Here is a 72089-nt window from a genome sequence, read left to right on the forward strand (position 1 = left end):
CTTCCTCCTGCAGCTCTGAGAAGCTCCTATTACAGGTACTGTTTTGTTCTCTGCTCATCCAGTCTCTGCCAGGACTTGTCCAGCTCCTTTGGTGAGGTTTATCTCATTCCTACCTCAGCCTCTGGGTATTTTTGACTCTGGCACTAACTTGAGTAGTGTGACAGACTTCAGGAGGTTGCAATTGCGTTAACGTATTCCCCCCTAGACTTCAAATGAACACGCAAACTGAAAAAAAAAATAACACCTATAATCCGATCGCATTAATTCAAGCGCACTAAACCAGACGTGAATTATGAATAATTCACATTCCAATGTTCTTCACATACAGAACAATGTACTTTTTATTGTAAATACATATTTCTATATATATTTGTATAACTGTAAATTATTAAAAAAAAATATTAATAAAATGGTTTTAAATTATTATACATATTTCATGTCAAATAATGTAAATAATCCATAGAAAAAAAATAAAAAAATATATATATATATATATATATATATATATATATATTACAGAATGTATAATCATTTAAAATAATTAATATTTTTGTAATAGTTTATATTTAATATTTCAATATTACGCATTGAAGATAGCGATTCTTAATGTGCACAAACCCAACCGTGTTAGTCCTAAATTGCAAACCACAATTGCAATATTGCACATATTTTACATTTCTATGTTTTTCACATAGAGAATAATGTACTTTTTATATTTCTATTTCTATTTTATATATTATATATTTGATACTGTTAATGTAAAATACATATCTATACCTATATATCTATAGGGATAGATATACAGTTATAGTTATATATAGATATATATAGAAATATGCATTAACAATAAAAAATACATTATCCTGTAAGTGAAGAACATTGGAATGATAAATACGTACAGTACATATACAGTATTATTATTATTATTCTTTATTTATAAAGCGCCAACAGATTCTGCAGTGATGCCCATGGGTACAAAAATAAAAGTACAATGGAGAAACAATACAATAAAAGACAAAAATGTACAGACAAATACAGGGGGAATTGAGGGCCCTATTCCCGTGGGAACATACAATCTAGATGGGTAGGAGAATGGGAAACAGGAGGTGGGGACTGCAAAGGTGAGAATGATATTAGTGAGGAGATAGATGAGGGCAACTGTTAGGTTAGTGAAGTTCATTTGTTAATTAGTCGTGTTATAGGCTTCCCTGAACAAAAAGGTATTTAGGGTACGTTTAAAGGAGGAGAGGTTAGGGGAGAGTCTGACAGCTTGAGGAAGTGCGTTCCAGTGGGTCGGTACAGTAAAACACATAAATACATCTGTGCACACATATATACACACACAAACATATATATATATATATAAAACATAGTCCAAACAAATGCACTCACCAATCTATATATATTTATATAACATAGTCCAAACAAATGCACTCACCAATCTATATATATTTATATAACATAGTCCAAACAAATGCACTCACCAATCTATATATATATATAACATAGTCCAAACAAATGCACTCACCAATCCTGAGTCTTGAATACCGGGGTGCTGTGTAGAAAATATCCAAGTTAGAATCTATTCATCCAGAACAGAGGCACTTCACTCACCGGTTTTTCATAGAAAAAAACATTGTTTATTGATACAAAGATTAAAATCCCCAAACGTTTCGGCACCCACTGGTGCCTTGTTCACTGGGAGCTTAAGGTGCAAGAAAAAAAGTGTCTAGTGCTAACCACTACCCCCACCTCTATAAATACCCATAGTGCTCGTGGTTAACAACATTGGGGCCAATCAATCCAGATCATTGGCACCTGTTGGTATTGCTATTGCAACGATACATTATTTTGCCTAACAGTCTTCAATTGCCACCATCATCACCCTGAGTATCGCATCAAGCGGTGATCAACATAGGAAAGATCTTAGTAAGATAAGCCCCAATACTGTCGTTAACTAGATTTAAAATAATATGTAAATCCATGTTGCAGCTACGCTATTACATGAAAAGTGGGCAGCGAGACACACAATCTATTCGCCTCTACACAATTTGATAGAACAATCCATTAGGAAGAATTGGAGCTTAGTCAAGTCAGACAAAACATTACCATTTACGCAAATGGAGGCACCAAGAGTGGTCTACAAGAAAGCACCCAATCTAAGGGATTTATTGGTGCATAATGATCCTGTGATTTGCTACCAAAAAAACACCTGGATGGATGGAAAAAGAAAATTGGGATGCTACAAGTGTGGAGATTGTACCACTTGTAATAGCATGCTCACTGGTCCAAGCTTCCATCACCCATATACTGGGAAAAATACAAGATATATCACAGAATATCCTGTACAAGTGATTTTGTCATATATATATATATATATATATATATATATACTCTCTTGTCCATGTTCCCTGGTGTACGTGGGCAAGACCTCAACTACATTCAGAGAAAGGATGGCAAACCATCGCTGTTCCATTCGCGATGGTATCAAGAAAGGAACCTCTGACCAGCCAGTTGCACAACATTTTGTGCAAGCAGGCCACACTGTGGCCAGTATAAAAACTATGCTGATTGATCAAATAAGGGCTGAACACAGCTGGATTACAGTGTATTCCTGGGTGATTGATATTTCTATGACTGGACGGTCTAGGTTGTATCTTTTTTATTAAAAAGAACACTTGCCATGATGATGACTCATCTAAATAATCCATAAAATTCAGCGCTGGACCAATCATATATGCCATTTGCTCTACACCTTTAAATATGAGACAATTCATTGCAGACCAAAGTCTCTATCTAATATATGGGCTATTGTTTCAACACATGACCCTGAGGATGTATAAAATAACACAGGTCTATTTTGATATTACCTCCACAGATGCTATTTACCATTTATGCAGAGTTGCTGTTATAGAATGTCTTAAGCATAACATGCGTCTCCATTTTAACATCTATCACAGTTTTGAAAACGGAACTTTCACATAAAGTTGCGGCAAGCCACGTGTTTCTAACATACTCCTTGAGACATGATATTTCGCCTTTTCTGTTACGTGACTTATTCGTTAATAGTCTAACGATTTGTCCGTGACATGCTGTATATATGTTGTTTCTATGTGGTTATATTGAGGTGGGTGTGAATGTGAAGACACCGGTGACGTAGCAATGATGTAGCTGACGTTCATTGATCGGTATAATTAGCCATGTGCTTACAGGGGGCGTGTTGTCCTCCAGATTGTGTGTCTCGCCGCCCACTTTTCATGTAATAGCGTAGCTGCAACATGGATTTACATATTATTTTAAATGTAGTTAACGACAGTATTGGGGCTTATCTTACTAAGATCTTTCCTATGTTGATCACCACTTGATGCGATACTCAGGGTGATGATGGTGGCAATTGAAGCCTGTTAGGCAAAATAATGTATCGTTGCAATAGCAATACCAACAGGTGCCAATGATCTGGATTGATTGGCCCCAATGTTGTTAACCACGAGCACTATGGGTATTTATAGAGGTGGGGGTAGTGGTTAGCACTAGACACTTTTTTTCTTGCACCTTAAAGGGACAGTATACTGTAAAATAGTTTTTCCCTTAATGTGTTTACAATTGCTTTTTTACCAACTGCAGAGTAAAAAATGTATGAAAATTAGCTTTTTAAGGTTTATTTCTGTATATTAAAGCTCTGATTTTGTGTTTTGAAGCCACAACCTAATAAAATAGGTTGAGCTTGTAGATATAATCAGATCTCATTACTGTATCACATTGTGCCCATCTACCTGCTTCTTTATCTTATATCTGTCCATAAAACAATCACCAATACTTGGAGAGAACAATGGAAAATCAACATTTTATTACCTTATCTCTGCTTTATCACACTGGGAGTGTAATTTCTTCTGCTGGCTGTGTTTATAAAGCTTATCTATAGCTGGTACGCGTGGCCACAAACTTTCAGAATAGGTGGGGATACCACATGTCAAATTAACTATTTCAAATGCCAATATAAGGGTAAAGGAGCTACTTGTAAACAATTTAATACACTCCAGCAGGTAAAGTGGATCATTGGGAACAAATTAAAGGGGAGAAAATTTTTGAGTAAACTGTCCCTTTAAGCTCCCAGTGAACAAGGCACCAGTGGGTGCCGAAACGTTTGGGGATTTTAATCTTTGTATCAATAAAGGATGTTTTATTCTATGACAAAACCGGTGAGTGAAGTGCCTCTGTTCTGGAAGAATAGATTCTAACATATATACATATATATATATATATATATATATATATATATGTGTTATACCCCTTTGCAGCCCTTTTTTCTCTAACACCTTATACCATCTATCTTTAAGCCCTTGTAACTTTTTTATTATTATATATTTTTTAAAATAATAATAAGACAAAAGTTTATATGGGTGTAACTGCACTTTTACATCTATTTATGTTGTGTTTAATGCAACTTTTTTTCTGTAAGGGAGGGCTGTAGGCACTCATGGTGTGTGTGGTACCATTCCCAATACTAAATATGTTCCTGTCTGATGCCACCCACTTCCACACAGTCACAACTGCTAGCACAGCTCTGAAGTCAGTGCTTTGCTAGATCATTTAACCAGCTGTGACTGATCAGTCATTGCACACCAGGAGCCACTTTAAGGTGACTTGGGGGACATGACATTATGCAGGTGAGGTCAGTACCCCCTCTGGCCAACGCCACATTGGCCCCTCTATGTGCTGGGCCCTCGGTCCAGGTCCTATTTGCCCAACTGATTATTCTGCCTCTGTGTGTAACATGTACTAGGGTAAGGGATCTGAATCCTATGGGATGCACAATTTGCATGATTACATATTTTAAGAGGATTTAATTTTGAGTTCACTGTCCTTTTAATAAACACATCCATGCCATTTATTGACAGAAACACCGCCCCAGTGCACCATGTGTCTGGCACAGCAGGAGACTTGGGAACTTGGGGCATGAGGTGCCACCGACAGCCACAAATATCAGTTTGGCGTGAAGTGGTTTCACTGTTTTGTATTGAAGATATGCCATGTCATTATAGGAAGTGAAACAGCATCTAAAAGTATTTTGCTGATGGCATATACGATTTGTGTTACAGTTTAGGAGAGGAAGTCTTGGGAAGGGAAGTAATCATTACCTCCTTTTGATGTTTAAGTATAGTCTACTAAACGTAATCGCTTCCTGAACATAATCTATAAACTATTTGCTGTGCTTATCTATTTTGTGATATTTTTGTATCCCCAAAACGCCATTAAAAACTATTATTATAAATTTCATTCTTAGGTCTCTGATCTACTGAACTTGGCTGATTTTGATGCTCAAGATTTCTAGGATTGCTTAAGGGTATAAGTAATTGCTTAGTTTGATTTTGCCTTAGTATCACCTCATAAATAGCTTTATTTTTGTACTTGTAACACTCCAGTCTTCTTGGCAAGTGACAAAAGAATTCAAGTTCAGTAATTACGTGGATGACATATGTTCTGCAGTTGGCTTCCAAAGAGGTCACATCAACGCTTCCACTTGCAGGATGTTTGGCTCCTTACTCAATGTCACTGGAGTACTTCACTGTTACGTCTTGATCTTGATAAATGTCAGCCAATTTCTGTAAACACAGTGGTCCTGGAGAACAACATAAGAGCAAAGGTATGAGAAATTGTAAACGTGTGCCAAAAAGTAAAGATTAGGAGGGACATTATTTAAAGGGACACAATGCTCAGAAGTTTTCTATTGTGCATATGAAAAAGCAGCAGTCAAATATGCTAATATTTTTACATGAAAAAGGTTTCAAGTACATTAAATTCCTTTTTCTTTTACAGTGCATTGATGTATTGCAGAAAATTAACATAACATAAAAATGCTTCAAGGGACGACTAAATACAATAGAATTTCAGACTAAACCAATTCAGTGTGCATATAAAACGATAGTGCACTTATAGATAATGGAGTTGGAATGTTATTTAAAATGATGTGCTGCATCTGAATCAAGAAAGTTTAATTTTGATTTCAGTGTTCCTTTAAACGCATTGTTTTTCAGACCTGGGACATACCCCTTGAAAAGACTTTTAAATGTTATTTATCGTACTACCTTTGCCGTAATCAATTGGGTCATAGGGTATACGTATACTATTCTGTGATTGGCTGATGTCGGTCACATGATATAGGGGATGGAAAATGGGAGAAAAAATAAATTTGCCAGAAAAAAAAATCTACTGCTTATTTGAAATTCAGAGTAGGTGTTAAGTCATTGTCTTTTTATGTTGCACGTGTACTGCATTGAGTGGTCCTTTAAGCTAGACTGTGTGAATGAAGATGATTTGTATGAAGAATTTTGTTTACTAAACTGTATGAAATTGTAAAATAAAGTGGGGTTTTTTTCTTCCAATAACTACTATATAATTGGTCAATTTCCTAATTGAATTGTTTTGATTCTTTAGTCTTCCTTATTTTATTCAAAAAATGTTGTCAACCTTACTCACAGTGCAGGCAGAGAGGTAGCTAGGACATATGGTTATATGATGTCATTTCACAAAAAAGAACAGCCCACAAAACGAATAGCTTGTGGAGATGTGCATTTGTTTTCATCCAAATGCGCATTCATGACGAAAATAAGATTTTCATTTTGTTTGATAAATATCGGAATGAATGCAAAAAAAATAAATTAAGAAAATGAAACAATAGTGATGAAAATCGTCAGTATTCATTTGTTTACTTTATTAGTTTTTTAAAGGGTTATTACCTTAGCATGCTCTCCATGATTACAAGTGGCACTCTAAATACATTTTTCACTTGTGCGCAAACACTGCTGGTAGTAAACTTTTAACATGGGCGAGTTATCGCACATATTAGAAGCTGAAAGGGAATTGTTTGCGCAAGTAAAACCCATTGCGCACTATAATATATATAGTATATATATATATATATATATATATATATATATATATATATATATATATATTCCTAATGCATGGAAGGGCACTCACAAGCATTTTTATCCATCAAATACTTTATTTTATTCTCAATTCAATTAAAATGGTCATTGTCAACGTTTTGGCCCTTATTTGGGACTTCTTCAAGACAAATAATATGTTAACTCGGCAAAACAGCCGTACTCCCGGTACAAGAAGCCGAAACAGCCATGGCCCATGTCTATACATGTGGATTGCAACATTTCAAATTGTGAACCAATTGTGGAAAAGAAGGAAAGAGAGTATTCCCACTTTAACATGCACAACAGCACTCTCTGCCCTGACTACTTGTAGGCAGAGGAGAAAACAGAAATTAAAATCTAACTTTTATTAATATATAACACATAAAATTAGGGTAGAATTAAAATTGAAACTTGAAAGAAAAGAGTGGGGAAAAAGAACCCTGGTTGATAATACATTGTAGGCCTTTGTGGTTCAATGACCTTGAGTAATCTTACCAGGATCTGTGGTTATGGTGCAGTATTGGGATTATAAAGTAAAAATGGCCGCTAACAGTATATGTTCTTATGGTCAAATAACCTAAGAAAGTTCTAGCAGCAAATAATCCATGCCGTCCCAAAATAGGGCCTAAATTACTGCCCATATCCATAAGTGTAGCTAGAATGTAGTATTATACTACTGCAATCAAAGGTTGAAATAACATCAATAGTTCCGAACAATTATACTGTTGGTTATATTTCAACTAATGGTGGTAACGGTATTACTGGTAGTGTATAAACAAATAATATACTACAGTGGTACTTTATGCCTGGTAATACCAGGTTGGTAGAAGAGAAATTGTATGTATATAGTGTAAGGGATATCGTATTCATACACTTACAATGCTCAGTTCAGCATGATCATTTGACTGGACATCATATAAATATAATATAACGGTTAATCAAACAATATTAATTGTGATAAAAATTGGGGATTATAGAAAGCCGAATGTGTCAAAACAAATTGCTATTCATCATTTCAAAATGTGTCCACCACAAACCGCGAAGTGTTGCCATTGCCATATTTAGCCTCTCTACAGCCCCAGGGCCCATTACCTCAATGGTGGTCCCCCACCCTGCCACCACAATGTCTACTGGCAGCAAAAGAAGTGATGACGTAGACGCTTAAGGCAAGAAAGGTGATCAAGCACAGGGCATAAATACATTTTTTTGATTACAACTAGATAAATGGCGTGATAAAGAAAGAAATGGGACAGTTTGGAGAGGGAATGGAACCAAGTATAGACACAATATCTTATGTCATTTAGGCAATATTACAAGTAAATATACAACCTATACATGCAACCTAAAGGTAGATTTATATCATGTTAATACTTTGGTATAAATAGTACCATCAGAGAGATAGTATAGTACTGTAATCAGAAAGGTAGTATTTGTTGTTTGCGTTTTAGAACACAAAACCCAGACCAAAGACACAGGTAGAGAAGAATGTGACTATGATTTTTAATAATTTTACTTAAAGGGACAGTCTACACCAGAATTGTTATAGTTTTAAAAGATAAATAATCCCTTTTTTACCCATTCCCCAGTTTTGCATAACCAACACAGTTATATTTATATATGTTTTACCTCTGTGATTATCTTGCATCTAAGCCTCTGCAAACTGCCCGTTTATCTCAGTTCTTTTGACAGACTTAAAGTTTAGCCAATCAGTGATGGCTCCCAGGTAACTTCACGTGCATGACCACAGTGTTATCTATATGAAAAACATGAACTAACACTCTCTAGTGGTGAAAACCTGTTAAAATGCATTCTTAAGAGGCGGCCTTCAAGGTCTAAGAAATTAGCATATGAACTTCCTAGGTTAAGCTTTCAACTAAGAATACCAAGAGAACAAAGAAAAATTGGTGATAAACGTAAATTGGAAAATTGTTTAAAATTACATGCCCTATCTGAATCATGAAAGTTTTTTTTGGACTAGACTGTCCCTTTAAAAAAATATTAATTAAAAAGTTTGGATTTTAGAATAAATTAGCATTTTGGAATTGGGGATTTGGGAATATGTACCTGACCTGTACACTTATATGTTCAATAAAATATAAACTAATATTATAGTAAAAAATACATGTACATATTATTCTAAGGCTAATTTTTTATTTGAATACATCATTATGTCTAGCGTGAATTGTTTAATATCCCTTTAAATTGCCAAGGGAATGACTATTCCTTTGCTGATGCAATAGAGACAGGTATAAAGTATTTACAGAAGCAGTTTATCCTCAATTTTTCTACACTTTAATTTGTTCCCAATGACCAATTTTACCTACTGGAGTGTATTAAATTGTTTACAAATAGCTAATTAGCTTTTATCTCAGCATTTAATTTGGTTTTGACTGAGGAATCCCCACCTATACTAAAAGTTTCTATACTTAAAGGAACAGTTTACTCAAATATATTCTCCCCTCTAATTTGTTGACAATGATTCACTTTACCTGCTGGAGTGTATTAAATTGTTTACAAGTATTTCCTTTACCCTTATATTGGCATTGGAAATAGTTGATTTACCCTGTGGTATGCCCACCTATTCTGAAAGTTTCTGTAAACACAGCCAGCAGAAGAAATTACACTCCAAGTGGGGTATAGAGATAAGGTAATAAAAAGTTAACTTTCCATTGTTCTCTCCAAGTATTGGTGATTGGTTTAGATTAAGAAGCAGGTATATGTACACAATGTGATAAAGTAATGAGATCTGATTACACCTACACACTCAACCCATTTTATTAGGTTGTGGTTTCAAAACACAAAATCAGCTAAAATCAACTATTTCATATACACAAATAAACCTTTAAAAGCAAAAAAAAGTAATTGGAAACACATTCAGGGAAAAACTATTTTACAGTATACTGTCCCTTTAAGTATAGCCTATGGAAAAGCTGTTTAAACATAGCCAGCAGAAGAAAATACACGCCCATGTTAATTTTCAATTGTTCTCTCTGGGGGCATGATATTCAACACATTGGCAGACCAACAAGAAATTGCCTGTTTGGGTTTGCCAGGTTCACAGTTCGTCGATATATTAAAAAAAGTGGTCTGAACCTTGCTAAAGTTGTCAGAACAACGATTAGAAGAAATGGGTATGAAGTTTAGGACAAGCGGATATCCATCTGACTTAATTGAAAGGGAGACTGTTAAGATTAAAGAAGAAAATTTATATTATAGAAAAAAAAAGCTAAGAACAATAAGGAACAACAGAAAATTTTATTTGTCTCTAAGTATAATAGCCTCAGTGAAAAGATACAGAAAATAATACGCAAGTATTGGTTTATACTACATGATTGTCCCTCTGACATTCCAATTTTTAAACATATGCCAGCGTATAGAAGAGGAACTAATTTAAAAGATGAGTTAGTAAGGGCTGATATAGGTAGCCAGAAGGGATATAACCAAATATATATCTCTAAAATAGATTTTGGTTGTTATACCTGTTTAGGATGTGTAAACTGTAACAATATGACAAAAGGTTTTACTTTTTTGCATCCAGTGAAAGGTAAAAAAAATAATAATATTAAGGGATATTATACATGTAATACTAGTTATGCAATATATCTTATTAAGTGTCCATGTGGGTGGGTCTATATTGGAGAGACCACCCAGAGGGAAAGAGATAGGATCACACAGAATAAATCAAATATTAGATGTAAAGACATTTCTTCCCCTGTATCTAACCATTTTCTGACTTCTGGCCATATTATTGCCAAACTAAAATTTTAAATTATTGATCACATCCACATACCTAGGAGAGGGGGTGATAGGGAGTGTGACGGATACCCCCGGCTACCCTGACTGGGTAGCTCCACCAAACGGGTCCTGCTTCCTCCCTGCCGATTGCAGCTATGTAGCTGGCAAGTGACCACAGCCTGTATCCACCCCTGATGACTGACAGCACCAGTACTCAGGGTCCCACCCTGTAGCAGACTCCAGCTACCAGACTAGGTAGCTCTGTCAGAGTGTCCTTCCTCTGCCTGGAACAGGCTGCTATGTAGCCCAGGAAAAGTGATTTTAGCTGGAGCAAACCCAAATAACTAGACAGCCTAGCATTCAGGTTTAACAGGAACTGATTTTATTGAAAACACACAATCCTTTTATACAGTCAGCTCATCTTGATAAGACACTGGACAATCCCATTATTTTCCCACTATTCCCGCCCCTCCAGACAGCCCGGCACCTCCATAGGAGCCACAGTCCCACACAATCCCAATACATATGGGTGGCAGTTTCGGGGTGATCCCGGTGGAGCGGCAAAACTTCCAGGGTGTCATTTTAAAGCTCTCGGTCCCCAGATTTCACAGTCCAAAAATCAGCATGATTCGTTACTGGGGACCGGAGTCCAATGAAGTTAAGGGGTTAGGGGTGTCCAAAACCCCCGGTTCCCAAAGGAGCTCCCCTCCGGCAATTCCCCCACCCTTTGTACTCCCCAGGGGCTACTAATCCCCAAAAGAGCGGAGCTCTGGGGCACATGGTTGCTGGAGCAACCTGGGTTAAAGTTTGCGGGTGTTCTGCTGTCCTGTGGCCGACCGGGAGTTCCAGGAGCCTGGCCAGCCTGAGAGGGGTTAGGCGGGTGTCCGTTGTAAGGCAGCCGACCGGGAGTTCCAGGAGCCCGGCCAGCCTAGGAGGATTTTCCTGGTCATACACCAACTTTTCTCTGAACACAAAAACAAGCCAACACAAAGCAAACAAACAGCTTCCAGAGATGGTGGTTGCTTTGAGGAGCCCAAAACCACTGAGAAACAACAGGGGTGAGGTTGTAGGGGGGTGGGGGGTAGCCTTAGCCGTCTGATATCCGTGACATCTCCCCCCTCCAGTTCGGCAGACCCGGCTAGACCCTTAACGGGTCGGCCTGGGGCTGTCCGACAGTGGCCCTCCACTTCTCGGTTGCTGAGAGAGGTTTTCGCATCTCTCCTGAGCTTGGGACATCCTGGGGGGTTTCTGCTGGCGCAGGGATAGTCACAAAATGCAAAGTCCCAAACAAGTTTGCTAAGGCCGGCTCCCAAACAATTGCTTTTCCACAAGTTCCAGTGTCCTTAAGTTCCATGGCCAAACTGTTTCCCTCTGTGACACTCTGTTGAGTACCGGCTGACCCACCCACAAACAAAGCCAGTACCGGTTTCCCAGCTGTATATCCACCCCAGACTGTTGGTGGAAGTTGCTCCTTGGTGGGGCAGGCAAAACTCGGGTGCCCAAACTTGTGGCACCAACTGCATGAGCGGGTATCCCCCTGGCCTGCCCCCTGTGAGATATACTCCAGGACAAGAAAAGGGTATAGACCCTGCCAAGCTACTGAGGGGAGAGACCGTCTGTCTCCTCTCCCGAGAAGGAGATCTACTGCTAGGGAGGGAGGTCTGCTACCTCCGCTCCATGGGAAACTGTGCTGCCGCTGGGGAGAGAGACTGACTGTCTCCTCTCCCAGAAAGGGATTTGGCCACTGGGGGAGAGATATCGATACCCTTCTCTCCCTGCAAGAGCTTCTCTGTAAGGGGAGGGAGGACGACTACCTCCGCTCACAGGGGATGGCTCTGCCGCTGGGGAGAGAGACCGACTTTCTCCTCTCCCAGCTCCTGGCTCTGCCGCTGGGGAGAGAGACCGACTGTCTCTTCTCCCGGCTCCTGGCTCTGCCGCTGGGGAGAGAGACCGACTGTCTCCTCTCCCGGGAAGGGGTTCTGTTTACGGGGAGGGAGGAAGACTACCTCCGCTCCCAGGGGATGGCTCTGCCGCTGAGGAGAGAGACCGACTGTCTTCTCTCCCGGCTCCTGGCTCTGCCACTGGGGAGGGAGACCGACTGTCTCCACTCCCATGAAGGGGTTCGGCCACTGGGGAGAGATATTGATACCCGTCTCTCCCTGCAAGGGCTTCTCTGTAAGGGGAGGGGGGACGACTACCTCCCCTCCCAGGGGATGGCTCTGCCGCTGGGGAGAGAGACCGACTGTCTCCTCTCCTGGCTCTGCCGCTGGGGAGAGAGACCGACTGTCTCCTCTCCCAGGCAGGGGTTCGGCTTACGGGGAGGGAGGACGACTACCTCCGCTCCCAGGGGATGGCTCTGCCGCTGGGGAGAGAGACTGACTGTCTCCTCTCCCAGCTCCTGGCTCTGCCGCTGGGGAGAGAGACCGACTGTCTCCTCTCCCAGGAAGGGGTTCTGTTTACGGGGAGGGAGGACGACTACCTCCGCTCCCAGGGGATGGCTCTGCCGCTGGGGACAGAGACCGACTGTCTCCTCTCACGGCTCCTGGCTCTGCTGCTGGGGAGAGAGACTGACTGTCTCCTCTCCCAGGAAGGGGTTCTGTTTATGGGGAGGGAGGACGACTACCTCCGCTCCCAGGGGATGGCTCTGCCGCTGGGGACAGAGACCGACTGTCTCCTCTCACGGCTCCTGGCTCTGCCGCTGGGGAGAGAGACCGACTGTCTCCTCTCCCAGGAAGGGATTCTGCTGCTGGGGAGAGTTATCGACATCCATCTCTCCCTTCTCCAAGTCTATAATCTCAGAGCCAGACTGCTGATCAGGATCCAGGAGCCCTGGTTCCCTTTCTCTTTGCTGCCACTCCTCCACAGTCAAGCTCCATGAATCCCAGAGGGCTGCACCCCAGATCTGTATGCCCCTGGCACGCTGCTTAGCGAGATCCAGCAGCCTCTTGTATTCCTTGACCAGTGCCTCTTCCTGGTCAATTATAAAATCCAGATCGTCCAGCAGCCAGGTCTCCTCCAAGAGATCCAGCAGTTCCTCTTGGAGCCCAGAGATATCCTCTAGACCCTGGTCTGTCTCGCTCCCAAACTGTGGGTCCTCTATCCTTTTTGTAAACAACAATCCAGGGCCGTCGAAGCCAAAGCCCTCTGTGGGGGATCCTTCCTCCAGCCATGGCTGTGCTTGCATAGCGAGCCATTGGAGGGCTCGATAGCCATCCTCCACCCACATCTCTTGCTGGATCAGTCTATGTAGAACAGCTAGCCATTCCTTCTTTGGCTGTTCTCCCAGGAAAGGCAGTCTCATGGTCCACCGTACCCGGAATCTTGTGTCATTCGTGGGGAGGACCTTTCCATTTTCCTGCTCCTGTTGCAGAGCCTCCCACCAAAGGTCTCAGAGGGCAAGGTTCCTCCATGTCAGAACGTCCTGTTCTGAACAAGGATCCTTTGTTCCAGTCAGCATCTTTTGTACTCTCCCTAGGAACTCTGCCTCCATATTTACCGGCTACTGTGGTACGTCACCTCTGTCAGCAGGAACCTTGTAAAAGAAGCAGATCCCACCGCTGCCAGCCAATGTGACGGATACCCCTGGCTACCCCGACTGGGTAGCTCCGCCAAACGGGTCCTGCTTCCTCCCTGCCAATTGCAGCTATGTAGCTGGCAAGTGACCACAGCCTGTAGCCACCCCTGATGCCTGACAGCACCAGTACTCAGGGTCCCACCCTGTAGCAGACTCCAGCTACCAGACTAGGTAGCTCTGTCAGAGTGTCCTTCCTCTGCCTGGAACAGGCTGCTATGTAGCCCAGGAAAAGTGATTTTAGTTGGAGCAAACCCAAATAACTAGACAGCCTAGCATTCAGGTTTAACATGAAATGATTTTATTGAAAACACACACTCCTTTTATACAGTCAGCTCATCTTGATAAGACACTGGACAATCCCACTATTTTCCCGCCATTCCCGCCCCTCCAGACAGCCCGGCACCTCCATAGAAGCCATAGTCCCACACAATCCCAATACATATGGGTGGCGGTTTCGGGGTGATCCCGGTGGAGCGGCGAAACTTCCAGGGTGTCATTTTAAAGCTCTCGTCCCCAGATTTCACAGTCCAAAAATCAGCATGATTCGTTACTGGGGACCGGAGTTACAGTCCAATGAAGTTATGGGGTTAGGGGTGTCCAAAACCCCTGGTTCCCAAAGGAGCTCCCCTCCGGCAATTCCCCCACCCCTTGTACTCCCCAGGGGCTACTAATCCCCAAAAGAGCGGCGCTCTGGGGCACATGGTTGCTGGAGCGACCTGGGTTAAAGTTTGCGGGTGTTCTGCTGTCCTGTGGCCGACCGGGAGTTCCAGGAGCCTGGCCAGCCTGAGAGGGGTTAGGTGGGTGTCCGTTGTAAGGCGGCCGACCAGGAGTTCCAGGAGCCCGGCCAGCCTAGAAGGATTTTCCTGGTCATACACCAACTTTTCTCTGAACAAAAAAACAAGCCAACACAAAGCAAACAAACAGCTTCCAGAGATGGTGGTTGCTCTGAGGAGCCCAAAACCACTGAGAAACAACAGGGGTGAGGTTGTAGGGGGGTGGCGGGTAGCCTTAGCCGTCTGATATCTGTGACAGGGAGCTAATGCGCAAAAAGAGATATTTAAATTGGACACAATGTATCAAAAGGATATGAATCATGAATAACCTTTTTTTCTGTAGGATATAAGATGGAATATTTCTTGTTGTGATAATCTTGCATTACAAGTCTGTTATGTAGCAGAAATGTGAACAAGGTAACAATGGTTTTATCTTTAAAGAAAGATACCACTAGGTGTCACTCTTTACATGTATAGAGTATATGTGAATAGTAAAAGGATACTGATTAATGAAATACACCTGTGGTGATGTGTATAAAGTAGTGGATTCAGTAATGTGATGTGTTTAAGGGCAAGTGAGCCTGAAACTTCATGTTTTGTGCTTCCTGGGACCAATAAAGCTATAAGAACTTTACCATTTGATGGTACTGCTTTCTTTTGTGGAGTTACTATCATTAGGCATACTTATGAGTTCTATATGTTACATTTTATTCTGGGTTGTAGTGCCATAATTTACTTTTTAAGTGTGCTGCTTATACTTGCTTTTGTGAGAGTGTGTGCTTGTGTGAGAGTGTGTGAGTGTGCACTTGCATGAGAGTGTACGCTTGTGTGTGTGTGCTTGCTTTTGTGAGAGTGTGTGTGCTTGTGTGAGAGTGCGTGTGTGAGAGTGTGTGCTTGCTTTTGTGAGAGTGTGTGCTTGTGTAAGTGTGTTTGAGTGTGTGTGTGCTTGCTTTTGTGAGTGTGTGTGTGTGCTTGTGTGAGAGTACTTGTGTGAGAGTGTGTGTGCTTGTGTATATGTGCTTTTGTGAGACTGTGTGTTTGTGCTTGTGTGAGAATGTGCTTGCTTGTGTGAGAGAGTACGTGTGTGTGTGAATACCTATGTGCGAGTTTGTGAGTTATTACCTTTACAATATTTTAAAGTTTGGCAACACACAAGAATAAAGTGCGCACACATTTTAGTCACTTGGCCATAAATTGCACAGGTAAAAAAATTTGCGCACAGTGCTCAAAAAAATAAGTGGAAACATTGGTGGTGATGTGTCTCCCATAGAATATAATAGGAATTGCAACTGCAGCAAAAGTCCACCAACATGGCCACTGAGCTGTGATGTAGGCAGCAGGGGGGCAGTCTTTAAAGCGTGTTAACACAAAATAGACTGTAAAAATAAAAATCAGCCAAAAAGATTTCAGTAGCCCTCATCCTATTGGCTGATTTGAATTTGAAGAATCATATCAGCCAATAAGAATGCAAGGTATGCCATATTGAAGAGGATACCTTGCATTTAACTTCACTGAAGGCGACCGTATGAAGAGGACGTTCCGCACAGGATGGCATCGGCTTCCAGGATGGCTCCGCTCTGCGCCGCCGGGATGAAGATAGAAGACGTCCCTGGCATGGATGAAGACCTCGCCGCCTGGATGAAGACTGTTATGTTCTCTGTGTAGTCAGGATTAGAACATTCAGTTGTGTGCTGTTACCTTGTGACTGATGTCTCTTGCACATATCATGAAGACTCTGCAGCAGGAACTTTAGATAACTTTTATTCAGCTACAACCACATGGCTTATCCACTACAGGTTCATCAGTAAAACTAACATGGCTTCTGATGATGTCACAGAGACCCAGACACACCCAGAGGGTGTGGTGAGCTGAGCTTAAAGCTGCAGCACTTCTAACATATAATGATAAAACAAGTTTAGTGCAAAGATACAGTAAAAGCTGCAGTAATCTTAACATCCCCTTTTTTCTCAAAAAAATAAATAAATATAAAAAATAAATAAAAATAAAGAACGGACAGTGGATAATATTGTAACATACAACAAGTAATAGACATACATGTTTATCACTAAACCATACACTTGAACTTAGAACAGTTTATCTGTATTGTCTATGTGCACAAGACCTAGGTCGCAGCCTAGATTTTAGTCACAGTTATGTTTTCTGCGATAAGTCCGCCTTCAGATTAGGTCATTCCTTGCTGAATAATCTCTCACTGTATCCTCACATTGCCATCTAGAAGGTGGCCTTTTGTATCTAGAGGGCCGTAGAGTATTTGGTTCAGGAGAAATTGTCTGTGGAGGAGTACCCAACGGTTGTTGATCATCTGTGATATTTTGTTGTTGGACAGAATCATTCTGAGGTTAATCTGTTTCAGTTGTGTTCATTGTATTTTCATCCTCAGAAGACTCAGGTGGGCACCACACTCCATGCCATATATCCTCACCATCTGAATCATTGGGTATTTGTGTAGCTGGTTGAGATCTATGTCTCATTTGTTCTACATGGAGGGAAACTGTACCACCAGCTTGTAGTTGAACTTTAAACATTCTGTTGCCCATGCCTTGTATTATGACAGCTGGAATCCATTTATTTGGGCCACGGTAGTTTCTAACCCATACTCTGTCATGAATAACAAATTCTGAAACGCTAGAAGTGTTCAACTCTTGTTTGGAATGTTCTGGTCTAACTTTATCCAGTGGAGTTCTCAGGCGTCTTCCAAACATTAACATTGCAGGTGATAGCCCAGTAGTGGCATGGGGAGTGTTTTGATAGTTAAACAAAAAGTTAGAAAGGGAGTTTGGATTAAATTTTGATTTGTGAGAGACAGCTAAGTGGCGTTTTAAAGTTTGTACAAATCTTTCAGCCTGTCCATTAGAGGCTGGAAAATATGGAGCTGTCTTACAGTGTTTGATGTTATTTGTAGCTAGAAATGTTTCAAATTCATGTGATATGAACTGTGGACCATTGTCTGAGACTAAAGTTTGTGGCAGTCCAAATCTTGCAAACATACTGGAAAGAACGACAATGGTTTGTTGTGTTGTAGTACTTGATATTTGAACTACTTCTGGCCACTTGGAATGAGCATCCACAGCCACCAAATACATTTGTCCATCCACTGGCCCTGCAAAATCAACATGGATTCTTGTCCAAGGTTCATTTGGCCATGGCCAAGTTTTTGAGGTGTCCCTGCTGGGATTCCGCTGTGTCTGTGCACATGCATTGCAAGCAGCTACATAAGAAGCAATATCTGGATCCAATTTAGGCCACCATAAATATTCTCGTGCTCTTTGCTTCATTTTTACTACACCCTGATGTGAGCTGTGTAGTAACTTTAATGCTAATGTTTGCAGTAAGGTCGGAATTATCACTCATGACCCCCATAACAGACAGCCTGAGTCATGCACAATTTCCTTGTTCCTTGTAAAATATGGCTGAAGGTCAGAGTGAACCACTTTAGGACACCCATGTTGAACAAAAGACTTAAATTCCTGTAAGGTAGAATCAGAGCATGTATAAGTAGCAATCACTTTGGAATTTAGATTTAAAGGCTGTGGAGGAGTTTCTATAATTTTAGAAGATGCTGTCATGTGATGTACCATTGGTAATCTTGAAAACATATCCACATTCGTATGATCACTGTGGCATCGATATTTAATGGAGTAGTTGTAAGCCGCCAGCTGAAGTGCATAGTGCTGAAGTCGAGCAGCTGTTGTGTTGGAGATACCCTTCTGAGGGTGCAGAATGGACAAAAGTGGTTTATGATCCGTGATCAGAGTAAAAGGTCTGCCATATATATAAATGTGGAATTTCTTCACAGCCCAAATTATTGCTAAAGCTTCTCGATCAATCTGGGCATAATTTCTCTCAGATGGAGTAAGAGATCTGGACGCAAAAGACACAGGACGTTCAGAACCATCGGGCATAATGTGTGAAAGTACTGCGCCTAAACCATATGGTGAAGCATCGCTGGCTAGTACCAAAGGCTTCTTAAGGTCATAGTTTACAAGGAGTCTTGATTCCAGAAGAAGTTGCTTCGAGCGTTCAAATGCTTGTGTACATAAGTCAGTCCAGGCCCACTGGTTTTTACTATTTAAAAGGCGGTGTAGTGGATATAGTAAATGAGACAAATTTGGTAAAAATCTGTGATAGTAATTGAGCAACCCCAAATAAGAACATAGCTGAGATACACTAACAGGGGTGGGAGCATGAACCAGCGCTTTCACTTTTTCAGCAGTTGTGTGGAGACCATTCTTGTCCACTACATGTGCACAATATTCTAAACTCTTGCAGAAGAACTCACATTTTTCCATGTTAACTTTCAGTCCAAATTCCTGTAGGCGCTGTAAAACAGCTTCAACATTGGCTTTATGAGCAGCAGCATTTTCACCAGTGATAAGCATGTCATCTAACATACAGTGGGTATGTGGAATACCTGCCAAGATCTCATCCATTATCCGTTGCCACACTGCAGGTGCTGGGGCAATGCCAAACACCATCCGTGTATACTGAAAAAGTCCTTTGTGAGTGTTGATAGTTAACAGGTGTCTGGAGTCTGGATGCACCTCTAACTGTAAGTATGCTTGATGCAAGTCAATTTTTGTAAATTTTTCATTCCCTGCCAGAGAACTAAACAATTCTTCAATCCGTGGTAAAGGATACTGATCCACAAGTAATTGAGGGTTAAGGCCCACTCTGAAATCTCCACAGATGCGAATGTCCCCATTTTTTTTCTGACAGGAACTATTGGGGAAGCCCATTCACTGCTAGACACTGGAGCAATAATCCACTGATTTCGTAGTCTTTCTAGTTCTGCTTCAATTTTAGGTTTAAGTGCAAATGGTACAACTCTTGGATTACAAAATTTTGGAATAGCATTTTCTTTTAGGTGAAGCTGAATCTGCTTGTCTTTCACTAAACTTCAAAAAACTCCAGCCACCATATCAATTTAAAAGACCTTTATTTTCTTATCCTGGGTCCAAACATACAACGTTTCAAGCCAATGTGGCTCTTAGTACATGACTAAGAGCCACATTGGCTTGAAACGTTGTATGTTTGGACCCAGGATAAGAAAATAAAGGTCTTTTAAATTGATATGGTGGCTGGAGTTTTTTGAAGTTTGTGATTGTGCTGTGGACCTGGCAAGTCTGCTGCTCCGTGCCCCATAAGAGAAAGATTCAGGTGTGCTGTTTTCTACTTATTGGATTTTGCTGTCTTTCACTAAACCTAGGTTCCCATCAAATACAGTCTTATATTTGTGCTTTAGTGAATTAATCCAAGAAGAATTTGAATTCCCACTTTGGTCCAGCAGTTTGTTAAGCGGTAACTGTTGTGGTAACTTTGGCATGCCCAATGCTTGGATCCAGGATCTACCAAACAAAGGTGGTCTTCCTTTAGGGAAAATGTAGAGGCGTAGCTTTTTAGTTATCCCATTAAATGTCACTGTAGGTGATACACACCCAATAGGCTTTATTATTTCATTTGAATATGTTTGCATGGTGACAGCTGTTGGAACAATTGGTTGCCTTAGTCCCAGGCGGTTCCAATCAGCAGCTGTGATAACAGAGACTGCGGCTCCTGTATCAACTTCCATAATGAGAGGTCTACCATCTATATTCACCTTTGCTTGCAGTTCTGGAATTTTATTTTCAAGGCTGTAGATCTGTAATGTGTATAATGGTTTGTCTTCCTCTGAATCAGTGTGTGGTGTATCTACTTACACATGAAAAGCTGCACGTGACTTGCTGCCTTTCTTACTTTTATCTCTGTCTAAGGAACTTCTGCACACTCTCTTTGTATGACCAATCCTCCCACACCCATAGCAGGTGCTGTTCCTAAACCTGCAGGAATTTGCTGTGTGATTTGTGTCACCACATCTGTAGCAAGCTGTCTGTGACCCTTGTCTAGCTGGATACTGTTTATTTAGGTGCACACTTGCATGAAAAACATCTTTTTCCTTATCACAAACTGCCTGTGCTGGGGCCTGGAGCATTTTTGCATCTTTAGTAGCAAGTTCCATGACTGTAGCTATCCCTATAGCACACTTTAGTGTTAAATCATCCTCTGCTAATAGTCTCTTTTGTACTGTACAGTCCATGAGTCCAATAACAAACATCACGTAAAGCAGTGTTTAAATAATCACCAAATCTGCAGCTACTTGCTAGTTTCTTTAAACTGATCACATAAGTTTTAATGTCTTCATGCTGCAATTGCTTGCGTGTGTAAAACTTAAAGCGTTCTGATATCTCTAGAGGCTTAGGTAGGTAGTGGTCAGATAACAGGCAGGTCAGGTCAGACAGAGACTGCTAACACATCCACTGCTTTCGCCTGAGGATCCCTGCACCTGGACAGGTACCTGAGAAGTTTCTTGTTTAGATTGGAAGCCATCAGATCTATTTCTGGAAGACCCCACATCTAAACAAACTGAGAAAACACATCTGGATGGAGCGACCACTCCCCCAGATGTAAAGTCTGACATCTGAGATAATCCGCTTCCCAATTGTCTATACTTGGGATATGAACTGCAGAAATTAGGCAGGAGCTGGATTCTGCCCAAGCAAGTATCCAAGATACTTCTTTCATGGCTTGGGGACTGCGAGTCCCACCCTGATGATTGACATATGCCACAGTTGTGATATTGTCTGTCTGAAAACCAATGAACGGTTCTCTCTTCAACAGAGGCCACACCTGAAGAGCCCTGAAGATAGCACGGAGTTCTAAAATATTTATTGGTAACCTCGCCTCTTGAGGTTTCCAAACCCCTTGTGCTGTCAGAGATCCCCAGACAGCTCCCCAACTCTTTTGTTGGATGAACAAAAGAGGCCCCTTGACCTACACAATGGTGATCTAACCACCAAGTCAGAGAGAGTCGAACATTGGGATTTAAGGATATTAATTTGATATCTTTGTATAATCCCTGCACCATTGGTTCAGCATGCAAAGCTGGAGAGGTCTCATATGAAAATGAGCAAAGGGGATTGTGTCCGATGCTGCAGTCATTAGACCTAAAACTTCCATGGACATAGCCACTGAAGGGAATGACTGAGACTGAAGGTTCCGACAAGCTGAAACCAATTTTAATCATCTCTTGTCTGTTAGAGACAGAGTCATGGACACTGAATCTATCTGGAAACTTAAAAAGATGACCCTTGTCTGAGGAATCAAAGAACTTTTTGGTAAATTGATCCTCCAACCATGTCTTTGAAGAAACAACACTAGTTGATTCGTGTGAGATTCTGCAGAAGACTGAGCTAGTACCAAGATATTGTTCAAATAAGGAAACAATGCAATACCCTGTTCTCTGATTACAGAGAGTAGGGCACCGAGAACCTTCGAAAAGATTGTTGGAGATGTCGCTAGACCAAACGGAAGAGCGACAAATTGGTAATGTTTGTCTGGAAAAGAGAATCTCAGATATAATGCCCTTGCTGAACAAAAGGCAGAATAGTCCTTATAGTCACCATTTTGAAAATTGGCACTCTTACATAACGATTCAAAATTTTCAGATCCAGAACTGGCCTGAAAGAATATTCTTTCTTTGGGACAATGAATAGATTTGAATAAAACCCCAAACCCTGTTCTTGAAACTGAACTGGTATGATTACCCCTGAAAGCTCCAAGTCTGAAACACACTTCAGAAAAGCTTGAGCCTTTACTGGGATGCATGAGAGAACAAACCTTCTCACAGGAGGTCTTACTCTGAATCCTATTCAGTACCCTTGAGAGACAATACTCTGAATCCAATGATTTTGGACATAATCTGCCCAAATGTCTTGGAATAATCTTAATCTGCCCCCTACCATCTGAGCTGGAATGAGGGCCGCACCTTCATGCAGACTTGGGGGCTGGCTTTGGTTTCTTAAATGGTTTGGATTTACTCCAACTTGAAGAAGGTTTCCAATTGGAACCAGATTCTTTGGGGGAAGGATTAGGTTTCTGTTCCTTATCTTGTCGAAAGGAACGAAAGTGGTTAGAAGCTTTAGATTTACCCTTAGGTCTTTTGACAGTTGAAATAATCGAATCCAACTGAGAACCAAATAACTTATTACCTTGGAAAGAAAGAGATAGTAATCTAGACTTAAATACCATGTCAGCTTTCTAATATTTAAGCCACAAAGCTCTTCTAGCTAAAATAGCTAAAGACATAGATTTAACATCAATTTTGATGATATCGCATCACAAATAAAATGATTAGCATGTTGAAGCAAGTGAACAATGCTAGACAAATCAGGATCCATTTCCTGTTGCGCTAAACTTTCCAACCAAAAAGTTGATGCAGCTGCAACATCATCCATAGAAATGGCAGGCCTAAGGAGATGACCAGAATATAAATAAGCTTTCCTTAGATAAGATTCAAGTTTCCTATCTAAAGGGTCTTTAAAAGAAGTACTATCTTCCATAGGAATAGTAGTACGTTTAGCAAGAGTAGAAATAGCGCCATCAACTTTGGGGATCTTTTCCCAAAACTCCAATCTAATTGCTGGCAAAGGATACAATTTTTTAAACCTTGAAGAAGGAATAAAAGAAGTACCAGGTCTATTCCATTCCTTAGAAATCATATCAGAAATAGCATCAGGAACTGGAAAAACCTCTGGAGTAACCACAGGAGGTTTATAAACAGAATTTAAATGTTTAATAGTTTTAATATCAAGAGGACTAGTTTCCTCAATATCCAATGTAATCAACACTTCTTAAATAAATAAGTAGATTTGTCAGTGTCAATATCTGAGGAAGGATCTTCTGAATCAGATAGATCCTCGTCAGATGAGGATAATTCAGTATGTTGTCCATCATTAGAAATTTCATCAACTTTATGAGACGTTTTAAAAAACCTTTTACGTTTATTAGAAGGCGGGTTGGCAGACAAAGCCTTCTGAATCGCATCAGAAATAAAATCTTTTATATTCACAGGTATATCTTGTGCATTAGATGTTGAAGGAACAACAGGCATAGTACTATTACTGATGGACACATTCTCTGCATGTAAAAGCTTATAATGACAACTATTACATACCACAGCTGGAGATATAATCTCCACAAATTTACAACAAATGCACTTAGCTTTTGTAGAACTGTTATCACGCAGCAGGGTTCCAACAGTGTTTTCTGAGACAGGATCAGATTAACATTCAATGCAGGGAGGGAGAAGAGAGGGGTACAGAGGGGATTACTAGCACTCAAACTCCTATCAATGTGATATGCTGTGTAACAACAGCTAATATATAGTAAGAGGTATTATTAGGTGTTAAAACATAAGAACTTTATTTCTAAAATTAAAATAAATTCAAAGATTGGTGATACACTTCACCAATAATTACACCAATATTAAAATAAGATCATTAAGGCCACTATTATTTACAAAGGCACCTTACAGGTTACATAAGCCAAAAGGTGAGAGCCCCCCTGTATTCCTGGCCGATAACCGGATACTATGCTGGCCTTTTTCAATGTGTTTTAATTCAGTCTGTCAGACTGAATTAAAACACATTGAAAAAGGCCAGCATATCGGCCGAAATGCGTTTGTGAGGTTCTTAGAACTCTATACCTTAATTCTGTTCTCAACACCTTACTTCTCTACACGAACAATAAGCCTTGGTGTTTGCCTCTGTCACCTGAAGCCGAAGAATCCGGTTATCGGCCAGGAATACAGGGGGGCTCTCACCTTTTGGCTTTTCGGCTGATATGCTGGCCTTTTTCAATGTGTTTTAATTAAGTCTGACAGACTGAATTAAAACACATTGAAAAAGGCCAGCATAGTATCCGGTTATCGGCCAGGAATACAGGGGGGCTCTCACCTTTTGGCTTATGTAACCTGTAAGGTGCCTTTGTAAATAATAGTGGCCTTAATGATCTTATTTTAATATTGGTATAATTATTGGTGAAGTTTATCACCAATCTTTGAATTTATTTTAATTTTAGAAATAAAGTTCTTATGTTTTAATACCTAATAATACCTCTTACTATATATTAGCTGTTGTTACACAGCATATCACATTGATAGGAGTTTGAGTGCTAGTAATCCCCTCTGTACCCCTCTCTTCTCCCTCCCTGCATTGAATGTCATATTTAAAGGGGCAGCACCAAGGTTTTTCAGATAGCTTTAAGACTCCTAAATCACAATAGACACTGTGCCGATTTTTTGCTCCACATTTGTGGACAGGATCAGATTAAGACATCTTGCAAATGTAAGAGAAAAAACAACATATAAAACAAAATTATCAATTTCCTTATATGGCAGTTTCAGGAATGGGAAAAAAATGCAAACAGCATAGCCCTCTAACATAGAAAAAAGGCAAGAGGCACATAGGAATGGGGTTTTAAATAATTAAATTATTTGGCGCCAAGTATGACGCACAACGTAACTGAATTTTTTTTTGCGCTAACAACATCCGGAAATGACACACTCGCCTCATTGACAACGCAACCTTGAGCAAGGAACTCGACGTCAACTAAGACGCCGGAAATGACGAATTTGCGTCATCGGACGTAACTTTGCGCCAAAAAAATTCTCGCGCCAAGAATGACGCAATAAACGTTGGCATTTTGCGCCCTAGCGAGCCCAATTTTGCCCGCGAAAATTTAAAGAGAAAACAGTCAATAGAAAAAAGACTATACCCCAGGTAAGAAAAAATATTTTCCTAAATATGCTTTTCCAAAATATGAAACTGACAGTCTGCAAAAGGAAATATACATAAACCCGACTCATGGAAAATATAAGTACAATACATATATTTAGAACTTTATATTATTACATAAAGTGCCAAACCATTGCTGAGAGTGTCTTAAGTAATGAAAACATACTTACCAAAAGACACCCATCCACATATAGCAGATCGCCAAACCAGTACTGAAACAGTTATCAGTAGAGGTAATGGAATATGTGAGTATATCATCGATCTGAATAAGGGAGGTAGGAGATGAATCTCTACAACCGATAAAAGAGAACCTATGAAATAGATCTCCTGTAAGGAAAACCATTGCATTCAATAGGTGATACACCCTTCACAACCCTCTGACATTCGCTGTACTCTGAGAGGAATCAGGCTTCAAAATGCTGAGAAGCGCATATCAACGTAGAATAGCACAAACTTACTTCACCACCTCCATAGGAGGAAAAGTTTGTAAAACTGAATTGTTGGTGTGGTGAGGGGTGTATTTAGATGCATTTTGACGTTTGGGAAACTTTGCCCCTCCTGGTAGGATTGTATATCTCATACGTCACTAGCTCATGGACTCTTGCCAATTACATGAAAGAAATAACAGAGGCAACATTTCCTTACACATTCAAAATAAAGGAGAACATGCAGAAGACCCGGCAGTATCGAATTGGGGAAAGCGCAATAAAGACAGTAGGCGGTACACCAGAGAAATAGGCACCGGAGCAGAGGGAGGTTGAGGCCTGGCAGTCCGCTCTATTTTAACTGCGCCACACGCATAATGGGCCACGCTCAGAGTGAAATGAAGATGTAGCCTGGTATAAAACTGCACAGATCCGAATTCAACAAGGAACGAAACAATAAAGAGGGAAAAAAATACTGGAATTGTGAGTACCTTTTTATAATTAAAAGTCAACCCATAAATGTAAACAGCATTGAAGGATATACTGTAATCTAAAACAAATGGTCTAGATAATACAGTGAGAAGGTTTTGGGATAAACATAAAATATACAGTCTGCTCTTCATATATTAAAGAAAAACTTTTAACAATAACTCTGTGAACTCACAGCCTACAGTGAAATCAAGTGTGCAGAGAAAAGTTAATCACTAAAGTTAATTTTATATACTAAATCGTGTATAAGTAAATTCAATACTGATTCAACTGCAATATTACAAAATCTACTACCCAAGAGATTGCGTAAACTGAGGAAAACTAATTAAAACAGATTATTGCAGCAAATACACCACTATCCTGCTTGGAGCTCTGTATGCTCAGTAACAAGGCTACTATAAAATCTCAGAAGACTGACAAAATAACTAAGTCACTAACCCAGACAACAAATGGCAATTCCAAAGGAAACTCATGTTTTTAAAGCACTGGACACTAATATGACTGTAGCCGCTCAAAGTACTCTACAAGATAATATGAGTGTCCAAAATGACTTCCCTGCTCCAATTACAAAAGCAGACCTTAAACATCATTTAATATCACAAGTGGGGAAGTAGCAGAAGTGAAAGCTGAAGTCTCTCATCTAGGACACAGAAAATAACAACTAGAGGAAGAAACTGACACATTGTCCACAGACCATGCCTTGCTCACAGAGCAATTGCAATCACAAGGTTAAATTATTAATCAGCTGCAAACACAATTGGAGGACCTCGATAATAGGGGACGCAGGCAGAACCTCAGGATAAGGGGCATATATGAAAAAATAACACCTCCCCAACTACACGACTATCTGCAAAAACGTTTCCATTCAATTGTAAAAGAAACATCTGACAATGGACTCCCATTAGATAGAGCTCACAGAGCCCTACATCAACCTCCTAAAAACTCAGCACCATCAAGAGACGTCATCCTCTGATTCCATAAATATGAGGATAAAGAAAAGGTACTGATATCAGACAGAAAATTAAAACAATCATCTATGAAGGAGACACCATACAAGTATTCCCAGAATTGAGTCCTCAGACCCTTCAAAGAAGAAGAGAAGCCAGATATCTAACCCTTCATCTACAAGAAATGGGGATCAAATATAGATGGGGCTTTCCCTTCTGTATCAAAATTGAAAGAGAAAACCAAACCATTGTTTATCAGAATCCTATGGAAGTGGAAGACTTTTGCAAAAACTAGGTATCAACACTCCATCCCTTCCATCAATAGGTGCAGATGATCAAACCTCAGACAAATAATCAAGGGGCCCGAAACCCCAAAGACCAATATGGAACAAGGTGAAACGAAAGAGAACCCGAAATACATAGTAACATAGTAACATAGTAGTTGAAAAAAGACCATTGAGTTCAACCTATACAAATCTAAAATATTTACAAAAAGCTCCAGTTAAGCTTAAATAATCCCACTAAAAGGTGACCCATTAAATACTAACAATCATATCTATGAATTTTGTTTATAGACAGAAATGTATTTAAACAATTTTTAAATGTATCTAGGGTATTGGCATTCCCTACCTCCTTTGGTAATGAGTTCCACAATTTTATTGCTCTTACAGTGAAAAAACGTTTCCGTTGCAGGAGATTAAATCAGGAAGAAACATTCACAAAGACCACTAACTCCTTCACTCCACTGACCTGAGAGTTTAAATTACATTGTGACTGATTAAACCAGAAAATACGCCATGTTAGTGGCCAAAGTCTCTACTACAATCCTTAATTATTAAAGACTCTCAACCAACTGGTCCCTCTGCAGGAACTCTACTCTCCTCACATATTAAGTTGCCTCACCAAGGTAACCACACAACAGCCGGTCGTGCTTCTAATATGAACATCTTCCCCTCATAGAGTTATTGCTCTTAAACCCCCATATTGAATTCCTTAATGTAATACTAGTGATAAATATTCAGACCTCAACTCCATTTATGAGAAATATCACTAAAGGGGTCTTACCATTTATATGTTTTTATTTGTTTTCTATTGTTTTTAATTATTGTTGTTTTTATTACTTAGTTGGCCTTGGCCTCAAAACTTCCTTATACCCTTTCATTCCCCTTTCTCTCTTCCCAATGCTCCCCTTGGTCCTGCTTCCGACTAGATGGAGGACCTGCTCAAAAAGGATGGTGAGTAATTAACTCTCATGTACACATAAGATATATTCTATACCTTACCCCTCATACTTTTATGGACCCCAACACCAGATAGCCCTAATTGTAAGAAATCATGATCACGCAGAAACTTAAACACCTCATAAGAGATCTATAGCCCTTAACTGGTTTAAACATCACCGCAGAGACATAGTATTTGTCCAGGAGACCCATTTTGCTTTGCATTACCAACCCAGGTGTAGCTCTAAAGACTACCCAGTGGGATATATAAGCTCAGCGCAAACAAAGCATAATGGAGTGGGCATTATTTTCCATAGAAGGGTCCCTTTCCACCTCCTCCACAAGGAAACAGATGAAGATGGCAGGTTTATTATAATAGTAGGACTGTTATATAACAGACTGACAACCCTAATTAATGTATACTGCCTCAACACTAAACAAACACCATTCATTAACAAACTCCTAAATAAAATTCTATCCATCAAAAAGGTAACAATCATTTTGGGAGGAGACTTTAATCTAACACTAGGCCCCATACATGTCCCATCAGAGAAATGCACAAACACCAAAGATCTAAACTGAAAAATAATTTATGGGAATTAACCATTCTGGACACCTGGAGACTATTACATCCTAATATAAGAAATTATACAGTTTACTCTCACCCATGTCAAGTATATTCCAGAATTGACTATCTTTTCTTAGACCAGAATAGCTTACACTTTATACTTTCAGCAGATCGGACCATTCCATGGTTTCCATGGACTTGACTTGGTCCTCTATACCCATTACTCCATTTATTTGGAAACTGGATGAAACGCTACCTCATAAACCTGAGGTAGCTAACAAGATCTCACTAACACTGCAAGACTACTTTTCACATAACACCATTGACTTACATAACCCTCAACTGATATGGGGCGCCCATAAGGCAGTAATTAGAGGAGAACTTATCAAAATACAAGCCACTCTTAAAGCAACATATCATAAGAAATAAAAACATCTCTTACAACAGCTTAAGGAGATAGATGTTACACATAAAAAAGATCCCAATAACACCAGTCCTCAAGAACTATGAACAGAAACAAGAAATGCACCTAATCACCTTCTACAGGAGGAAGCCTATAAGAAAGCATTGTACCTAAATAAATCCTTCTTTGTGGAAGGTAATAAAGCAGGCTCCCTCTTAGTGAGAACATTGAAACAAAATACTCTTAACCGTCACGTTCAAACAATAACAACCCACAATGGAGATTTAACCTCCGATAGCCACAAAATAGCGGAAAGATTCCGCAAATACTACAAAGAACTATATTAACTTCCTAGCAATTTAAAAACAGACGCAAAACAAGATATGCTAAACTACATTACAAACACAGATTTACCTAAAATTGAACAGGATAAGCAATCAGATATGGACACACCCATTACACTAGAGGAAAATCTACATGCCATAGACACTTTGCCATCCGGTAAAAGCCCGGTACCAGATGGTCTAAGTAATAAATATTACAAAACTTTTAAACCAATCTTAGCACCGCACCTCCTAACTTTATTCCAATCCATAGATGAGAAGGGACGTTTCTCTAATGAATTCCTAATGTCACATATTACAGTAATCCCCAAACCCAATAAACAACCAACATTAAAGGACCAGTCAACACAGTAGATTTGCATAATCAACAAATGCAAGATAACAAGACAATGTAATAATGCTTAGTCTGAACTTCAAATGAATAGTAGATTTTTTTCTGACAATTTTAAAAGTTATGTGTAGTTCCACTCACCCTGTACCATGTGACAGCCATCAGCCAATCACAAATGCATACACGTACCATGTGACAGCCATCAGGCAATCACAAATTCATATACGCTTATTCTGTGAATTCTTGCACATGCTCAGTAAGAGCTGGTGACTCAAAAAGTTTACTTATAAAAAGACTGTGCACTTTTTTTTAATGGAAGTAAATTGGAAAATTGTTTAAAATTGCATGCTCTATCTGAATAATAAAAGTTTAATTTTGACTTGAGTGTCCCTTTAACAAGTAATTATCGTCTCATATCATTACTAAACACAGATTTAAAAATATATTCAAAAATATTAGCCACTAGAATAAATAAAATATTACGGGACTTAATATATGTGGATCAGGCGAGATTCGTTAACTATCGAGAGGCCAGGGACAACACCATTAGACTACTTCAGCTCATTGGCTATATAAAACTTTAAAAAATCCCCGCCATTATGATATCAACGGATGCTGAAAAAGCATTTGATAGATTAAACTGGGATTTCCTGTCAATGGTACTAAAACAACTGGGATTTGGATCGAAACTGCTAAACAGAATATTTAGTTTATATACCATCCCCACAGCAAAGGAAAAGGTTAATGGTTGATTGTTCTCACCGTTCTGTATACGAAATGGTATACGACACGGTTGTCCCCTCTAACCAACATTGTTCGTTTTGTCAATAGAAGTACTAGCGGCCTACATTAGAAAAATTACGCTATAAAAGGTATTCGCGTTGGACAAAACGAATATAAACTTACTATGTTTGCAGATGATGTCCTGGTGTCCCTGTCCTCTCCTCTACAGTCCCTTCCAAAATCAGAGATATTAAACATTACCCTTTCCCAAAAAGAGTTTGCAAACATAGCTACAATGTGCTCGTATAAGGAACCATAAATCAATTTGGTAGTTAGGTAACGAATTAACAACACAGCTTACTTCACTTTATGACCTAAACTACAAGAAACTATTGAAAAATATTGAAACAGACCTTAAGACCTGGTCCCAAAAGATTATTTCATGGTGGGGTAGAATCCAAAACAATCAAAATGAACATACTTCCCAGGGTATTATATCTGTTTCAAGCAGCACCATTCCCATTATCCCCTATATTCCTACAAATCTACAAAAAAAAACATAAATGGTTACATTTGGGGACATATCAAACCAAGAATAGCCAGCACTAATATGTATAGATCTGTGGAGGAGAGTGTATTGGGAGTACCAAACATAATTATGTACTATCATGCAGTAACAATCCAACGAGTCCTAGACTAGTTTAACGGAACAAGTTCAAAGGCGTGGATCTCACTGGATTCTCAGTTACTTCAGGTAACACAAGTGGGAACTTTGTGCTGGACAGACAAACAACATAGACCTCCAATAATTCGAGATATTATACTATTACGACATGTGTTCAGCAATTGGGACAAATTAGTTCTCAAATTTAAAGGTTTGTCCATGCCAAAATCCCCATTATCCCCCATAGCTTTACATGCTGAATTCACTGGAGGATTAGAGATTGGGCTGGGTGGGAGGAGACTGGTAAATTTTTTCAATCCCCATATATTCTCTCATTGACAATCACACCCTAAAACCTAGACATGAATTACAAACGGCAGCAGGTGGAATATTCACAAATTGGTTGAAATACTCTCAGTTGTCCCACTTAATCATCCTTACACAAGGATAACTTTCTTAGAGACATGACGACATTTGAAAAGCTATGTACTCTTCAAACCCCACTACGAAAAACACTTTCCACATCTAGGAAAATACTAAGCGGAGTACGAAATAACCTACTCCCTACTTATACAGATAGATGGATAACTGAATTAGGCGAAAACTTTGCTAACAAAACATGAAAACAAATATTCCGCCGCACAAATAAATCCTCAGCCTCAGCTCAAATTTTGGAATTAAACTTTAAAATCTTGACCAGATGGTACTTGACACCAAACAGACTGAAAACTATCTTTGCTAGACGTGATGGATTGTGTTGGCGAGAATGTGGGGTGACAGGGACCATGACACATATATGGTGGAAGTACAGTATACTTAAGCCTTTGTGGGAGGAGGTGGAAAAATTGAAGAAAAAAATTATTTGTAGGGAAATAAATCTTACAACCCACGCACGTGCTTTTAAACCTGATATTGGTCAAATATTGCAAAATTAGACTAGCCTTATTCCAAGTAGCCATAAATGGAGCTAAATCCCTTATATCCCGAAACTGGAAATCTTTCAATGTACCTACAAAACAGATGTGGTTGACACGAGTGGATGAGCTGCTTGCGTTGGAAGGGTACGGGTTTTATAAAAATCAGAAGTTAGATTTCTTTCATTTAGTGCAATTCTACTGGGACGAATATAGATCAGAACTCCCTCAAGTAGCATGAAGGAAACACAAAATTGTCATACCCACATTTAACATGTGGTAACTAATATTGCTATAGGAGAGTGATACTTAAACACCCCTTACTTTACTTATTTAGGCCATACTGAGGGAGCTAGTTGGGAGAAGTAGGTCCCCAACTTGACTCTATCTTTATTTTAATAAGTTTTTTATTGAGGTTATTGACAAATCAACATCAAATAAACATGTTACATAAACATTCAGAAACATTCTTTCAAACTATAACAATATTTTGAAATTCAAAACTGTTCTATGGTCACATATAGGGGAAAACTGTTCGCGAGAAAACCCAAAGTAATCTCTCTATATTTATATGTAACAGGCAAAACTGAAACCTCATTTTCTGCTTTATAGTATTTTCCTCTCTTAATAAAATAAGCCACCTTTGGGCTCCTGTCTTCTAAAATGACGTCTAGAGGAAATAGGATGGTAAGACTAGTCTCTTTTGGATATATGTCTAATTAGGATAAAAAAAATTTTTTTAACTGAGTTAAAGAAGATAGTTAGGGTGCGAAACATTAAGGGTTATTATGGAGTAAAGACATATGGTGCTAATGAGAAAAAACTATGAAGAAAATGCGGCATAGGAAAGATAAGCCGCGTAGGTAGCCCTCCTGTAAAAGGAGGTTCTTTATGGTGGTGGGGGGGGAGGAGGTGGTAATGATAGTAAGATGAAAGGAATAAATACCAGACGGACTTAGAGGTATGTTGTGAATAAAAAGGAGGGTAGGTGAACACATATAATAGACAGGAGGTGCTTAAAGTATTGAGTAGGCTGGCTACAGTATTGCAGGGTAGTAATTATAGCCTGATGTTCTAGTTAGAATATAGGAATTATAACATGTCTTGAGCTTTAACCCAGAAAGAATTAGAGAGCATCATGTACACAGGCTGGCTTGCATTGCGATATGAGGCTATACCAGAACCCTTTCTATGGAGCTATATATATATTTACAAATACATGAGCTTCGCGCAGCCACGTCCTCTGGCAGTAACGCTCCATGGAGAAAAGCTACACCATACATGGGGTATTATATTAAATAGTGCCTAGATGCTGTTTATATCGCGGTGGAGGCAAATAAACATTAAGGAGCTTGTAACCATAAAGCCCATGCAGGCAGGGATTTGTGCAAAGCTCAGATCTAGGGGTTGTCAATATTATACTTTAAATAAAACAGTATTTGGCTGCCGGCAACACCTGTAGAAAAGATAGTACCAGCACGTGAAATTTGTAATAAAAAGTTAGAGTCCAACAGTAAGTTAGGAGCACCTATACATTTTCAGTTTCCAATATAGCAGGTATAGTGAATATAATAGCAACAGTGCATACAATGCGAGAATTACAATCATCCCCCTCTTAAAATATGAACAGCCTTAATTTATACTTGAAGCAAGTGAAACATATAAAAGGTCTAGCTGTGTGGCACATCTTATAAATCTTAGCTCTGGGACTATGATGAGGGAGACTGTATATACTGCAGGACCAGCCTGCGTGAATACTATGTTAGGAACATAGTTTCCTATAGTGATATGTGACTTTACTAATGAGCAATAATCTAGGGCTATCATGGAAGGGCATATGAGAGCATCTATTACAATGAGTAGTTATGTCATTGAGATCCCCTGAATTTGCTGTGGTTGTACATATAAGTTAGCTATACTGTTAATTTAGGGGAGGAGACTTAAAGCAGTTAGGGTTATATATGCACAGTAAGATTTCTCTAAGCTTTGACTGAGATAAACAGAATGAGAAATTAAACTGTTGCAGCAACCATCACCAAGGGTACACAGGAATATAGAGATCATCCAAACTAGAAAATAGCTAAACCTTCAAAATTAGCTTATATAAGACAGTATTAAATTATGGGAACCCGCTCCTGGGCATGGGCCCTATGCCCACGAGCAGGCAAAACACTTAAATTAGGAGTTAGGTGCTTCCAGATAGTAAGTTGTTCCATGTCTCTAGTACGGCTATTAAAATGGATTTATGTTGGGATTATCTATGTGTGCAAGATAGGGTGCGTAGCTGTTAACTTGGAAGAGCTATATAGTGAGACAGGAGAGGACTTATCAATAACATATTGTGAACCCATTAGGAGTTACATAGATAAATACGTAGGATCATCGAGCAATTTCAATATATATCAAAGCTGGTAGTCTGCAATCTGATAGGGAAGTTCCTACGATGCAAGTGACAAATTGTGTATATTTAGATCAGCTATCCAACAAAACATAGTGCAACATATGTACTCCCAATTTTATAAAAATATACATAAAGCCTGGTGTCCTGATTTCATGCAAACAACAGGATAAGAATAGAAGAAAAAATACAGAGATGACATGCTAGTATGAATAAGCTTATATGAACTCTATGTATAGTCCTCTTGCAAATTGAGGGTAGAGTTAGGGAGCTTTAGAGAATGGTGAGGGGTCCGGTAAAATAAAAAGCTCAGCAAACATGCGCTCATATATAATTATGAATCTTGATAAGCTGCATTATGCTACTCATCTGTCCAAAACTGCTTTATTATGCATCAAATAGATTGTAAGTCCCCGGTTGGCGTGGTCCTCGTGATGCTCAAACATGAAATGTCATCATATAACCACGACAGTCAGACACTTGGGTGATGCAAAGTTAAGGATAAGGTTCTGTATCTAGGATTATAGGCAGACTTGTGAAACTGCAAGGTGCCACAAGGCCTCCATGTCAAGGGGGCAGAACGCTGCAAGATCCTGTAGCACAGACAGCAATAAAAGTTCAAACTCAACCAGTGACCTAGCCTATACCACATCTGAAGTCGCCTTGTCCAGGGGGTAATGGAAAACAGCAATCCATCAGGCGATGAAATAGCTGGTGTCTGTCTCCCCATCGCCTCCGTGTATCGAGTCCCCCACCGGTGGTAGGAAATACTGGTCGGTAATGATCCTCCTCCATGTCCCAATAGACCGGGGCCTCCAGTAATGTCAGACCCCCTTGTGTAGCCGAAAAGCAGGCAGCCAAATAACCCGTGGGGAAAGGTAGGTAGGCTTTTTCAGAAGCAACTGAGAGGCAGTGGCTCATTCTCTCCCAGGAATGGGCATGAGGTTGCGGGCACGGGATTGTAAGATGGAGCGGGGCCTCCTCTCTAGGAGTTTCTGCGTTGGTAAAGGAAAACGGCACTCCGTCTTCCACCCTGCCCAGTGCCCGGTCTGGTATTGTCTGAGTGGGTAAGCTGCAGCCGTTAGTGGGAAAGAGTTTAGGCAGTTGTGTCTCCAGAAGCCGGAAGACTGACTCAATATGGCCTTGTGCTATCAGCTCCCAGTCTGCAGCGGCCGCCATCTTGTTGTTCCCGGAGATCAAAAGTGCGGCTGGTATAACTATTGAGGCTGCTCCGGTACTTTAGTATAGTGGGTTAGCAGGATACAGTGAGTCGCTGTGCGAGTATTATGGGTCTCGAATCTTACCACAGTCGGCTCCTATCCTCTAACCGCTGCGTCTTTACAGTGGCATTAGCTGGTCTATATCAGGCTTGAATAAGGTGTGTAGATGCCCAATTTTGGATTGGTTATAGTCTATGAGATGGGTTCTTCAAAATAATATAAACTTGCAAATTAAGTCTTAGCTTTTACCCCCCAAAATCAGGCTATAGAGCCGGAGCTCTTGCAATGTGCGTCCGGCTGGTTAGAGAGTTGGCTCCGCCCCCCCAACTTGACTCTATCTTTATCTACCCCACCCCATTCTACTTCTGTAGGTACTCTAACTCTACTCTTTTACCAAAGGAAGAAGACGATTTTACATAGGTTTTATATGTGTTTTATATGTGTTATTTGTTTAACAGTTCATTAGTGTTACATTTAGTTCAACTAAAAAAGAAATGAATGAAAAAAGGCACATTGTAATATAAATAATATCATGTTTATTCAGCATTGGACAATTGGGAAAAAAAAAAGAAAAGAGCAATTTATCAGGTTTCTACAGCAGTCAGCAGACGAGGGATCCTCATTCTAATCTGAAATGACCTTTTTTTTACCAGCTTCAACCTGTAATAAATAGAGAACATGTGTATTAGTACCCAAAGAAACATTAGATTAGTCAGTATGCATTCAACAAATCTAAACGAGTCACATAAATGAGGTGAAGAGAGTACTTCAGTTGTTTTATAATAAGCACACTTAAATAATGGTAGAAGTGTTCAGGGAACTTAGTTTCTAGAGTAAGTTTAGGGACATATTTCTCTTCTCACTATAGCATAAGAAAAAGCAAAAAGCAATAAGCACTAAACCCCTTAAAAATGCTTTTGAGGAAATACTACATAAGTAGCTTACAGATAAAGTTAATGCAGGTACCTAGTTCAGACTAGTTTTTTTTTTTTTTTTTTAAACCAACTTGTGAAGGCACAATCAAGGTGCAATTAGCTGCAGCTGGATTCAATTTGCAAACCTTCTGCTTGCTAGGTAGCTGAGCTAATCATTAAACTACTATAGCTGGCTTGGAAAAAAAGCCTGCCTCCCTAAGAAACCCTTATATATTTGTGTGCAAAGCATGGGTAACAGTGATATTCTGTCCCAGGGCCATATATACATTTTTAACAATTAAAAGTGCCCATAATATATCTATATGAGAGTCTATATAAAAAAAAATGTGCGCAAAAGCAAGGGTAATAGTGAGCATCTGTCCCAGGGCTATATATACACATAAACATATATATTTAAATTTTAACATTTTAAAAGTGCCCATAATCAAACCTATATGAGTGTCTTTATATACAAATATACTGTAAAACATACTTACCCATAGACACTCATCCACCATCAAGCAAGTAGCAGACAGCCAAACAAGTTAAATATATCAGCAGAGGTAATGGAGTAAGAGTATAATGTAGATCTGTAAAGGGAGGCAGACGAGTCCCTGCGACCGAATTTACAGAGGGCCTATGAAGGATTTCCTATGAGGCAAAACCATTGTATCATTAACCATACCCCAAGTACATCCCTCTGACAAGCACTGTACTCTGAAGGAAACCAGGCTTCAACATAGACTGAAACCCCTTTCACTGAAGAAATCATGTACATTTTCATGTTTCAACCACCTCCAATGAGGCAAAGTAAAGACTAAGGTATGTGTGAGGTGTGAGGGGTTTTATAAGCTCTTGCGGTTTGGGAGACTTTGCCGCCTCCTCCTGTGGTAGGAATGTAATTCCCATGAGTAATGGATCGTGGACTCTCACCCAACTATATGAAACAAAGAGGTAGTTTGCTATTTGGTGGGGTGGCGGTTATAAGGATTTAAAGTGTAGTTTAGTTTAACTGTTTCCTCCGGACAAACTCTTTTCGCATAAAAAGTCGTGAGCAGTAATGCGATTGCGTTTGCATTTACTTCCTGTAGTGTTGTGCTTACTTCCTGGTTTGGTTAGATGGCACATTGAGGCCTTCCATACAAAGATGATGTTATCAAGTTTGCTGTGTTTAGAATCAGAACAGTTCAGAGAAGCCATCTTGTGACAGTTTGTGATGCAGTTAAACAGTACAACTAACAAGGACTGAACCTCAGGATCTGACAAGTACTGCTACTAATAAATGTAATGTCAGCTACAGATCACTGCAGCAAGATACAGCATCAGCTAGTCAGAAAGAGTAAGAACTCTGTTACAAATTACAGTTATAAGTATATTGCAGTTATACAGTTATAAGTTACCCTGGATTACTGTCTACAGAACAGACTTTATACAGCTGGTAAGGTAGTTCCCTTGTCATCTTGCATACTACCTGATACTGAGATTACTATAGTGCTGCATACATAGTGTACTGGACTGCTAATATAAGGAGTGCAGCAGCCATTCATTATAAAGGACTATGTATGTGTATTAATCCATATTACTGTGTGCAAATCTACAGGAGCCACCTTGTTATGTAATCCAGTAAATAAAGTGCCAGTCTACATTTAGAAGTTGCAAGTGCATCATTCATATAAAGAGTTAATGTTTGCTATGTAAGGACATTACATCGTGTAACGAGTACTACCACAAGCTCACGCTATATTTGGAGCATTGAAAGAATTTGACCCTGACATAGATAACTGGGTTTCCTGGACTGAAAGGATACAGCAGTATTTACTTGCCAATGACATTGGAAATACTAAGTCTGTTGCTGTCTGTCTGACAACTATTGGTGCTAAAACATATGAGATTCTAAAAGATCTGCTACACCCAGAAAAGCCAGCCACCAAGTCTTTGTCTGAAATAATACAGATCTTAACACAACATTTCCAACCACGGCCATTAGAGATTGCTGAGCGGTTCAAGTTTTATAGCAGGCGCCAAGGGGTACAAGAGACTGTATCTACATTTGCAATCAGTTTAAAGAAATCGGCCAGCACCTGTGCTTTTGGGGATTATCTGAATATGGCCCTTAGAGATCAGTTTGTTATGGGTATCAGTACAGAATCTATTCAAAGGCGACGTTTGACAGAGGAGAGCCTGACCTTCCATAAAGCACTAGAGATTGCTTCTGTTTTGGAACACGCCACATGAGACACTAGTTTACTGCAGACACTTTCCCACACTAAGGGCTAGATTTATCAAAGCTGAGGCGGACAGGGGCGCGTATACACGCCCCTGTACGCCTCAGCTTGCCTGTGGTGGGGCGAAATTACCCGCAGGTAATCACCATTGCACACGAGCGCAATTTTTCACTCGTGTGCAATCCCGCCCCATGCCCGCGCACAGCCAATCATGCACGGGCAGGATCTGTCAATCTCCTCGGTCGGACTAGACCACGGAGATTGAATTTCACCACCTTAGAGGTGGCGAAGAGGTTAGGGAAGCGGCAGTCTGGTGACCACTGCTTGTTAAATTATGGCAAGGTGTTTTTCTCCAATGTAAAGAAACAGACCTAAACCAGCCAGTAAATATTCATCAACAGCAGCATCGCCTATTAACCTATTACATATGTGGAGCACAGAATCATGTAGCTTCTGGCATGCAGATTTCAAAATGCTCGTAGTTGTCATGGCTGTGGTAAAATAGGACACTTAAAGAAGGCTTGCAGAGGATCTCAGCAGAGTGCCTCAAGCAAAACACATAAGAAAGGAAATTACCACATGGCTTAAAGGGAGCCACATCAGATTCAGAAGAGGAATTACTGTTCAGAGTTTGACTGTATACACATGGCAGCAGGGTCTGAGCCTTTGACCGTTCATGTTAATATTGAAGGAAAAAGATTTTGACCATGGACTTAGATACTGGAGTTTCAGTTATGACGATTAAAGATTGGAAACAGCTGAAAATTCCAGTATTGCTGCAGCCCACTACCCTTGAAGCTACAAACATACTCCAGAGAAGTTTAGACGCCACTGGGGTGTGCATCTGTATCTGTGTGTACAAACAGTAAAACTGCCAATCTTACACTATATATACTAAAATCAGGTGGCCCACCTCTTTATGGAAGGACTGGATATGAGCCCTTGGAATGCCTGAGAGCCTCAAAAACAGTGAAGTTCATCATATTGGAGTTGATCATGCACAATGGATACAGAACATTAAGACCCAAATATGTCCCCGGTGTTTGAAATGTTCTGGGAAAAATTAAGAACAAAAGGTACGGTTACAGTTAAAATTGGAGCAAGGCCATTTGCTTTTAAGGGCAGGAGTTGATGCTGAACTGAGGAGGTTATAGAGTTAAAGATTATAACCCCAGTGCATCATAGTGAGTGGGCTTCTCCTATTGTACCGGTAGAAAGAAAGATGGACAGATACCGAATATGTGGAGACTTTAGGATGGTGTTGAAATGAACAGTTAGCAGTGTATAAGTATCCCATTACCCAGGACAGAATAGATTTTTGCTAACTTAGCTGGGGGACAACATTTCACAAAGATTGATTTAAAAAAATGCTTACCTTCAACTTGAAGTACATGCAGATTCCCACAAGTTACTCACCATCTAATACTCACGTGGTTTATTTCAATATAATCATATGGTCTTTGGCATTGCTCCTGCACCAGCCATCTGGCAACGCACCATGGAGAAACTGTTATATGGCCTTCCAATGGCTTCCATACAAAGATGATGCTCATCAAGTGGACTGTGTTTAGAATCAGAACAGTTCAGAGAAGCCCTCTTGTGACAGTTTGTGATGCAGTTAAAAAGTACAAGTAACAAGGACTGAACCTCAGGATCTGACAAGTGCTGCTACTAATAAATTGTAATGTCAGCTCCAGATCAGTGCAGCAGGATACAGCAATCAGCTAGTCACGAAGAGTAAGAACTCTGTTACACCATTACAGTTATAAGTATATTGCAGTATATACAGTTAGCAGTTTATACAGTTATAAGTTACCCTGGATTACTGTCTAAAGAACATACTTTATACAGCTGGTCAGGTAGTTCCCTTGTCATCTTGCATACTACCTGATACTGAGATTGCTTTAGTGCTGCATACACAGTGTACAGGATTGCCAATATAAGCAGTGCAGCAGCCATTCATTATAAAGTAAAGGACTATGTATGTGTATTAATCATATTTCTGTGTGCAAATCTACAGGAGCCACCTTGTTATGTAATCCAGTAAATAAGTGCCAGTTTACATTTAGAAGTTGCAAGTGGCATCATTCATATAAAAGAGTTAGTGTTTGCTATGTAAGGACATAAACACTTTCAAACTTGTAATACAAGTGCATATATTACTGCTCCAATGTTAACCTATAGAAAATATAGGTGGGGGCGTAAATTACTGCGATTGTTTGTGAAATGATAAGATGCCAGTAATTTGAACAGCCGAACCTACCATTTGTAATATGGATTTGAGCATAAAGAACACCCAAACTCCACTTATGCTCCTCAGGAGTAAACAATAGCGCTCCACTCGTAATACTAGGCCTATAATTTTTAGGCAGCAGTTTTACATTGCTCAGTATAGCTGTTGCTTTTTCCATTTAATTAATATTCTTTGTAAGCAGTTTCCTCATGATTCTGCAAGTGAAATTTTATTTTAGTGTTTTTTGAATTTGCTCAAATATGCTAATGATTTCATTTGTGTTGCTGCTATTAACATATTTGAGTTTATTTCTTAGAATATGTCTTTGATAGTACTTTCTAGAGGGACATTATAGTTGAAGTCTTAGGGCCCCCATACATTAACAGGTGTGCGGACAAGCTTCTCAATTTGGGTTGTCCTCACGCTTAATTGCATAGGACAGTGGACCCAGTTTGTCCGCTGTCCCGTATGCATCATTACTGTGATGCAGCAGGTGGACTATTGAAATGAAAAAAGGCAAAATATGAATCATTAGAAGCTTATAAAAAAATAATTTATGCTTACATGATAAATTATTTTATTTCTTGACACAGTGAGTCCACGGATCATCATAATTACTGTTGGGGAATATCTCTCTTGACCAGCAGGAGGTGGCAAAGAGCCCCACCAGCAAAGCTGTTAAGTACCTACTCCCCTACCCACAATCCCAGTCATTCGACCAAAGGAAAGGAGAAAGGAAATAATATAAGGTGAACAGGTGCCTGAGGTTTAAGAAAAAATAAACTGTCTGAAAAGTACAGGCGGGCCGTGGACTCACCGTGTCAAGAAATAAATAAATTTATCAGGTAAGCATAAATTATTTTTTCTTTCTAATGACATGGTGAGTCCACGATCATCATAATTACTGTTGGGAACCAATACCCAAGCCAGAGGACACAGATGATAAGGGAGCGACAAGACAGTAAACCTAAACAGAAGGCACCACTGCTTGAAGAACCTTTCTCCCCAAAAGAAGCCTCAGCTGAAGCAAAAGTATAAAATTTTGTAAAATTTAGAAAAAGTGTGCAGCCTTGCAAATCTGATCTACAGAAGCTCCATTTTTGAAGCCCAAAAAAGATGAACAGCCCTTGTAGAATGAGCCATAGTTTTTCTCCAGGAGGCTGCTGTCCAGCAGTCTCATATGCCAAGTGAATAACACTCAACCAACAAGAAAGAGAAGTAGCTGTAGCTTTCTGAACCTTACGCTTCCTAGAAAAAAAAAACAATAAATAAAGAAGAAGACTGCGCAAATCCTTTGTCGTCTGCAAATAAAATTTCAAATGAACGAACCACATCCGGTTGTGCACAAACGTTCCCTTATGAGAAGAAGGATTAGGACACAAAGAAGGAACACAATTTCTTGATTAATATTCTTATCCGAAACAACCTTGTGGGAGGAAACCTAGGGCAGTACGCAGAACTACCTTATCAGAATGAAAAATAAGAAAGGATATTCATACTGCAATGCTGAAAGCTCCGAAAACTCTTTGAGCCGAAGAGATAGCAACCAAAAACAAAACCTTCCAGGATAACAATCTTACATCCAAAGAATGCATAGGCTCAAACAGAGCCTGTTGAAGAACTCTAAGAACTAATTAAGACTCCAAGGAGGAGTTGCAAACTTAAACCTAGGCCGGATTCTAACCAGGGCCTGACAAAAAGAGCTGAACATCTGGCACATCCGCCAGACGCTTGTGTATCAAATAGATAAAGCCGAAATTTGACCCTCAGTGGTACTAGCAGATAAACCCTTCTCCAGACCCTCCTGGAGAAAAGACAAAATCCTAGTAATCCTAACTGTACTCCAAGAGTAGCCTCTAGATCACACCAATACAGATATTTACGCCCATATATTATAATAAATCTTTCTAGTCACAGGCTTACGCGCCCTGAATCATAGTCTCAATAACCGACTCAGAAACCACCACGCTTGGATAAAATCAAGCGTTCAATCTCCAAGCAGGTCAGCTTCAGAGAAACGAGATTTGGATGAAGGAAGTGCTCCTGAAGTAGAAGGTCCTTCCTTAATGGAAGACTCTAAAGGTGGAGAGGATGACATCTCCACCCAGATCTGCATGCCAAAATTCTGCGAGGCCACCACTGGTGCAATGAGAATCACCGAAGCCCTCTCTTGTCGTGATCCGAGCAATGACCCGAGGAAGAAGAGCAAACGGAGGAACACGTATGCCAGACTGAACTTCCAAAGGAACTACTAGCACATCTATCAGTACAGCCTGGGATCCCTTGACCTTGATCATACTTCGGAAGCTTGACATTGTGACGAGATGCCATAAGATCCAACTCGGTTGACCCCATTTGAGAATCAAACTGAAAACTCTCCAGATGAAGCTTCCACTCCCCCGGATGAAGAGTCTGTCTGCTCAGAAAATCCACTTCCCAATTTTCCACCCCTGGAATGTGGATAGCAGATAGACAGCAGTTGTGAGCTTCCACCCACTGCATAATCTTGGCTACCTCTGTCATGGCCAGGGAACTCTGAGTTCCTCCCTGATGATTGATGTAAGCCACTGGACGTAATGTTGTCCAAACTAAAACCTGATATACTGGGTATTGACGCTAACTGAGGCCTTTCCAGAAGAGCATTGAAGATCGGCCTCTGCTCTAGAATATTTATGTGAAGAACCGATTCCTCCCGAGTTCATAGACCCTGAGCCTTCAGCGAACCCCAGACAGCTCCCCAACCCAGCAGACTGGCATCCGTGGTCACGATCACCCAGGTTCCCTAGGAAAGAAGATCCTGAGACAACCACCACGGAAGAGAACCTCTTGCAGCCTGATCTAGAACAATCTTTGGAGACAGATCTGCATAATCCCCGTTCTATTGTCTGAGCATGCATAACTACAGAGGCCTGAGATGGAACCGAGCAAACAGAAAGATGTCCATAACTGAAACCATCAGACCAATAACCTCCATACACTGGGCCACCGACGGCCGAGGAGAGGACTGAAGGGTAAGACACAAATTGAACATCTTTGACTTTCTTGCTTCTGTCAGAAAAATCTTCATTTCTGGAGAATCTATAATGGTCCCCAAGAATACCACCCTTGTAGCCGGAATCAAGGAACTTTTTCCTAAATTCACCTTCCAACCGTGGGAATGCAAAAAAGACAACAACTCCCTGTTGGAGCTTGCTTGTTGAAAAGATGGCAACTGAACTAGATTGTCGTCCAGATACGGAGCCACCGCAACCCCCTGCAATCGGAGCACCGCTAGCAATGCTCCTAGAACCTTTGAAAAGACCCTGGGAGCTGGGGCAATACCGAATGAAGAGCCACAAACTGAAAATGCCTGTCTAGGAAGGCAAATCTCAGAAACTTGTTATGGTCCCTGTGAATGGGAATATGCAGATACGCATCCTTCAGGTCCACTGTTGTCATGAACTGACCCTCTTGAACCAAAGGAAGAATGGAACGAATGGTTTCCATCTTGAAAGACGGAACTCTGAGGAATTTGTTTATGCTCTTGAGATCTAGAATAGGTATGAAAGTTCCCTCCTTTTTGGGAATGATGAACAGATTGGAATAGAATCCCAGACCCTGCTCCTGAACCAGAACAGGAACGATCACTCCCATGTCAGAAAGATCCTGCACACAGCGTAAGAACGCCTCTCTCTTTATCTGGCCTACAGATAACCTGGAGAGAAGAAACCTTCCCCTGGGAGGAAAAGTTTTGAACTCTAGCTTGTATCCCTGGGACACAATGTCTACCACCCAGGGATCCGGAACATCCCGAACCCAAGCCTGAGAGAACAAAGAAAGTCTGTCCGCCACAAGATCCACCCCCCGGATTGGGGGCAGACCCTTCATGCTGACTTTGAATCAGCAACAGACTTCTTAGATTGCTTCCCCTTACTCCAAGACTGATTAGACTTCCAAAAGGGCTTAGACTGATCCTGCTTGGAGGAGGAGGAGGAGGAGGAGGAAGACTTACCAGAGTAGTTAAGAAAGGAACGAAAATTACTCTGCGAACCTTCTGTTTATTTCTCTTATCCTGAGGGAGAGAATGCCACTTCCCTCCCATAATATCAGAAATAATCTCAGCCAAACCTGGTCCAAACAAGGTCTTACCCTTGTAAGTAATAGACAAAAGCTTAGATTTAGAGGACACATCCGCAGACCAGGACTTCAACCATAAAGCCCTGCGCACCAGAACAGCAAAGCCAGAATTCTTTGATGACCTGTAAAGAAGCATCAGCAATAAAGGAATTTGCCAACTGCCACGCCTTGATTCTATCCTGAATCTCCTCAAGAGGAGTATCCTGCTGAATAGATTCAGACAACGCATCAAACCAATAAGCTGCCGCACTGGTAACAGTAGCAATACACACAACAGGCTGCCATTGAAACCCCTGGTGAAAATACATCCTTTTAAGCAAAGCTTCCAACTTCTTATCCATGGGATCCTTAAAAAAGCAAATATCCTCAATATGAATAGTGGTTCTTTTAGCCAAGGTAGAAATTGCTCCCTCTAACTTGGGAACCGTCTGCCAAGATTCCTTAATAGAATCTGCAATAGGAAACATCTTCCTAAAAATTGGAGAAGGGGAAAAAGGAATACCAGGCTTCTCCCATTCCCGAGAAATAATCTCTGAAACACGATCTGGAACAGGAAAAACTTCCGCCACAGAAGGAACATCAAAAAACGTATAAGTTTACTAGACATCTTGGGAGTAACTATGACCATTGAGTCAGAGTCATCCAAAGTAACCAAAACCTCCCTGAGTAACAAACGGAGGTGATCAAGCTTAAATCTGAAAGAAACAACCTCAGAATCAGCAGAAGGAATTACACTATCAGAATCTGAAATTTTACCCTCAGACGCTACAGAAGTATCTTCCTCCTCAGACCTATGGGAAGAAACATTTGACATAACTGCAACAGAGTCAGAAACCTTATACTTCCTTTTGCGCTTCCCCTGCAACACAGGAAAAGCAGACAAAGCCTCAGATACTGCAGAGGATATGCGAGTAGCCATATCCTGCAAAGAAAAACCAACCTGAGATGAAACACAGGGCACTGCATGAGAAGAGGATAAGGATTGGGATGATTGGGAAGAAAGCCCCGGTATAGCTTGAACAGGAGACCCCTGAACAACATCTGCCTTAGACAATGATGGCTCAGAATCAAAAAGCATATCCCTATAATGCATTGTTCTCTCAATACATGAGGAACAGAATGGGATTGGAGGCTCCACATTTTCATCTGAACATAAAGAACAAGTAACTGCTTGCAGGTCCTCTTGGTCCATCTTTCCCCAAAATGAATAAACAAAAATAACTTTATTCCAAAAAAACTGAAAAGAAAAAAATGTCCCAAAAATAAAAACGTTACTGTCTCTTTAAATGATTAACATTAAGAAATACAAGGCAATAAAACAAATATAACTTCAAAATTATCTCTGAGCCCCCTGACAAGCACCTTTACACCTCAGCAAGCCTTGCTGAGGTGCTCACCTGCCTTCCTGAAGTTTGAGGAAAATCGAGCAGAAAATTAGGACTCAGCCACCCGATACACACGCTACTGCCAGAGCCGACAACCTCACACTTCCGGAACAGAGAGGCACTACATTAAAGGCGCACAATACAAAGAAGCCCCAAACAAACCCCGCCCATCGTGGGTGTATACCTCACGGCCGGCATGATACAAGTCTGCATACATTGCAAAACAGCCGTCGGGAGTTATAACTAAGTAAAAGAAACAGAACCCTCCGGTCCTCATGAGCCAACATAATAAAATAAATTATATCCTCAAAACAGTGCCCTACGAAAACTGCCAAACAGAAATGAAAAACCTGTACACAAGCAGGAAAAACATCCCAATTAACCCTATAAGTGCCAATCTTTCTGTTCCCTACAGAAATGAACGCTAGCACTTACCTCCATAACAATCTGCCCGGCAGCAGGGCAGCTCACAAGGTTTGAAAGGCATCATCCCTCACATGGACCTGTGGATAGAAGAAAAGACTGAGTAAACCTACTCAGGCTATCAGAAAAGGGCAGCAACAAACTACTTGGGAGGCACAGTGGGGATTATACCCCACAAGTTCCCAAATGCTTAAAAGCCACCACTGCTCTACTGAAGAGACTGAAGTGGACAACGGCTAAACCCCAGAAAAAAAGACCAGAACAAACCTGTTCTGCTTAAAAATAACAAACTCTTGATTGAAGAATCAGAAACCTAACTTTACCCCTCCTTGCAACTGACACAAGCAAAGAGAATGACTGGGGATTGTGGGTAGGGGAGTGGTATTTAACAGCTTTGCTGTGGTGCTCTTTGCTGCTTCCTGCTGATCAGGAGAGATATTCTCAACAGTAATTATGATGATCTGTGGACTCACCATGTCATTAGAAAGAACATATGAAGGCTCTAGTAGTATTTTCATTCAATTAAGTAGTCTGAGAACTAGTGTTTGAGACATGGTAGGTATGTGGATAAGACATAAGGACTGCTTAATCATATCTAGATCTAGCAGTACTTATAGTGTAACCTTGATATATCATTTACAAATAAAGCTTCCTACTTATTACTAGAAAATAGGAAACAATGTAGAGAAATGAATATCAGTACTGACAATATGAATGGAGTAATGGTAGCAACTTAAGGGTAAAATCTTACAATTGCAAAAGTCAACCAGGTACACAAGTAAGCTACGTGAAAGAAAAACCTGGCACCATATAATCGAGTAAAGCTTAGAGGAGCTGAGGGTAAACTGAGGTATGCAGAGAACTAGGTAGCGAAACAGTTCCATAAGAGTCTGAGTATAGAAAAACCTAAAGCATACCAGGCTGATCGTACGATCTGGTAATGGGAGATACTGCAGAGAGGCTTACCCAGGTAATGGTTGTGAAGTCAGCTGCAATAGTAGGAGGAGTTCGTAGGTGCCAGATGAGAGTGGAGCTGAGAGGAGATGGCTGGAGCTGTGAAGAATGTGGCTGTGTTTGACCGCGAACAGCTCAGATTAACTGCCAGGATGGAACGGATGACGTAACCAACACAACATAGCTCCCAGACGCTGCAGAGGAGCAGGTAGGAAAAAACTTGGTTCAGTGCTGCAAACGAAACTAAACTTCAGGAAAACCCTCTGGGAAAAACTTCAGCAGAATTCAGGAGCAAGGCAAGGCGAGTGAACAAATTACCAAGCAAAGTGGTAATGGCATTTTGAATTAATATAGGGTGAAATGAGATTCAGAGCCAGACCCTAATTAAAGGGGAAGCTACTGACAATTACAAGGTAATACATGTTACAATTACACACTCTAATGGGTGTGTAATACCTGTCCCTTCTCTTTTGGGAGAGAATGGTCCGTCAGTCACCACGAGTGAGGGATGATTTCTTTTCACCACCTCAGAGGTGGCGAAGAGTTTAAGAAGCAGCGATCTAATGACTGCTCATTGTGGGAAGTGGGCTTGCATATGTACGAAGCAGAGTAAGCTGCTCCAGAGCCCTTGCAGTCTCTTGATATGGTTTATAAATTCAAGTTTATCCCTCTCTTTTCAGGGAAAGATGTTGTATGGATTCTATTATCTCAACTGTGACTGCAGGGTAGAAAGCTTTTTCTTTCTCAGGACAGGAATCCAAAGGCTATTTTACAGTTTCTAATTGTTTTTGCCCTTTGTATTGGAACAAGGAACAGGTTGCACTTTTTTAAGGAAGCTTGTGTTTCTGTTCAGAATCCCTGGGTTTTAAGTACAGTTTCTCTGTTATCGACTAGGTTCAGAATTAGGCCTCTTAGAGGAGGGTTATTCTGTACTCAGTTCCTATTGATCTCATGAAGGCTTTGGCCTTTTTTTGTATTTAGTATCTATGGGCGTGATTGTTCCTGTTACTCCGTTGGAATAGGAGATAAGATTTTATTCAAATCTCTTTTTTCTTCCCAAGAGGGAAGAAACTTTCAGACCAGTTTTTTGGATCTTTAAGATCTGAACAAGTTTGTCACAGTAAGGACAGAATCAACAAGAGGTTGAAAAAGTATGCATTTCTAGCACTTCATTCTCCCCTTGTAAGTTTGTAATTAGAACACCTTTAATAGGATGAAGTTGGTGATTTGGATTAAAATTTAACCTTTATTAGTTTCATTAAAAAAACAGAACACACAACATAAAGAGTTAAAAAACACAAAGAGTAGGGGCCCATAGAACGAGTTTATCAAATTACTCAGTACAGTTAACAATATTATTGGATTTAGTAAGTGTGAGAATCTGGTCACTTGGCTGTGTAGTTAATAAGGAGATGAAATGTATTGCAATCTCCTAGGAGAAGACAAATGGATATAATATGTGTTGGTTTTGCTGAGTATAAAACTAACTCAGCAATGGGTTGGGTACTGTGGTGTTTATCAGATAGGTTGTCTTAAGTCTATTATATTTTTCCTCTTAATTAGAGTAATGCTATAGATAGTAATGATTTCAACTTAAGAACATTATGCTCAGATAGGTGAGCAATTATTTATAAAAATAAATGTAGGTGAAGTACCCGATTTTTATATTTTTTTGATATCTTTTATCATAGGCTCATGTGCTTATATTGCCTTGTACCTACAATCAGTACTTGGATTTCAATTATTGTCTGTTAGTACAAAATAGTATACCCATACTGGTTCTCAATCTGTTGGTTGACTTTATTAGCAGTCTGATGTCTCTTGTCATTGGCTCATGTGTTTAGATTGCCTTGTGTCTGCAATCTGTACTTAAATTTTAAATTATTGTCTGATAATACAGAATAGTTGGCACATACTTTCTAAATCAGTTAGCTATTTTGACAGTCTGTCACTCTCAGAGAGTGATGTAACTAATTATCTGTATGGTGTGTACTAGGTTTCCTATGCTTAGTTAAGATTATAACACCTTGTATAGGGGAATGCTGACCAGATGGTTACAAATGTATAGTATATTGTAACTAATATGGTTATATAAATAAAAAGTATCACTATTCAAAGTTCAATGTGAACAGCTTTACCCAGGCTAATTGTGATTGCAGCCTGAATATTCCCTGAGGGTGTTAGCCTTAATTTTAGATGTCTGTAGTAACCGATGCATACAATGCCAAGTAGTTTCTATGTTACTCAGGTAGCGGCTAGTGTCGGTTGATAACTAAATTCGATTATCATCTGCATAGATAGGTTAAACCTAGAATACTGAAAGAGTATTGAGTTATATTAAAGATATACTTTCTCTAGAAAGCACTCTCAAGTACTGGTTTGATAATTGGATAGATCCTGTAGTTTGTTAATGCCTCACTTTAGAATTAAAGCGGAGGTTATTTAGGCACTAGACACACACTTCCATCATTCAGATTCACATCTCCATTAAGTTAAATTCTAAACACATGAGCCAATGACAAGAGACATCAGACTGCTAATAAAGTCAACCAACAGATTGAGAACCAGTATGGGTATACTATTTTGCACTAACAGACTACTGATTGTAGGTACAAGGCAATATAAGCACATGAGCCTATGATAAAAGATATCCAAAAAATATAAAAATCGGGTACTTCACCTACATTTATTTTTATAAATAATTGCTCACCTATCTGAGCATAATGTTCTTAAGTTGAAATCATTACTATCTATAGCATTACTCTAATTAAGAGGAAAAATATAATAGACTTAAGACAACCTATCTGATAAACACCACAGTACCCAACCCATTGCTGAGTTAGTTTTATACTCAGCAAAACCAACACATATTATATCCATTTGTCTTCTCCTAGGAGATTGCAATACATTTCATCTCCTTATTAACTACACAGCCAAGTGACCAGATTCTCACACTTACTAAATCCAATAATATTGTTAACTGTACTGAGTAATTTGATAAACTCGTTCTATGGGCCCCTACTCTTTGTGTTTTTTAACTCTTTATGTTGTGTGTTCTGTTTTTTAATGAAACTAATAAAGGTTAAATTTTAATCCAAATCACCAACTTCATCCTATTAAAGGTGTTCTAATTACAAACTTACAAGGGGAGAATGAAGTGCTAAAGAAATGCATACTTTTTCAACCTCTTGTTGATTCTGTCCTTCTAGTTAATTCATGCATAAGCACTCAAGCTAAGGAAATAAATCCAATTTTGATAAAAGCATCTTCCCCATACTAGTGTAGTGCTGTTGCACTCTTTTGTCTTCAAGTTTGTCACAGTTCCTACTTTCAAAATGGAAACCATTTGGACAATTCTGTCTTAAGTTTAGGTCAGTTTATGTCAACATTAGATTTTAAGGATGCTTACCAATTCTGGGAAAAAAATACTTATTTTTAAGGTTTGCCTTTCTAGATAAACACTTCCAGTTTGTTGCTCTACCAGAATATTTATTACAGTTCTGAGAACCCTTTTGTCAGGAAAGACTTCTGTATAATCAGCACATCAGATGCTCTTTATTAGGGTGACATCCCCACAATAAAAAATGTTTCGGGACATGCAAAACCCTTAATCATGCTAATAAACAACATATGTGAGTTACCTATATAGCACCTTAATCTCTTTAACCTGCTGCATAGTCTATAGCAACCATTAAACAACTTTTTCAGTATCCCATCCCAAGTGTGACACCTACTGGTCATAAATTGTAATAAAATAATTTTCAAAATTACATTTTATAGTCTTAAAGCTATAGTACCTACACACAGATAAATACATACCCAATGTATTTTTTTATGTACACAAACATTAGTAAAATGAAATACATTAAAATATTTAATATTTACATAGAATCAATCAACATTATAAAAATAAATGTAAATCATAGTCCCTATTTAGGCCTTTAGGGGCCAGGATACCTAATCTTTTTATCCAACCTACCTATTTTCTTATAGAATGGTCTATACTCACCACCACAATGTAACTTGCTTGGCGATCTCTTGAGGATCATCCTCTACTATTATTTTCTCTTCCAGGATAATTATTACCTTCAAAGTAAGAGTACAGCCATGGGGTCCAGTGTGGCCCCTCCTACACTAATTTATTTATAAGCACTATTGAAAACAAGTTTATTTACTGTGATAATGGATTTAAATAACATTGTTTACAATGGTTTAGATTTATTGATGATATATTTGGCATATGGAGGGGACCCCTGGATACCCTATTACTGTTTACAGAGCTGATTAATGGGATTATGCCTGAATTAAAATTTACATTGACATATTTGAGGGATAATATACAGTTCTTGGACACCAATGTTAAGAAGATATATGGAAAATTGACTACTGATCTATTTGTAAAGGAGACTGATCGTAATACATTACTTCATTACACTAGTTTTCACCCAGAAACGTTTTTTAAGTCAGTACCCCAGAGTCAGCTAATGAGAGTAAAAAGAATAGTTAAATGGGATTCTGACTTGAGAATACATACTGAAGAGATTAGTAATACGTTCTTAAAACAAGGTTATCCACTGGATATCTTAAATGAGAAAAAGGAAGAAATATTTAATGATAGACAAGTAACAGGTATATAGAATAGGAATAAAAATAAAAAAAAAGATTGGTATTTGTAGTATAGAGTAAACAGATATTTAAGGCTATTAAGATAAATTTGTACCTATTGGAAAAATCAAATCAATCAGTGGAAGAGTTTAAAACATATCCTATGGCTTCTTTTAAACGTGTGAGGAATCTGAGAGTCCAACTAGTAAAAGCAGATTTGGGTACTAATAAAAAGAGAACAATAAATTATCTAAAAAATAAAAATGAAAAATTAAACTGCTCACACTGCAATTCAATGATAAAGGGGAAAAATCTGGTACAAACGCGTGGAAGTAGAATGATATTGATGGTCTACATACGTGCAAAACAGAGTATGCCATTTATCTATTGAAGTGTCCATATTGGCTTTGTTATATTGGAGAGATGACTAGGTCTGTCAGAAAATGTTTAACTAAATATAAATCAGCCATTAGGATAAGAGATTGTAGTCAACCTGTGTCATAACATTTTGTTGAAAAGGGCCATAATATAAGCCAACTAAGATTTCAGGTGATTGATCATGTACCCCCTTGAGAAGAGGGGCGATAGGGAATTGTTCCTGAAAAGAAAAGAAGTAGGTTGGATTAACAAATTAGGTACCCTGGCCCCTAAAGGCCTAAATAGGGACTATGATTTACATTTATTTTTATAATGTGGATTTATTTTTTGTAAATTTTAAATACAGTATTTTAATGTATTTCATAATACCAATGTATGTGTACATAAAAAACAAAATTTATGCTTACCTGATAAATTTATTTATTTCCGGATATGGTGAGTCCCCGACGTCATCAATTACTGTTGGGGAATATCACTCCTGGCCAGCAGGAGAAGGCAAAGAGCACCACAGAAAAGCTGTTAAGCATCACACCCCTTCCCACAATCCCCAGTCATTCGACCGAAGGGAAGGGAAAAAAGAAGCAACACAAAGGTGTAGAGGTGCCTGAGATTTAGTCAAAATTAACTATCTTAAAATAAAGGGTGGGGATCGTGGACTCACCATATCCGGAAATAAATACATTTATCAGGTAAGCATAAATTTAGTTTTCTTTCCTAAGATATGGTGAGTCCACTATGTCATCAATAACTGTTGGGAACCAATACCCAAGCTAGAGGACACAGATGACTAGGGAGGGAAAACAAGACAGGCAGGCCTAAACAGAAGGCACCACCGCTTGAAGAACTTTTCTCCCAAAAAGAAACCTCAGCCGGGGCAAGTATCAAATTTGGAAAATTTGGAAAAAGTATGCAGAGAGGACCAAGTTGCAACCTTGCAAATCTGTTCCACAGAAGCATCATTTTTGAAGGTCCAAAGAAAAAAAAAAGGAAACAGTTGCAATTCTCTCAGGAGGCTGCTGACCAGCAGTCTCATAAGCCAAACGAATTATGATTCTCAACCATAGAAATAGAGAAGTAGCAGAATCTTTCTGACCCTTACGCTTTCCTGAGAAAAAAACAAACAGGGCAGAGGACTGGCGAAAATCCTTAGTCGCCTGTAGGTAGAATTTCAGAGCACGCACAACATCCAAGTTGTGCAACAAACGTTCCTTATAAGAAGAAGGATTAGGACATTAAAAAAGGAACAACAATTTCCAGATTAATATTTCTATCTGAAACCACTTTAGGAAGAAGTCAACTTAATACGAAGAACGGCCTTATCAGCATGAAATATAAGATAAGGCGAATCACACTGCCAAGCCGAGAGTTCTGAAACTCTCCAAGCAGGAGATAACAAAAAGAAACAAAAACCTTCCAATATAGTAACCTAATATCTATGGAATGCAATGACTCAAACAGAGCCTGCTGCAAAGTTTTAAGAACTAGGTTAAGGCTCCAAGGAGGAGCAACAGACTTAAACACAGGTCTAATTCTGACCAGAGCCTGACTAAAAGATTGAACATCTGGCACATTCGCCAGACGCTTATGTAACAAAAAAAGACAATGCAGAAATCTGACCTTTCAAAAGTACTGACTGACAATCCCTTCTCCAGACCTTCCTGGAAAAAGGACAAAATCCTAGGAATCCTGACCTTACTCCGAGAGTAGCCCTTGGATTCACACTAATAAAGATATTTACGCCATACCTCATGGTAAATCTTTCTAGTAAGCCTGAATCATGGTCTCAATGACCGACTCAGAAAAACCACGCTTAGATATAACTAAGCGTTTAAGCTCCAAGCAGTCAACTTCAGAGAAGTGAGATTTGGATGAAGGGATGGACCCTGTGTTAGAAGGTCCTTACTCAGAGGCAACCTCCAAGATGGAAGAGATGACATCTTCACTAGGTCTGCATACCAGATCCTGTGAGTCAACACAGGAGCTATTAAATTACCCATGCTCTCTACTGTTTGATACGAGCAATGACTCGTGGAAAGAGAGCAAACGTAGGAAACAGGAATGCTAGACTGAAATCCCAAGGAACTGCCAAAGCATCTATCAGGGTGGCCTGCGGATCTCTTGACCTTGAACTGTACCTTGAAAGCATGGGGTTCTGCCAAGACGCCATCAGATCCAACTCCAGCACCACACATTTGAGGGTTAATCTGGAGACCACCTCCGGATGGAGAGAGTATTTTACCCAGGATTAAAAGTCTGTCTGCTCAGGAAGCAATTGTGAGTCTCTGCCCACTGAACAATTTGAGCCACCTCTTTATGGGTAAGGAACTCAGAGTTCCTCCCTGATAGTTGATGAAAGTCACTGAGGTGAACCTTCTCCAGACCTTCCTTGTCCGACTGGAACCTGATAAACCAGGCTAAGGACAACTGAGGCCAAGCATCAGAGCATTGAAAATCGTTCTCAACTCCAAATTCTTTATGAAGAGAGCAGGCTCCTCTCGAGTCCATAGTTCCTGTGCCTTTAACAAGTCCCAGACTGCTCCCCAGCCCAGCAGGCTGGTGTCCGTGGTCACAATCACCCAGGAAGGTCTCCGGAAGCACGTGCCCTAAGACAGATGCTCCTGAGAAAGTTACCACGAAAGAGAGTCTATTATCAACTGATCTAGATCTATCCTCTGAGACAGATCCGAATGGTCCCTATTCCATTGTCTGAGCAAGCACAATTGCAGAGCTCTCAAATGGAATCGAGCAAAGGGAAAGATGTCCATGGAAGCGACCATCAAACCAATTACCTCCATACATTAAGCTACTGATGCCGAACAGTAGACTGCAGAGAGAGGCAAGAGGAAAGAATTTTGGATTCTCTGATCTCAGTCATAAAAAATTTCCATAGATAAGGAACTATTATCGGCCCTAAAAATACTACTCTTGTAGTTGGAACAAGGGAACTCTTTTCCAGAATCACTTTCCATCCGTGGAAATGTAGAAAAGACAAGATCTCTGAATGAGAGTTTGCTTGTTGAAAAGATGGGGCCTGAACCAATATGTCGTCCAATTAGAGCGCCACTGCAATTCCCCGAGACCTGATTACTACCAAGAGAGCCCCCAGGACCTAGAAAATTCTGAGAGGTGTGGCAAGGCCAAACAGAGGCGCCACAAACTGAAAGAGTTTGTCTAGAAAGTCGAATCTCAGGAACTTGTGATGATCCCTCTGGATGAGAACATGAAGATACGCATCCTTCAGGTCTATGGTTGTCATGAATTGACCCTCTTGGACCAAAGGAAAAATGGAACAAATCTCCATTCTGAAGGACGGTACTTTTAGGTCCTAGATTTTTTTGGAAACCACAAACAGATTTAAATAAAATCCTAGGCCCCATTCCTTTACAGGAACTGGAACTATCACTCCCAGGGAGGAAGATCCTGAACACATTGCGAGAATGCCTCTCTTTAATCTGGTTTGCACCTAACCCAGAAAGGAGAAACCTGCCCCTGGGAAGAAAAATCCTTTAGATCAGTTCTTCTTATCTTGTGGTAGAAAAAAAACCTTTCCACCCGTAGTATAACCCTTGTAAGGAAGTGTCAGAGGCTTGGGTTAAAGGTAATATCAGCTTGCAAAGACATTAGCCACAACGCCCTACTGGTTAGCACAACTAAGCCAGATATCTTGGCTCCCAGATTAAAAACTTAAAGGAATTGGCTATCTTAAGAGCTTTAATTCTGTCTTGGATCTCCTTCAAAGGAGTCTCTACCAGAATAGAATCAGACAAAGCATTGCACCAGTAAGATGCCTCACTTGACACAATGGCAATACAAACTGCAACAAAACCTTCAGCTTTTTGTCCATAGGAAAAGTAGATCTTTTAGCCAGAGTAGACATGGCCCCTTTTACCTTAGGCACCGTGTTTCATGAATCTTTAATGGAGTCAGGACAGGAAAACATCTTTTGAAGACAGGAGATGGGAAAAAGGTATTCCCTGGCTTCTCCCATTCATGTGAGATAATTTTCTGGAACAGGAAACACTTCCACAGTGGAAGGAACTTTATAGTGGATATCAAATGTACTATATTCTTTAGGGTTGACAATGACAGGAGTATTGGATTCGTCCAAGGTAGCCAAAACCTTCTGAACAATACACAAAGGTATTCAAGCTTAAATCTGAAGGTCACTACTTCAGCATCAGATGAAGGAATTATACTGTCCAAATTCTGTGATTTCACCCTCAGAGGCTACCGGCATACCCTCCTCATCAGACTTATGAGGAAGGGCAACCTGTGTAGCAATAGGTGGAACAGAAACCTTACTATCTGAATCTCAAATTTCCTCTTGCATAGGAAAAAGCAGATAATGCCGCAGATACCGCTGAAGATACCTGTGCACCAATTTCTGCCGGCAAATAAACTCCTCCAGCAGATTAAGAGGAACCGCAGGGCACTGCATGTGACACCATTAAGGCTTGGGAAGTTTGAGGAGAAAGCTGTGGCATTGCCTGAACAGCTGTTACATTTAGCTGTTTGGATACAGCATTTTCCCAATTATAGGAGTAAGAGTGCTATCAATCCCCTCTTAGTCCCTTCCTATCCCCCATCCTGTTTTATTTATTGCCTGAACAGCATCATCCTGAGAGACATTGGGTTCAAAGGGCAAGGATATATGAGAAAAATCTAGCTAAGCAAGCAGCACAGAGTTGTAAAGGTGAACAATTTGTGCTTCATACATAACAGAGTATAAAAGAAATAGGAAAACCCCATGATAGAGCATCAGGCAATCAGGCACACAGTACAGACTAAATAGACATAAAATTAACATATCAAATACTCTGCTAGTTACAACCAACAAAAGGTGACCCTACAGCTTAGCTAACTGAGGTGTCCATATGTGGCTAAAAGCAGAATTTTGCCAAGGAAACACGGCAGAGCTCTCCTGCCAACTGAAATAATAGCATCCAAAAAGACGCCGCTCCGCTAGATTAAAACGGAAGGGCAGGACACGTGACTCATCTACTGTGCAGCAAAACACAAGCGCGCAATATTTCTGCTGGCAAAAATCCAAATACGCTCAGCAATTAATTCAGTGTTCTTCCTGCCCTGCTTTCTATAATGGCGGAAGACCGGTGGCGCAGAAAGCAAAGGATTCTACTATTGCGCAATGTCTGGCATACATAACATGCAAAAACAGGCAATAAATTCAAAGCCCATCTCAATGATCAAAGATACAGTTAACAAACACACAGTCTTTCTTGTTTGATCACTGCAAGTATACACATGAATCTTACAGAGCACCTCTGTAACTGCGACTGTGAAAGACTAAACTGCTGCCAAAACTGCGCTCCGCAGAAGCAGCTAAAGTCTAGATAATACTGTCACATAGCAAAAAGCTTGCTAAGCTAAAATACTGCCCAACAAGTTAAAAGTATATAATTTAAGTCTGATACAAGTAAAAACCCCAGTCTATGTTCACAAATTAAGTGCATGCTCCCTGCCATAAATATCCTGTCTATAGGATATAAATGTCCCTTAAAGGTCCATAATACCCAAATGTTTAAACACTTGAAAGTGATGCAGTATAGCTGTAAAAAGCTGACTAGAAAATATCACCTGAACATCTCTATGTAAAAAAGAAAGATATTTTACCTCAAAAGTTTCTCAGTAGCCAGCCACATCCCATTGTAAAGGACTTCTAAGCAACAAATCAGTATGTCTGTCCCGGGACAGCGGAAGGAGGGAGCTTACGTGCACACTCATCTTATTTCCCTATTCAGTGTAAGGACGTTTACAATGAAATCTCATGAGAGTTAAGTCAAATCTCATGAGATCACAGTAAAAGAGTTCATGACCTCAGCCCTGCTGATGCTGATTGGCTGCTGTTCATTTCTTCATTTTTTTTATTTATTTTTTACCTGCAGCTGAGCAACAGCTGAAGTATAACTTTTTATACAGAACTTACTCTGCTGGGCTGAGGAAGTTGTGAGGTAAAATATCTTCCTTTTTTACATAGAGATGCTTAGGTGATATTTTCCTATCAGCTTTTCACAGTTATATTGCATTAGTTTCAAGTGATTTAGCATATGAGTATTATGTCCCTTTAATATTGTAGCTTTTTAACAATCTTCCTTAGTGCCTGTCTCCCCATATCTAGAAGACAAAAAGGCACTTAGCTGCAATCTAGCCGTCCGGCAGGAGGACAGCCTACACTGTGTGAGAGGATGCCACTCCTCACAGAGACCTGTAGAAAGAGAAAGAACAGAGTAAACCTACTCTGGCTTTCTATACTAGGGCAGCAAAATGTTAGGAAAACACAGCAAGGCCCACCTTACAAGTTCCTAAGTGCTTTAAAGCTGCCACTACCCTATTGAAGAGATTAACATGGACTATGGCTAGACCCCAACAAATCTTGCTTGTAGTGAAAGAAATCTAATTTTCTTCAGACAACAAAACTTCACCTCCTTCATTGACAGAGGCAAAGAGAATGGGGTTTGTGGGAAGGGGAGTGATGCTTAACATCTTTGCTGTGGTGATATTCCCCACAGTAACTGATGACGTAGTGGACTCACCATATCTTAGGAAAGAAAAAGATATTGGGTATGTATTGATCTGTGTGTAGGTACTATAGCTTTAAGACTATAAAATGTAATTTTGAAAATTATGTTATTACAAGTTGTGACCAGTAGGTGTCGCACTTGGGATGGGATATTAAAAAGTTATAGACTATGCAACAGGTGAAAGAGATTATTAAGGCGCTATATAGGTTACTCACATATGTTAGTAACAAGATAGTAGGTAATGTAGTACTAATGGTAAGTACCTATAGGTGCGAAATATGTTTGTAATCAACAAGCACCTGCTAGGAGAGCAATATAGCACTAAGGAGACTCATAGATAAATGAGTTACAAAGTCTGTGCTTTACCCCGGCAATTATTTAGGAAAAATACCCACTGAATAATACAGGAACGATTTTTAACCATTCATACTTTATCTTTATTGGTTTAACTATTCAATCATACATGTTTAAAAACACTTAAACTCTCTAGATATCAATATATAGCATAGATGTGTGAATAATACCTCTGAGAATCATGTATCTAGATGTGAAACATTTTGTTGTTAGCATTTTTAACGGTCTTGCGTGACCCAAAACGTCGCTGTTTTCTTGCGGGAATGTCACCCTAATAAAGAGAAACTGATGTGCTGATTATACAGAAGTGCTGCAGTCTTTTCTCCAATGCATATTTGAGTTGGGGTGAGCAGAAAACCCTTATTGACCTGCTGGCACTCAGGTGAAAATAAACAGAACTGTTTCTTAAAGGTGCTGCACTCATCACTTTTGTTTTGAACCCTTTTGCCAGGGTCAGTTTTCTGCTCTTTCAGTTATTATTCCTCTAGAGAAGCTTGTTAATCTTTCTGACATTCATGATTTTGTTCATGGTTTTGGCTAGAATTTAACCTGCTCTTTAGCCAATTTAATTTTCTAACGCCTAGATTTAGAGTTCTGCGGCCAAAGGGGTGCGTAGCTAACGCTGGCTTTTTTCTGGCCGCACCTTTTAAATACCGCTGGTATTGAGAGTTCACAGAATGGCTGCGTTAGGCTCCAAAAAAGGAGCGTAGAGCATATTTAACGCAACTTCAACTCTCGATACAAGTGGTGCTTACGGACGCGGCCAGCTTCAAAAACGTGCTCGTGCATGATTCCCCCATAGACAACAATGGGGCTGTTTGAGCTGAAAAAAAAACTAACACCTGCAAAAAAGCCGCGTTCAGCTCCTAACGCAGCCCCATTGTTGTCTATGGGGAAACACTTCCTACATCTGCACCTAACACTCTAACATGTACCCCGAGTCTAAACACCCCTAACCTTACACTTATTAACCCCTATTCTGCCGCCCCCCGCTATCGCTGACCCCTGCATATTTTTTTAACCTCTAATCTGCCGCTCCGTAAACCGCCGCTACTTACATTATCCCTATGTACCCCTAATCTGCTGCCCCTAACACCGCCGACCCCTATATTATATTTATTAACCCCTAATCTGCCCCCCACAACGTCGCCTCCACCTGCCTACACTTATTAACCCCTAATCTGCTGAGCGGACCGCACCGCTATTATAATAAAGTTATTAACCCCTAATCCACCTCACTAACCCTATAATAAATAGTATTAACCCCTAATCTGCCCTCCCTAACATCGCCGACACCTAACTTCAAACATTAACCCCTAATCTGCTGACTGCAGCTCACCGCTATTCTAATAAATGTATTAACCCCTAAAGCTAAGTCTAACCCTAACACTAACACCCCCCTAAATTAAATATAATTTAAATCTAACGAAATAAATGAACTCTTATTAAATAAATTATTCCTATTTAAAGCTAAATACTTACCTGTAAAATAAATCCTAATATAGCTACAATATAAATTATAATTATATTATAGCTATTTTAGGATTTATATTTATTTTACAGGTAACTTTGTATTTATTTTAACCAGGTACAATAGCTATTAAATAGTTAAGAACTATTTAATAGCTAAAATAGTTAAAATAATTACAAAATTACCTGTAAAATAAATCCTAACCTAAGTTACAATTAAACCTAACACTACACTATCAATAAATAAATTAAATAAACTACCTACAATTATCTACAATTAAACCTAACACTACACTATCAATAAATTAATTAAATAAAATACCTACAATTATCTACAATTAAACCTAACACTACACTATCAATAAATTAATTAAATACAATATCTACAAATAAATACAATGAAATAAACTAACTAAAGTACAAAAAATAAAAAAGAACTAAGTTACAAAAAATAAAAAAATATTTACAAACATTAGAAAAATATTACAACAATTTTAAACTAATTACACCTACTCTAAGCCCCCTAATAAAATAACAAAGCCCCCCAAAATAAAAAATGCCCTACCCTATTCTAAATTAAAAAAGTTCAAAGCTCTTTTACCTTACCAGCCCTGAACAGGGCCCTTTGCGGGGCATGCCCCAAAGAATTCAGCTCTTTTGCCTGTAAAAAAAACACATACAATACCCCCCCCAACATTACAACCCACCACCCACATACCCCTAATCTAACCCAAACCCAAAATAAACTTAAAGTGAAGGTCAAGTCCAACGCTCTTGTTTACAGTTTGAGACTTTACATGTGAAATCAGTATGATGTTCATTCATCAATAGCTTGAAAAATATTCTTGTCATTTAAATTTTTAATTTACAATTACCCTCCGTATTACCGTAATTGTCCGCCCGATATTTTCCCTCAATTGATTGACAGGTTTTCTACATCCTAGAGCCAATTACTTTTCTTCCCCCGGGGCGTCCTGCCCCTTTTTACCCGCGTCATCAATCACTATTGCGCATGCGTGTAACCGGGGCTATCGTCATCGTCTTCATGCTCGTGCATGATATGCGCATGCGTATTGCGCTGTATGTCTTCATTCGTTACATTGATTTAGTCATTAGACAGAGAAAAATTAGAATTAGACAGAGAAAGCGATTTACACTATTGCGTTCCAAAGTATGGATCCAAGTTTACATTTGTGTAAATACAATCTAACAGTGCTACGTACTGAAAATTTCTACGCATGCGCAAATGCGGTTAAAATACGCATGCGCATTCTGAACCCGGTGTTGTGCACGAGCTTTGAAGTGACGCGGTGAGCTTGTTGATATGCTCGCTACGTCATTAGATGCAAAGAAGGAAGTGGAGCGGGGGAGGAGTACAAATAAGAAACGGCGGTATTATATATATATATTTTACTATAAATTCATATACTTTTTAAAAAAAATATGTTAGCGACTTTAATAGTTATTTGATAATGTTTACATGGGTGCTGTGCAGTTAGTTAAAATTGACCTTCACTTTAACACTAAGCCCCTGAAGATCTCCCTACCTTGTCTTCACCTCACCAGGTCCCGATCTGTCCAGAAGAGCCTCCGATGTCTTGATCCAAGCCCAAGCGGGGGGCTGAAGAGTGACGTCCATCCTCGGGCTGAAGTCTGGATCCAAGCGGCGGCTGAAGAAATCCATCATCGGCTGAAGTCAGAAGTCCATCATCGGGATGAAGTCTTCTATCAAGCCGCATCTTCAATCTTCTTTCTTCTGGAGCGGAGCGGAGCCATCTTCTTTCAAACCGACGCGGAACATCCTCTTCTTCATTTAAAGGAACCGTCATTCGGCGAGTAGGCGTCGGTTGAAGAGGATGTTCCGCGTCGGTTGGAAAGAAGATGGCTCCGCTCCAGAAGAAAGAAGATTGAAGATGCGGCTTGATAGAAGACTTCATCCCGATGATGGACTTCCGACTTCAGCCGATGATGGATTTCTTCAGCCGCCGCTTGGATCCAGACTTCAGCCCGAGGATGGACGTCACTCTTCAGCCCCCCGCTTGGGCTTGGATCAAGACATCGGAGGCTCTTCTGGACAGATCGGGACCCGGTGAGGTGAAGACAAGGTAGGGAGATCTTCAGGGGCTTAGTGTTAGGTTTATTTAAGGGGGGTTTGGGTTAGATTAGGGGTATGTGGGTGGTGGGTTTTAATGTTGGGGGGGGGTATTGTATGTGGGGTTTTTTACAGGCAAAAGAGCTGAATTCTTTGGGGCATGCCCCGCAAAGGGCCCTGTTCAGGGCTGGTAAGGTAAAAGAGCTTTGAACTTTTTTAATTTAGAATAGTGTAGGGCATTTTTTATTTTGGGGGGCTTTGTTATTTTATTAGGGGGCTTAGAGTAGGTGTAATTAGTTTAAAATTGTTGTAATATTTTTATAATGTTTGTAAATATTTTTTTAGTTTTTGTAACTTAGTTCTTTTTTATTTTTTGTACTTTAGTTAGTTTATTTCATTGTAGTTATTTGTAGATATTTTATTTAAATAATTTATTGATAGTGTAGTGTTAGGTTTAATCGTATATAATTGTAGGTATTGTATTTAATTAATTTATTGATAGTGTAGTGTTAGGTTTAATTGTAGATAATTGTAGGTAGTTTATTTAATTTATTTATTGATAGTGTAGTGTTAGGTTTAATTGTAACTTAGGTTAGGATTTATTTTACAGGTAATTTTGTAATTATTTTAACTATTTTAGCTATTAAATAGTTCTTAACTATTTAATAGCTATTGTACCTGGTTAAAATAAATACAAAGTTGCCTGTAAAATAAATATTAATCCTAAAATAGCTATAATATATTTATAATTTATGTTGTAGCTATATTAGGGTTTATTTTACAGGTAAGTATTTAGCTTTAAATAGGAATAATTTATTTAATAAGAGTTAATTTATTTCGTTAGAATAAAATTATATTTAATTTAGGGGGGTGTTAGGGTTAGGGTTAAAATTAGCTTTAGGGGTTAAAAAATTTATTAGAGTAGCGGTGAGCTCCGATCGGCAGATTAGGGGTTAATACTTGAAGTTAGGTGTCGGCGATGATAGGGAGGGCAGATTAGGGGTTAATACTATTTATTATAGGGTTATTGAGACGGGAGTGAGGCGGATTAGGGGTTAATAACTTTATTATAGTAGCGGTGAGATCTGTTCGGCAGATTAGGGGTTAATAAGTGTAGGCAGGTGGAGGCGACATTGAGGGGGGCAGGTTAGGGGTTAATAAATATAATATAGGGGTCGGCGATGTTAGGGGCAGCAGATTAGGGGTACATAAGGATAACGTAAGTAGCGGCGCTTTGCGGTCAGCAGATTAGGGGTTAATTATTGTAGGTAGCTGGCAGCGACGTTGTGGGGGGAAGGTTAGGGGTTAATAAATATAATATAGGGGTCGGCGGTGTTAGGGGCAGCAGATTAGGGGTACATAAGTATAACGTAGGTGGCGGTCAGCAGATTAGGGGTTAAAAAAATTTAATCGAGTGGTGGCGATGTGGGGGGACCTCGGTTTAGGGGTACATAGGTAGTTTATGGGTGTTAGTGTACTTTAGAGTACAGTAGTTAGGAGCTTTATAAACCGGCGTTAGCGCCGAAAGCTCTTAACTACTGACTTTTTTCTGCGGCTGGAGTTTTGTCGTTAGATTTCTAACGCTCACTTCAGCCACGACTCTAAATATCGGAGTTAGAAAGATCCCATTGAAAAGATAGGATACGCAATTGACGTAAGGGGATCTGCGGTATGGAAAAGTCGCGGCTGAAAAGTGAGCGTTAGACCCTTTCCTGACTGACTCCAAATACCAGAGGGCGGTAAAAACCAGCGTTAGGAGCCTCTAACGCTGGTTTTGACGGCGACCGCCCAACTCTAAATCTAGGCCTTAGTTTTTTTGTCTCTCTCTTTCATTGGAAGAATCCAAGTTGTTGGCTCTCTCATGGGATTCTCCTTATCTTATATTTCTTTAGGATAGAGCAAATTTGTGGTCTATATTTGAATTTTTTCCTTAGGTTATGCTTCAGATATTTAAGTCAGGAAATTGTTGTCCCTTCATTATATCTTATTTCTAGAGTTCTTCAAGAGAGGCTTCTTCATAACATGGATGTTGTAAGAGCCTCTAAGTATTATAAGAATTTTATACAACCTTTTTGTTTGTTCACTTGTCTGGTTCCAGGAAGGAGCAGAAAGCTTCTGCCATTTCTTTGACTTCTTTGTTTAATTTTTGAGAAATCAAGCTTACTTGGAGGTGGGACAGCCTCAACCTAGATGGATTTCTGCCCATTCTACAAAATCAGTTTTCAATTCTTGGGCTTCAAAGGTAGTTTCTTGGTCTTTTTTGCATGCTTTAATACTTTCTATAATTTTTGCCACTTCTAAGACAGCTTTGGTAAGAATTCCTTATGGCAGTTGCCTCAGAATAATTTTGACTTTTCCTGTTACTCTTTTTAATTGCATATTATAATAGGGGGATCTGGGCAGGTATACAGTTTACACTTTGCTTAAAGAGTAAATACAAATTGTAAGCAGTAATAACTCTTCATTTTTAAATGTTATTCCTTTCTGTTGGATTCCTCTTGTCTGACAAATGCTGCAGCTGCAGAGTCCTGTGCGAAAAGATCTGTTAGGTGAAGTCAGCTGATTGGCTGCAACAGGTGTCACAGAATGTGTAATAGATGGTTGTTGTTAGTTGCAAAGGATGATTGGCAGAAAACAGTTGTCCAATGAGATTGTGAAAAACCCGGGATGAAGAAAGCGGAGTGTTTGTAATGAATAAAAGTTTGATATAAATTGAATTCCTGGTTTGGTTCTTAGATTATATGATCTTGCAGATCATATAAGAGTTAAAATTGTCTCCAGGTAGAGAACAAACGTATTAGCAAATATAGCTCTATGGTAAAATCTATAGAGAGCTATTTGACACAAACAGCTTGATTGATCAAGCTAAGTTATAAAATGAGATCAGGTTTAAATAAGATGATGATGTCACTGGGGTAATCCGGAGTTCCCAGAAGATTAAGCTGGTGTTTTTTTTAGCAGGTATAGAAATAAGGGACTAGGTCAAATCTATCAGTTCCTGTATCTGGAGCGCTGCATTATGAAAACCTTTGAACACTTGAAGAGTGAATTTGGATTGTATAACAAAGATTTTTTTGCTTACCTACAGGTTAGTCACTATATTAGTGAGTTGGTTGCTAAATGTGACTGATTAAAATTGGGAAATAGCTAAACAATGGCTGACATTTGTTAGAAACGAGTTGCACCTTATATCTCCTTGGTATAAAATACTATTAGAACAGGGATGGAATAGCAAAATTAACTATATAGTAGAGAAATGGTCTACTCATATCATAGATAAAATCTTAGATGGTTCATATATTAAAAAATCTATTATGATTGTAGAAAAGGCAACATATTCCGACATTGGACAGAATCACACCAAAAAATCTTATATAAACCCTATTACACTCCACTTATGGGGTACAAATTAAAAAAAAAAACTCTGAATTTAATACATCTAGTTTTTTTGGCAGCAGATATCATACATTTATTTTGGGATTGCCCGAAAATTAAACAATTCTGGTGTAAGGTCGAATATGGGATTAGGAAAATTTTGAATTTAGAGAATTTTAAATTTACATTAGAAAGGATAATTTTTCTAGTAGATATTGGGGTAGCACCTGAAGGGAAGAAAATAATAAGCTTGTTTATTTTGGCTGCAAGGTATTTAATGGAAAACTAGACTAGAACCAAAATTGGGATAATTAATTTTGTAAAAAAAAACAGAATTTATGTTTACCTGATAAATTACTTTCTCCAACGGTGTGTCTGGTCCACGGCGTCATCCTTACTTGTGGGATATTCTCTTCCCCAACAGGAAATGGCAAAGAGCCCAGCAAAGCTGGTCACATGATCCCTCCTAGGCTCCGCCTTCCCCAGTCATTCGACCGACGTAAAGGAGGAATATTTGCATAGGAGAAACCATATGATACCGTGGTGACTGTAGTTAAAGAAAATAAATTATCAGACCTGATTAAAAAACCAGGGCGGGCCGTGGGCCGGACACACCGTTGGAGAAAGTAATTTATCAGGTAAACATAAATTCTGTTTTCTCCAACATAGGTGTGTCCGGTCCACGGCGTCATCCTTACTTGTGGGAACCAATACCAAAGCTTTAGGACACGGATGAAGGGAGGGAGCAAATCAGGTCACCTAGATGGAAGGCACCACGGCTTGCAAAACCTTTCTCCCAAAAATAGCCTCAGAAGAAGCAAAAGTATCAAACTTGTAAAATTTAGTAAAAGTGTGCAGTCGCTGCCTTACATATCTGATCAACAGAAGCCTCGTTCTTGAAGGCCCATGTGGAAGCCACAGCCCTAGTGGAATGAGCTGTGATTCTTTCAGGAGGCTGCCGTCCGGCAGTCTCATAAGCCAATCTGATGATGCTTTTAATCCAAAAAGAGAGAGAGGTAGAAGTTGCTTTTTGACCTCTCCTTTTACCAGAATAAACAACAAACAAGGAAGATGTTTGTCTAAAATCCTTTGTAGCATCTAAATAGAATTTTAGAGCACGAACAACATCCAAATTGTGCAACAAACGTTCCTTCTTTGAAACTGGATTCGGACACAAAGAAGGCACGACTATCTCCTGGTTAATGTTTTTGTTAGAAAACAACTTTCGGAAGAAAACCAGGTTTAGTACGTAAAACCACCTTATCTGCATGGAACACCAGATAAGGAGGAGAACACTGCAGAGCAGATAATTCTGAAACTCTTCTAGCAGAAGAAATTGCAACCAAAAACAAAACTTTCCAAGATAATAACTTAATATCAACGGAATGTAAGGGTTCAAACGGAACCCCCTGAAGAACTGAAAGAACTAAATTGAGACTCCAAGGAGGAGTCAAAGGTTTGTAAACAGGCTTGATTCTAACCAGAGCCTGAACAAAGGCTTGAACATCTGGCACAGCTGCCAGCTTTTTGTGAAGTAACACAGACAAGGCAGAAATCTGTCCCTTCAAGGAACTTGCAGATAATCCTTTCTCCAAACCTTCTTGAAGAAAGGATAGAATCTTAGGAATTTTTACCTTGTCCCAAGGGAATCCTTTAGATTCACACCAACAGATATATTTTTTCCATATTTTGTGGTAAATTTTTCTAGTTACAGGCTTTCTGGCCTGAACAAGAGTATCAATGACAGAATCTGAGAACCCTCGCTTTGATAAGATCAAGCGTTCAATCTCCAAGCAGTCAGTTGGAGTGAGACCAGATTCGGATGTTCGAACGGACCTTGAACAAGAAGGTCTCGTCTCAAAGGTAGCTTCCATGGTGGAGCCGATGACATATTCACCAGGTCTGCATACCAAGTCCTGCGTGGCCACACAGGAGCTATCAAGATCACCGATGCCCTCTCCTGATTGATCCTGGCTACCAGCCTGGGGATGAGAGGAAACGGCGGGAATACATAAGCTAGTTTGAAGGTCCAAGGTGCTACTAGTGCATCTACTAGAGTCGCCTTGGGATCCCTGGATCTGGACCCGTAGCAAGGAACCTTGAAGTTCTGACGAGAGGCCATCAGATCCATGTCTGGAATGCCCCACAATTGAGTAATTTGGGCAAAGATTTCCGGATGGAGTTCCCACTCCCCCGGATGAAATGTCTGACGACTCAGAAAATCCGCTTCCCAATTTTCCACTCCTGGGATGTGGATTGCAGACAAGTGGCAGGAGTGAGTCTCCGCCCATTGAATGATTTTGGTCACTTCTTCCATCGCCAGGGAACTCCTTGTTCCCCCCTGATGGTTGATGTACGCAACAGTCGTCATGTTGTCTGATTGAAACCGTATGAACTTGGCCTTTGCTAGCTGAGGCCAAGCCTTGAGAGCATTGAATATCGCTCTCAGTTCCAGAATATTTATCGGGAGAAGAGATTCTTCCCGAGACCAAAGACCCTGAGCTTTCAGGGGTCCCCAGACCGCGCCCCAGCCCACCAGACTGGCGTCGGTCGTGACAATGACCCACTCTGGTCTGCGGAAGCTCATCCCCTGTGACAGGTTGTCCAGGGACAGCCACCAACGGAGTGAATCTCTGGTCCTCTGATCTACTTGTATCGTCGGAGACAAGTCTGTATAGTCCCCATTCCACTGACTGAGCATGCACAGTTGTAATGGTCTTAGATGAATTCGCGCAAAAGGAACTATGTCCATTGCCGCTACCATCAAACCTATTACTTCCATGCACTGCGCTATGGAAGGAAGAGGAACAGAATGAAGTATTTGACAAGAGTTTAGAAGTTTTGATTTTCTGGCCTCTGTCAGAAAAATCCTCATTTCTAAGGAGTCTATTATTGTTCCCAAGAAGGGAACCCTTGTTGACGGAGATAGAGAACTTTTTTCTACGTTCACTTTCCACCCGTGAGATCTGAGAAAGGCCAGGACAATGTCCTTGTGAGCCTTTGCTTGAGGAAGGGACGACGCTTGAATCAGAATGTCGTCCAAGTAAGGTACTACTGCAATGCCCCTTGGTCTTAGCACCGCTAGAAGGGACCCTAGTACCTTTGTGAAAATCCTTGGAGCAGTGGCTAATCCGAACGGAAGTGCCACAAACTGGTAATGCTTGTCCAGGAATGCGAACCTTAGGAACCGATGATGTTCCTTGTGGATAGGAATATGTAGATACGCATCCTTTAAATCCACCGTGGTCATGAATTGACCTTCCTGGATGGAAGGAAGAATTGTTCGAATGGTTTCCATTTTGAACGATGGAACCTTGAGAAACTTGTTTAGGATCTTGAGATCTAAGATTGGTCTGAATGTTCCCTCTTTTGAAGACAATTGAGACCTGTGGAAACTCCCCCTTGGGGGAAGCCCCTTGAATTCCAGAAGATAACCTTGGGAGACTATTTCTAGTGCCCAAGGATCCAGAACATCTCTTGCCCAAGCCTGAGCGAAGAGAGAGAGTCTGCCCCCCACCAGATCCGGTCCCGGATCGGGGGCCAACATCTCATGCTGTCTTGGTAGCAGTGGCAGGTTTCTTGGCCTGCTTTCCTTTGTTCCAGCCTTGCATTGGTCTCCAGGCTGGCTTGGCTTGAGAAGTATTACCCTCTTGCTTAGAGGACGAAGCACTTGGGGCTGGTCCGTTTCTGCGAAAGGGACGAAAATTAGGTTTATTTTTGGCCTTGAAAGACCTATCCTGAGGAAGGGCGTGGCCCTTGCCCCCAGTGATATCAGAGATAATCTCTTTCAAGTCAGGGCCAAACAGCGTTTTCCCCTTGAAAGGAATGTTAAGCAATTTGTTCTTGGAAGACGCATCCGCTGACCAAGATTTTAAACCAAAGCGCTCTGCGCGCCACAATAGCAAAACCAGAATTTTTCGCCGCTAACCTAGCCAATTGCAAAGTGGCGTCTTAGGGTGAAAGAATTAGCCAATTTGAGAGCATGAATTCTGTCCATAATCTCTCATAAGAAGAAGAATTATTATTGAGCGCCTTTTCTAGTTCAGTCGAACCAGAAACACGCTGCTGTGGTGACAGGAACAATGCATGAAATTGGTTGTAGAAGGTAACCTTGCTGAACAAACATCTTTTTAAGCAAACCTTCTAATTTTTTATCCATAGGATCTTTGAAAGCACAACTATCTTCTATGGGTATAGTGGTGCGTTTGTTTAGAGTAGAAACCGCCCCCTCGACCTTGGGGACTGTCTGCCATAAGTCCTTTCTGGGGTCGACCATAGGAAACAATTTTTTAAATATGGGGGGAGGGACGAAAGGTATACCGGGCCTTTCCCATTCTTTATTTACAATGTCCGCCACCCGCTTGGGTATAGGAAAAGCTTCGGGGGGCCCCGGGACCTCTAGGAACTTGTCCATTTTACATAGTTTCTCTGGAATGACCAAATTCTCACAATCATCCAGAGTGGATAACACCTCCTTAAGCAGAGCGCGGAGATGTTCCAATTTAAATTTAAATGTAATCACATCAGGTTCAGCTTGTTGAGAAATTTTCCCTGAATCTGAAATTTCTCCCTCAGACAAAACCTCCCTGGCCCCCTCAGACTGGTGTAGGGGCCCTTCAGAACCAATATCATCAGCGTCCTCATGCTCTTCAGTATTTTCTAAAACAGAGCAGTCGCGCTTTCGCTGATAAGTGGGCATTTTGGCTAAAATGTTTTTGATAGAATTATCCATTACAGC

Source organism: Bombina bombina, chromosome 3, assembly GCF_027579735.1.
Source record: "Bombina bombina isolate aBomBom1 chromosome 3, aBomBom1.pri, whole genome shotgun sequence".
NCBI classification, from domain to species: domain Eukaryota; kingdom Metazoa; phylum Chordata; class Amphibia; order Anura; family Bombinatoridae; genus Bombina; species Bombina bombina.